This window comes from Manduca sexta, chromosome 26, assembly GCF_014839805.1.
Source record: "Manduca sexta isolate Smith_Timp_Sample1 chromosome 26, JHU_Msex_v1.0, whole genome shotgun sequence".
Classification (NCBI taxonomy): domain Eukaryota; kingdom Metazoa; phylum Arthropoda; class Insecta; order Lepidoptera; family Sphingidae; genus Manduca; species Manduca sexta.
The window spans coordinates 5,943,480-6,015,568 of record NC_051140.1 but is presented as its reverse complement, the minus strand read 5'-3'; the positions used below and the strand labels follow the sequence as shown (position 1 = coordinate 6,015,568).

General features: G+C 34.6%; 2 long non-coding RNA genes across 2 annotated transcripts; one reads left to right on the top strand and one right to left on the bottom strand.

The window, feature by feature from the left end:
• Positions 1–13,703: 13,703 nt before the first annotated feature.
• On the bottom strand, positions 13,704–14,098 carry LOC119190671. Its single transcript, XR_005113046.1, has 2 exons — positions 13,979–14,098; positions 13,704–13,832 (listed from the first exon to the last, which is right to left on the bottom strand). It is a non-coding gene; the product is annotated as an uncharacterized LOC119190671 (long non-coding RNA).
• Positions 14,099–14,619: 521 nt separating this feature from the next.
• On the top strand, positions 14,620–42,964 carry LOC115452618. Its single transcript, XR_003939497.1, has 3 exons — positions 14,620–14,689; positions 25,150–25,193; positions 42,777–42,964. It is a non-coding gene; the product is annotated as an uncharacterized LOC115452618 (long non-coding RNA).
• Positions 42,965–72,089: the final 29,125 nt, after the last annotated feature.

Below are 72,089 nucleotides of genomic sequence, written 5' to 3'. Positions count from 1 at the left end.
CTATAATATATAAAGGGGAAAGATAAAATGTTTATTTTACACCAAATTCATTTTAATTATAATTTATCACTAAATGTATTTAAACATGTATTACATTAGATTAGTATATCAATAAAGCAATTACCTACAGTAAATTTTATTGCCTATTTGTCATTTAGTATTATACGATAGATATATGTACTAATATTATAATTAATGCAAATGTCCGCTTGTCCCGGGGAAGAAATAGTTAGTTTACCAGAGTAAAAGACAAACAAAGCTATATACTTTTGCACGTAAGCGTTATAATCGTTTGAGGTAATAAACTTAAACAAAAAAAATTACACACTAGTTTCTGCGTGATTATTATTTCTTATATAAAATAACAAACCTATTATGAAGTCACAAAGAGAACGTACCCTCACCTTTCCGCAGTCACGCTAGGTTATCTTTCATCGGGATTTATTATTTTATAGTTTTATTTGACAACGATTGCTAACTGAAAAAAATACAATCCGTCAAATACAGGTCACGTAAAGTGTATTTGCGAACAAACTTTAGGAAATAATTTAATCACAAATGGTGAATGGTATTTGTACTTGTTTAAGAAATTGGAGTTATAAATTTGACGAAAAAAATGTGATTCCCAACTAAGTCTCTCACGAGATATTAAATTTATGTTTTATACTGCTATGGATAAAATAGACTAAATACGTCTCAGTAAAAAATCTAAATGTTGAACGAAAATATTACAATTAAATACTCAGAACCAGCTTGTGGTTGAAAAATATGCCCGATATGGCAAAAGGCTCGCCCCCATCACATTATGTGACGGAAGGCACATAGGGCAAAAGTGGGCGCCTTGGTTTCTCTGCTTACCACTTTGGACATAAAGGTGTGATGTAATAATAATAATAATGATATCAGCCCTGTATTATACTTGCCCACTGTTGAGCACGGGCCTCCTCTGCTACTGAGAGGGATTAGGCCTTAGTCCACCACGCTGGCCTAGTGCGGATTGGTATACTACACACACCTTCGAAATTCCTATAGAGAACTTCTCAGATGTGCAGGTTTCCTCACGATGTTTTCCTTCACCGTTAAAGTGAACGAAAAGTTCACAAGGAATACACACATGATTTTAGAAAAGTAGAGGTGTGTGCCCTTGGGATTTGAATCTGCGGACATTCGTCTTGGCAGACCGTTCCATACCCAACTAGGCTATCGTCACTTTTGGTGATGTATGTTTGCTTTTTTTCTTTTCAAATTATTTCCGGATAAATTTAGAGTCTTTTCAACCATTCCATTGATACTGCTTTATGATGTTTGTCTGAGACAAATTAAATTGATCCCTATTTTATTTATTATTAAAATCAATAGTACCCGGGCACTGCTGTTAAAATTTGTACAATTTTTCTTTTTAGCCAATCCTAATACGCAATTTTTTCCATCGCCCCAAGCGAGGGTCGCGTCAAAGGATATAATTACTGTTTCGGCATTGCAGATCTCATAACGTAATCTGCGAAGTAATCCCACGTCTCATGGTAATGAGAATTATATCTGCAAATATTTAAGTAATATTTTTATTTTCATAATTTACGACATTTATTATCGACAAGATTGGTATAAAAGCTGTTTGGATTCCGTCTTAGTGTTGTAAGCAGTGAGAAGTATATTATGAACTATAACAAAGTTTATTACAGAAGTATATTTTCTCAAATTGTTTGTAAATATGCATAACGTGTACGCTTTATATTGCAACGACATTTAACTTAGGTTACTATTAACGTTGTTATTATAATAAATTATGTGTTAATGTACGTTATGCTGGCATTACTAAATAAATATATAAATCTACTATGCAATATAATATTCATTTTAAAAAGTAAAAGCAGTTCATAAAAACATCTTGCAAATTTCTCATACAAACTCACCTAACTTATCCTTACACATCAGCACACAAAAATATAGAAACAAAATTCAACAAAATTGAACATTCTATTTTCAAGGCTCAAGTTGGCGAATCTTCTCGAAGTATCCGCGCGAGAGTTTGCCGACGGGAAATGTGCCACAAAACACCCGCGTATAACTTTCTAAACTCGATAGTGTTCCGTATCAAAGCGGGGACATTCATATTTATTTATGCAGACTGCAAACGTTCCCCTGGGATGGGGGGAATATGCAAATCTAGCTCCTAACTTCATACAATTAGAGGTGATTATGGCATAAAATCGAATTGAAAACTTGCACCCCGTTTTAAGTCTTTGAAATTAATCTGTTTTGTTTTTGGTATCGTCATGTTTGTCTCGCGGTTTATTTGGGTAAAATAAAGTTAATTATTTGATTGTTGTTTCACTTTGTAATAGGAAGACCTTTTATTGTTTTGCACGACATAACTGTAAATATTGATAATCAAAATAAGCTATTACAGTTTATGATATTATATAAACGAATATAACATAGCATTGACATGTCTTTATATAATATAATTTTCATACTTTGTTGTATAGAAAAATCATAATATTATTTTAAAGATACACAGTGCCCCTAATTCACAAATATTTTATATCTTTGCCACCCTCTTCAATTTGACTGTCCCTACATACAAACATCGTGGACGGGTATTAACGCCTATTGTGCGAGGAATTAAGAAGTATAAGTGAAAAAAATAAAAAAAGGCTGTATTGCAAATGGTGGGGCTTGAACAAAGCGCCCTCCTGTTTGCGGTGCGCGCTATCGCAGCATCGGCGAGTGCGGGCGTTCTTATTAACTTCACCGTATTTGACACAATATAAAACATCTAAAAACAGAGTTCTAAGATTATATAGAGAGGACATTGGGAAGATTCTTATACAAAATTTTTGTGCTTATGTGATGATTTCTATTTTGAAATAGCAAAACACGAATGTAAAATACTTTATATCTTTTCCATATCATGATTTGTACGTTTTTAATGCGAATATTAGCATATTTACTGTAAATATATGCAAATATTTTGTCATACGGACATTTCAAATAAGACAGAAAAAATTGGCTACAATGTCCGGTATATACGTAACTATACACATAGTTTAATGTCTTTGTCTAAAAAGTATATTAGTGTTAAAAATGTTCTATATTCAAATAAAATATTCCATATTTAAATATTAGTGGAAGCATTTTTCTGTAAGGCGTTGCGCAGATGCTGTCATCGCTGAGAAACTATGAAACTAATAATTGATAAGCAACTGTTTTTACGTGTTGGCTTTGAACTATTAGTCATCGTATTGAGTCTACGTTCCTGGAAATGTGCCCGAACCAGTAATTTAAATCGATTTAAATGTTATACAAAAAACAAGTGTTCTATATATTAATCTGAGAATTGTTCTCGTGCCAAGTTCCATTTAAGTTCATTCTCTAGTGGCTGTCTTATCGAGTAGAAAAATTTTCAAATGCACTTAACATGCAATTTTCGCATTGCGTTTTCTAATTTTCCTTTATATCCGTATAAAATCCAAGTGGCAATTATAGTAGGCAATTTGTATTGAAACGATAAAATGAACACGCAATTTTCTTTGGTTTTAAATTTACTTACATAATATTGTCAAAGTATGTCGTTTGAAATATTAATTGCTTTTTTAATTATGTCTAACTTAAAATGAATTTTAAAATAATAAGTAATCTTAAGATATATTTTATCTTCTACTCCATGTTTTTGATACGAATTCTTATTCATTTTTGGACTTGTAATAAAAATGTTAAATTATGATAGTCGTTATTGGTAACGAATGCGTTGCCCTTAACGTAAGTGTTCAGTAAATCGCCGATTGTTTGACGTCGGCATTAAAACAGCGAAATGTCAATATTTGTCGGCAGTGCTCCGAGGGTGGAGGGCTTAAATCCCTCCATGCTTAGCAAATACTAGAAGATTCTGTAGCTCCTCTCCGAACCTCCTTACAATGGCGTCTTTTGTTAATCTCATTAATAAACATGAAAATTGCGGGTTTTAGAACAATGTGTACTGGGGTAATGGACTGCGGGCCTTAAAGAAGATCTCCTAGGTGCGGTTGTTATGAATTATACAATTGCATGTTTATTTCATTGATTTAAAGCAGTAGATATAACTAGAAACAGCTTCAAATATAAACATCGTTTACATCTACAGATTGACTAGTCTGCCCAGTATCAAAAATACATTAGGTTGTAGGGGAAATATAGATATCGTCTAAAATATCCTAGTAACATGTTGGCTTTGTACCAAATGTTGTGATGCCGCCGTTTAGTCGTAGTATAATCGAATCAGGAACAAACCGTTTATCTCGAAATCCGAATGCAATTTTTTATAACCTCACTTTCTCTCTCGCATTTTCACTTTCCCATATGAAATATAAATAGAAAAACAATTCCGCCCCAACATGAAAATAGAACAATGGCATTGTCGTATAAAATATCCGGTGCCCATACCCATGCAAATTCCCTACGCTTTGCCATCAATAATCGTGTAGAGTTCCCGCCGGTCGATCCGGTGGTCCGCCAATCTACCAGCGGACGCTTCGGACTCGCCGGACGTGTTATTTATATTCCCCAAAGCGACCTATTACTCACACTTCAACACCAGTACTCCTTTGTTCGCGTGTTTGTGCTCCGTTTTGATTTATGGCAGACCTGTCGAAGGTGTGAACGCGTTAAATCATTTGTAAGTTTTTGTCCGGCCAAAACGTGCGAATCCTTTTGTTGATGCATTCGCATAAATTTTAGTTGGGAGATAATGGCTGTTTTAACTTCGATGGTTTGTTTTTAAATTGTTATGTTCTGTTTAATTTAATATTTAACATAAATTTTATAATGATTTCGATCGATCGTCTCCTCATTTTTACTGATTTATTTTGACAACTGTGCAACAAAATACTCTATAACAAAATTTTATTGTAGAGAACTAATGTGGCAATAAATTTTAGTAATGATAAGAAGATTTAGATTTGTTTTATGCCTAGAGAAAATTGGGAAACTTGTTTTTGGGGCATTTAGGGCAGAAGTTACAACTTACATCTTCTTTTCTAATGTATTGTAACCTTTTGGTCTAATAGATTGATTTTCTACATAAATTTTCACTGGCGTTCAAAATAAAAAATGTTAAGTCATATTTTTCTTAATATCCATAAACAATAAAACAAATATAATTATTTATTAAAATGAGTTGTATTAGCTAATTAAAATTATTTCACTCACATTTTCTATTATAAAACAGGATATGTGGCGAAACGGGAGTTGGCAGCTTACAATGCTTGTTCGAAATTTAAATGGTTAGACGGACGAAAACAATGCCAAGCAATTAAAAACTAAAAGTTTTAACGCAGTATGTGAATTAAGCGTACTTTAAATTTAGTATACGTAATTTAATTAAATCCTCTTCTTTACGACTGCATAATGCAGGATCAAAATTAGGCGTTATGAAATTTTTTAAAATACTTTTCATTATACGACTATATTTTATACTCAGTACCTATATTGGTCATAAAAAAGTGATTTAATTGTACTATTTACAATCCATCGGTTTATTTTAGGCTGTTTATTTGCCTTAAAGCTTAAGATAATTAAAATTTATATTGCATACCAATACATAGACTTTATAGGTAAATATTACGAATGTTTTCACTCGCATTTTATGCGGGGCTATTTTAACATTGCGTTAATAAATTAAACCACATACTCGTCTTTACCTCTGCTAACATTGTGCCAAAAATCATCAATGAATAATGAATATTTTCACCAAAAATCCCGTTTTACTTATCAGATTTTTTAATATGTAGTTTTGCAAATATGGCGAGTGCGTGAGTGTATGTAATATTTATTTTGTTTCAAACTTATATTCTTTTATTTTACATGTATGTATTACTGACTGTATTTACTTTATATGACATAAACATCTTTGAACTCTCGGACAAGAGAAACCATCCCAGTAACCTCTAGAATCAACCTTTGGACCTTTGGACATAACATCCAATTTTATTATAGATGCTGTGATACGATTATTTATGGTGGAAGATAACCCTTAGTCGCAGACAGTGAGGCGTCGTTGTCGTGTGCAGTCGAGCGGGAACTACGGGAAGGACGGTGAAATATGACTGGTACACCACATTTAACAAGATAAGCGACGCGTGAGAGAGTTTCGACTTCGGCTACAGTGGTACGGGTAATGTACTGTATGGTAATTAGAAGGTATTGATGGAAATTGGAAATAATTGAATGGACAATGTTTAAATATAAGGTAATGTGACAATTTGTGCAATAGTGGTGAAGAGTGAAATTTTCCTAAAAGGAAGACACAACTTATAGATATTAATATGTATAAATGCGGTCTTTATAAGTATCAGTGGTGAAGGGTGAAATTTTTCAAAAGGTAACCCGGTGTAAAAAAAATTGGCGTCAGTTAAGATATCGGGGCAATTTATCGGCAAACAAAAACTAAGACAACGGATTAGTCTTGATTCGAAATCAACAAACGTTGACATACATACTAAATTACCTATTATGCGTAAATAATTGAAACATTCATAAAATCGAACAATAAACGAAGATAATTCTCGATCCATTAATCAAAATATAAGTACTTACCTATTAATTAGTTATAACAGCAACAAAAGTAAGTATTAAAATTATAACCACACTACACTAAAAGTATCTGTTTATTTTCAAATTAAAACTATAAATGTAATAGAAATAGGTATCACGATCGCCAAACAGACCAACAGTTTAAGTCTACCTACATGATAAACTTATATAATTATCAATTTCAATTATAATCAAGAAAGGTTATTCGTTAACTTTTGATTGTATCGTGGTGCTATTTTTAATTCAGTATAATATCATATTTATTTTCTTCTAACAAACATTTTGTGTCTAAAATCAAAAACTTTCAGATCTTCTTCAAATATTTTACCATCTAAATACTAATATGTGAAATCACCGACTAATAATATACTTACGTAAAGGTAGACATTAAACTGATCACAGGTAGTTATTTCCATTATAATACACTTTTATTTGTAGTTTCTAAATAAACAAAGCGCTGGTAACTAAATATCACATAACTATCAAAAATAAAATGAATATGACAATTTACAAACACCGCAACTTGGTAGCATAATAAATTATGACGTTTGAAGGACGTAAAAGCGACAACTATACAAAGTCGGTTAACGTGAAGCCGAACTAGCTCGGGTTACCTTTGCCCATATCTTCCGCGCGATTTCGACAAACACTGGCATAGAAAGTCATAGAAAGTGCTGCCATCTATATTAAAAAACATACTACGGCATTAAGCCGCTTGACAGCGGGTTACCTTTGCCTGTGGCGTCACAATTTCACTTAGGTAACGGAATTTCTGGGGAACTAAATACAATGTGCGCCATCTAACGTCATTTAAAATAAGTAATTGATATCGATTAAATTAACAAACAACGGGCTAATGGCCGATAGATGTCATTATTAAGTTATCAATTATAATTATTAAGTTAAGCTATTATAATTATTGTCCATTGTCTGATATGTTGTAAATTTATATTTGCCTATTAAATATATTGTTTAGTATCACCGAAAACCTAAAAGGGAAGCCGGTGGGAATCGGCTTGTATGGACGCTTCGCCACTGATAAGTATTTAGGTTTTATATAAATTAAGAAAGGGAAGCCGGCAGTAACCGGGTTATAAGGAGCTTTCTCCACTGCTGTGCAATATTCTAATACGAAAAGTTTTCCCCATAAATAATTCTTTGTATTACTTTTTGAAACACCGTAGAATTTTTTTATAAATTATTCCATCGTAATAGGATCAAAACTTTATTGAACTATTTTTAGAAAGTGTGCAACCCAGTGGCGATCGGTCCATATAATCCGATTCCTGCCAGCTTCCCTTTGTAGAATCTAATTATCATTAGAACGATTTGCAGGCCGCGTTCATGCATATTAGTACCTATATGTCGTGTCGGGTTTCTTTTCGAAAAATGACACTTTTCGCCACTGGTACAACCTTATATAATTTGATGCTAATAATCACTACATACTATAAAACAAAGTCGCTTTCTCTGTCCCTATGTCCCTATGTGTGCTTAAATCTTTAAAACTGCGCAACGGATTTTGATTCAAGAGGAAGGTTTATATGTATAATAACATCTATTAAATAGTGGAGAAATATTGCACCCGTGCGAAGCCGGGGCGGGTCGCTAGTTACAATATAAAATATAGACGAATATTACGCAGTTCACAATGAAATCAGAAAAGCAATCGCATTACCAAGACAGTGCTACGAAGCTACGAAAGTGCTACGACAGAAACGAACGTTCACGAACGCGGCGTAGCGACACAGAATAAACTAAACCCCATAAATAATCACAAATAGAAACAAATGAAACAAATTTTCTTTTATGAATTTTCAATTTCATCATAAAACGTTTTTCAGTAATCATAACAGGTCATAATTAAGTAATTACAGGCAATTTTAATTGCATTAGACAATTAGCTTTTTGCATACATTAGCACCATCGTAGGAAGCGAAGGCAAAATGTCCACGAACCAGTTATTAACGTCAAACGGCGTACAATTTGATATCGAGTGTTTATCGACTAGTATATAGTTATTTACAGACAGAATTACGGTGTTACAAGAAGGATAAGGATGGATAAATTGACGGGTCGTTAGGGTTTAAAAGGCCCTTATTTGGAAACTTTTGATTACGTAACAGTCCAGGGATGAATTATTAAAATTATATTAGAAATTGGAATTCGTATAAATTAAAGCTTTTAAATTGACATTTATTTATAGGTCATGTTTGATATTTTAAATACTAATGAATAACATTAATAGTTCGAACAACACGATCTGCGGGTTGAAATATTTTTCTTCTTTAAACATATTTTTGTACCTATAAAGTATAACTATGCTCCTTAATGACCTTTCGCATTTTAATTACGGAAATTACACGATAATTCACTATACAAGACATTTAAAAAATCCGTAAACTGCTTCCACGAAGTGTTCTAATGTCATTTTCATTGATGACGAAATTATTTATTCGTCATATATTAAGTTAAATCAACTCCCATCTAATGTCATTCTCGTTGATGAAGAAATTTTTTATTTTTCGTATATTAAATTAAATCGACTCCCATCCCTACGAAGTCCAAGAATATTTCCTTCATGTTCACGTTTACAATTCTGTCTCACGACAGACAGTGTCTATTTCAAAATGCCAATATAATTGAGCTGTTTCACGCAACTCTAAAGCTGAACGCTGTTATTAGTCAGTTGACATACTGTGTGGCGCCGCAGGTTATCGACAGTCTAGTGTTCTAGGAAATATTTATTTATTAAAGGATCTACAATAATTACAGAAAACCACAACCACGGTGAATATCGATACTGTTGTATTAATACATGGAATGATACGACGGCACGGTACGGCAGCGCTCTGAGGTCATGTGTTCGAATCCCGGGTCGGGTAAAGTGATATTTGTGTTTTTCTGCTCAGTAACCTGGAGTCTGGAATTTGTGCACGATATGGCGATAGGCTCGGCCCCTAGCAGATCATGGGACGGAACACACTTGGCGAAAAGTGGGTGCCCTGGCTGCGCCTCTGCTGTATGATTATACTATTTATACTTATACTATTATATACTATTTATAGATCACAGTGATGTCCGAAGTGTCCGTACAACCCGATTCCTACCGACTTCCCTTTTAGGTTTATTTACGTCTGTCTTAGTGTATGTTTTCTGTTAAAATGGCAGCGATATATTAACCAAGGGGATTGCTTTTTTGCATCGGCTTACCTTTTGAAAGATTTCACCCTTCGCCACTGATAGATCGTATTGATTACTTAAGATTATGTGACTCCGTCGTCGTCATCTGCTACAAGAACTAGAAATATTAGTTCAGAGAAAACTTCACTTCTTTGTTGTAACATTCTACAAGAGACCTACATCACAATAAGAAGCAACAGTAAATTATTTTGAACGTCACTCTTCTAACCCATGCTTCTGAAGAAAATAAATATAATGATTTCTTTTGTTTACGCCAATATTAGACATTGAAATGAAACTATTTTTCGGATTTTATCGCGGTTTGTAATATATGTAAAATTTTCTCCTACAGTTTTTAAAACTCCAGCCTTCATGGTCACGCGGGAACTGAGGTGTTAGTTGTCCGAAAAGTCAGTTACAATATTTACTTACAATTTACAATTATATAACGTTTTAAACTTATTAGCTGACGGTCCGATCTACGTAGTGACACTGTGAAAACATTCTGCGTAGATATTTCAAATGGAAATATTTCATACCTCTCCCGACACGCTCGAGAAAACCCTACAAAAATGTAATATTAACGGACTATTTTCCATAAAGGAATGCAAGTAAACGCTCCATTACCCACATTTACCCACATAATAGATCTTGTCAGTGTCATGTGACATATTATCGTGAATAAAGAATGTGTGTCATGTGGTATGTAATTGAGCTATTGAAGACGCCAGTCTAAAACAAACTGGACTTATTAGGGAGTCGATGGGCCGTTATTAAAAAGTTAAAAGCGAAGTGTTCCGACGCGCCGCCGGCTGCTCGTGTTCCCTCATTATTTATTTAAAATCCAGATCCGATTGTCGTATGTACGTTCGTAGTTGGGGGCGTGTTATGAGCGATTCGTTTGAATAAGCCTTTTGAATTTGGAATGTCTTCAAAAATTTTTTAAATTAATATTGTTCTTGATTGCAAAATGATTGAACTGATGAATGTATTTGGTTCAAAATAAGACTGTTTATGTGTAAATATATCTTAAAGACATAAAACTGTTATATAATACAAAGTAATTGGATCAACTATAGTATTCTATAAATATTATATATTGCATAGTGCAATTTTCTATTGCAATAATAATAATCATGATCTAACTTAAATGCTGATTGATCGTATGCTAACACAACAATACCATCTTATGGCTGTTTTTACCTTTCTTTTTTCGATTCAACTTGATTGATCACTCTATTTAGTAAGATTAATTTTAACCTAAAATAAATTATTTGACGCATCATTTTTTATGTGATGATAAAAAATAGACCTAAAGAGTCATGATCCGCTAATCGCTACCTTTAGCAGTTCAAGCCACCATCGATTTCAGACAAAGTGCTTTTAAAACTTAACCCTTATTTTCTCACTTTTGAGCACTTTGAGGGATTACAAGCGAAGTGCCGTCCTGTGTCCTCCGACCTTCGGCAAGATCTCCAGCTAATTCCGGCAAGCTGTTAACTTCTGCATTTGAATTTTAAATAAGATTCGACTCGGATAATGTGAAATTCCAGTCGTTCGAAATTTGATTATTTATTTGGTTCGGAATATTTGTAGCCCCGTAAATTTTTTTAATTAATATTCGTTACTTTTCCAATATTTGAAGAGTTTAAATATGTTTATTTTTGTAGTAAGTTTTATTGAATTTATTATAGACACTCCTAAATATATCAAAACAATAGTAAAGAATTAAAATTAAATTTTCGTGCACTGTAAAATCAGACGTATCCACCGCTCGCTGTGGTTGCGCGCGGCGCGGTTTGAGGCGCGATGTGTGCCGCATGTTGAATATGCAAAATTAAACATTTTTGCATGTCGATAAAGTTTACTTTCCGCAAGTCCGTTATCATGGTGCGGTTTGTGGATGTTGCGGCGACGCGACGGGGAGTATAGTACGCACAAAAAATGATGGATCGTGTGATTTTCAATTTTATTCCAGTGAAAATAAAGTTTTAGTTTCTAAAGTATGATGGCAGCGTTAGTGAGACTAAATGTATAATTTCACTGCGATTTCACAATTTCTCTTTAGTTTAGTCCGTTGTGCAGGCATTTGATGGTAAAAGTAGAATTTTAAAACCAATTGATTATTTTTTTTATCCTAGACTCGGTAACATGGCTTCAGCGTATCTCATGTTAAGAGACTCCAAAATCCAAAAGAACTCCGGAATCCAAAAAATGTCGACCGACAAGAGATAGGTACATCTTCGAACAAACATTTGTAACTATTTTCACAAAAAAATCCTGGCTTAAAATATTTCATGACAATCTACAATAATGATACAGCGTTGGCATATAAAGATTTTAAGGGCTGTATAAATAGATAAGCGATGATAGCCTAGTTGGTTGCAGAACGGACTGTCGAGACGAATGTCCGCAGGTTCAAAACCCAAGGGCACACATCTCTGAGTTTTCAAAAATCATGTGTGTATTGTTTGCTTTATCGGTGAAGGAAAGCATCGTGAGGAAACTTGCAAACCTGAGAAATTCTCTATAGGAATTTCGAGGTTTTGTAAAGTCTACCAATCGGCACTAGGTCAGCGTGGTAGACTAAGGCCTAATCCCTCTCAGTAGTAGAGGAGGCACGTACCCAGCAGTGGGACAGTATATAATATAGGGCTGATATTATTATTATATATTATCTATATATATAAAAATGAATCCCTATTTCCGTTGGTCACGCCATCACGCGTGAACGGCTGGGCCGATTTTACTGTTTTTTTTGTTGTGTTTGTTATTGTCACGAGAAGGATCTTATGAAAGAAAAAATTAAGGTAGTTGAGCGGAACGTTAGAAAATTTAAGAAAAGTTAATTTCAAAGATTGACAGAATGCGCGCTGCAAATTCATAGTTAAAACGGGACAACGTCTGTCGAGTCAACTAGTTAATAGATACAAATCAGTTTCGGTCTTTATTACCATATCTACTGAGATCCTGTAAATTTAAAGTCAGCATCTTAAGATCGGCGCTATTTACTAAACAGATGTCTACATCGTATGTATATGACGGATTTTGCTAGATGAGTTTTGTTTCTTAAACAAAGCCGACTCAGCTGAGAGGAAACTTTTAAATGACAACATAAGCTTTGTTTTTTAAGCATGTCAAAAATACTTTGCTCTGATTGGTCCATTTTTGAGATAGATCGAAAAAAGCGATTGGGATCGTTTTTAAAAATGTTAATTGTTAAGTACATTTACCATCTACTTGAGATCTTACTTAATAGTGGGATTGATTTATTAATATGGGTCTTAGACTCATTTACAGGCAAAGAGTTCTAGTATTATATAGAGCGGACATTGGGAAGATTCTCATATAAACGTTTTGAGCATATATGATGGTTACTCAAATTGTCGTGAAATAGCAAAAAATCAATGTAAAATACTTCAAATTTTTTCCATATCATGATTTCCACGTATTTTCTGTAAATATATTATTATCTAAGGTCGCTGTGACATCTTTACAGATATTTCAAATAAGACATCGACTTATTACCAATTGGGAATAATTTTTGGAGCAAAACTTTGGCTCTAGGGTAAGGCTCATATTTTTAGCGCTATCGCATACAGGAGATCACAACAGAAGGTGTCACAACTGAAATAATGGGTTACAACAGAATTTGTAAACCTTTTTACACAGTAACACTGACAGAGCTTATTATGCATTTTAAATAAGTGAGTGGTATATATATTTCATTTTTTATGTATGTTTGTATTTAGTATGTATATTTAGTTTTCGAATTATTTTGTGTGTAATAAATTGATAAAATAAATAATAACATTAAATTAAAAACATGATTTTTTGTATATATTTTTTATTATATATGACGTATTATTAAGTTGTTTATTTTCAGATTCAGCTGACTTATTTTTAAATTATGTTTTATAAATGTTGTGGAAAAATAAATACAGTTTGTGTAGTGATCAAAAATTTAATTGTTCTGAAATATTACAATCTACACTTTCCTTTATAATTTCCGTTGTAATACGTCGCACAATTTGTGTCACTCTGTCGCACAACGGATGTAATTTACAACACGAACTAACCTAAAAAAAATCATAACATGTAAAGTAATAAATATAGCCTTCAAAAACTGTCATAGTTCAACAAAGAAATGATTGTTGTGTATGATTTAAAACAAAAAATCAGGACAACTATTTAATTAATGATAATTCCAAGGAATAAATCTTACCTTTTCTTAACGACAAACAGTCTGCTCCAACACGTTCTTCCAACTAACACGAAAAAAAGATGGCGGAATTGTTCAGGAATGTGTCAAGTACGATGAGCTAGTATTGACACTTTAAATAAATTAATTCTTTATGGTAGATTATAAACAAGACCAGGAAATATCGCGTTACACAACTGACGTGTTACAAGAGAATAAAATTTGGGACACCTCTTAAGTTGTTAATATAAACAATACGGGGTGATTAATTGTAGTTGTTGTCGTTTTTTTTCGTAGTTAATATCCTATAGAACAAGATATATACGAAAAATAAAAATTTATAATGATAAAAAATTATATGTGTAATGATTTGTGTGGAGTGGGCGTATGCGGACACCAACAAAATGTATGGAATGAAAAAGTCGAATATTTTTTATTTTAATGTGGAAAAATAAATACTAGAAATATGTTTATGAAAAAATTTGACATAATAAAAAATTGTACGTACTATATTTCATTTTTATAAAAAGTAGATTTATTATATTTTTTTTATTTGTTTTTTGGAGTCTAACTCTTCGGACACAAACATTTTACAAAATGCGCTAAAAATATGAGCCTTACCCTCTAATGTCCGGTCTATAATAAACTATATAATGTCTTTGTTTATAGGTATATTCGACAAATTATACATACAAGGCGAAATATGCATGAATAATTGAGAACACCTGAAGTGAGGTAAGCTTTTTAACCGCAGCTATGTACATTATCTGTAAAAGCATTCCATATAAACCACAAAGGGAAAGTTGTCCCGTGGTTGCGAGCATTGTTTACGTGGTCGTCGGGACACCGATACAATCGACTTAACAGGGTGCTGGATGTCGCTTTATTTTCAACTAATTAATGCTTGACATGTTAGCCGGCTAACATGACAGCTACATGACAGTTACATGACATTACGCATGTTACGGGAATATAACTTTATTATTTATTACACAATAAGGTTATTTTTCCGTGACACGCGTAATGTCATGTAGCTGTCATGTTAGCCGGCTAACATTCCAATCATTCCGATGGCAAATGGGTTAAGGCTACAGGCCGGCATAGTATCGAGTGGCGAGGAATAAACATTTTGTCAATACTTCTTGTCGACATCACTTATCCAAAGGTGCAGAGAGATAACTTGCCATTCCTATATAACAAAAAAAAGATGTTTAGAAATGAAATAGCAGTTTTCGTAATTTAATAATATTGTAACTTTATTTTTCTGCTCAGTATCAGCCTGGAGTCTGGAATATGTGCCCGATATGGTGATAGGCTCGCCCCCTATCATATCATGGGACGGAACACACTTGGCGAAAAGTGGGTGCCCTGGTAGCGCCTCTGCATACCCCTTCGGGGATAAATGCGTGATGGTGTGTGTATGGTGTAACTTTTTTTTTTGTAATAACCTAACGACTGTAATTGTAATAAATCTTTTTTCGCTTGCATAAAGATTACCTAAATTGAACTATTTTTTCAAGATTATTCCTACACTTCTTGATAAAATTTCACTGAATATATCATGATAAACTGCTACTATGCGGGAGAAAGTTTTTGTAGGATACCAGTCCCGCTATATATTTTCCTGGAAGAAAAAGTAGTCTGTTTTATTCTAGACTAAAATGAACCTCTGTCCCATATTTCATCCAGATCTGTTCAGCCGTCCTAGTGTGTTTGACTTAAAAATATCCAAACTTTGGCATTTATATTAATATAAATTTATAGTAAACATTTCTACCAAAACATTAAATTCGAACCACATATAATTAACACAACATTCAAGAGTATTGTTTAATATCTAATGCCGCCACATCCATTTATTAGGCACGTCTGTATATCGGTGTATGAGTGTTTTGGGCAGGGAGGTGGACGATAAATTCTACGCTTTGTGCTCTCCAGCTCTCCTGTTTTTTAGGATGCATTTTAATAAAACTCGAGGCCATACTGTTATAAACAATAGTGTAGGTTTGATATACTTTAAACTCAACGTGATTTTGACAGTTTTTTCCGATGTTCTTTTTTTAAATGTATGGTTAGTTTTAACTATCTATACGAACCCTATATTTTATTGTTAATTCTAGAGTAATTTTTAATGTTTTTAAGACATGTAGCGGTTGTTTTTAAAAGCGATTCAAGTCCTATCTACAAGTTTATTACGTTGACCCCACATTGGATTCGGATAGTGTCAGAAATGATCAACAGATGTAGCGTGAAAAAGACAATGAAAAGTCAAAAGATACCATAATTCTCCCATTCATTCATTAAAATCACTTATTGTAAGCAATAACACAACACCAGATATTAGAAATTAATGATGTAACCTTCTAGACGAAATATACAACTGTTGAATAGATAAAATAGAATTCCGACTCACAATTGCATTGTAAAATAAGACGGTGAGTTGAATGCCACCTACAAAATGCAACGTCACATTACGTTCCGTGTTGCATTACGTATTCACGCGGATCTTCTGTGACATACTCGTTCATGCCGTGGCTTTGGATGATATTTTAAAGAACGTTCTAGATTTTTCGTTATTATCATATCTTGATTAATATGTGGCTACTTCTTGGTATTGATTACTCATGATACTGGTCTTAGGTCCCTGGTTCGAATCTCGGGCCGGAAAAGTGATATAGGGCTTGCTGCTTAGTACCTGGTCTGGAATTTATGCGATGTGGTGTGTGTCGTCTTGGTATAAATTATTTGTTGCTGAAATATAAAATAATTAAATTAGCATTACCTACGTACAATATGTATATTTTCAATAAATCTGCGTTTTTAGTTGACTAAGTCTAAGCAAAGAAAGTGTATAATCATTTCTTACTAAAAAAAAACAGATATTCCATCAAACATTACATAATTATTATCAGCAAACCATCTAAAGCAAGACAATAATATAATATTCGTCTCTCCAAAACCCTAAATTGTAACACGAAAGACATCCTCAAAAATTCTTACTAGATACCAGAGCAGTCTCAACTGTAAGAGATAGGCATCAATCTTTTACATCACAAAGAGCTGGGCGCTTCGGGGATCACAATAAAAGTGCCGCGCTGCATCCGCGATGCATCTGAGCCGATGTACGGGAATTTTAATGTGAAATATAGCGGATCATCTCCGATACATAATGGGAATTATACTTTAGTAAGTATTCGTGGTATTGTCTTGGGAATACGTCGTGTTTTTATTCCGGTTGACTATAATAGATCTTATCAATGAAGTTAAGTGTATGCACCAACGACATCGGCGATCAACAGTCGCTAGAATTATGGCGGTCTATCTAATTGGATATTTACTAATTCAACACGAAGCCAGACTTGCCAGGAGATCACAATGCCAGTAAAACCAAGATACATAAGATGTAGTAACTTATCTATATGTAAAAATGAATCTCAATTTCCCTTGGTCATTGCATAATGCATGAACGGATGGAAAAAATTCGCTAATTCTTGTTTTGTTGTGTTAACTGTTAGAAAAAGGTTCGTATGAAAGAAAAAATTAAGGATGTTGAACGGAATATTAGAAAATATGAAGAAAACTTAACGACAATATTAATTTCACTTAACTGTCAGTTTGAAATAATTATCAGCGATTGACAGAATGTGCGCAGCAAATTCATAGTTAAGACAATATGACAACGTCTGTCGGGTCGGCTAGTTTTATTATAATAATAATCTTTTTTGACTCCTTTGAACTTATAAACTTAAGGCGTTGATTACCTAACAGGTCCAAAACTAACGTCTTATTGGTCGGTCGCAGTCACTGTCAACTGACCCACTTATTAGTTTGTTTGTCATCTGTTTTAAAAAGGCTTATACGTTTCAAATACTTGTGCAATACCAATAATCCATACAATCCCCAATTCTAATAGTATTTAGTCTAACTAGGATAGTGATAACAGATTCATTAACGGATTTCCCTTTCGCAGCCGGCGTATAAATAGAGCGCAATAAAGCTGGCGAGCTTTAATGAAAACAAATGGAAAAGCTCTGTTTAAAAAACACGGCTTAAAGGCGCATTCGCAATGAGGCCGCACTTTGACGTATAAAGAATACAATGCTATGACATATTATTCTTATTTTAAATGAGAATACCGTTTTGTTTGTTTAATATTAAAATAACTTAACTGGTTTTTTGTTCGCACTTCGTATTGTACCGTCACAGATTAATTTATTACTTCTAGATTCTATTGAAGTAACACCTTAATTTAATTTAAAAATTATATGGATTGGAAATTTGTTGAATGTTCACTAATCGATTTCAACAGGAGTTGGTTATTTGATTCACCGTATTTTTTATGTATTTTGTTCAGCGACAATTCTTTACTTCGTGGTCTGATTAATTAAATGACTTCATTTTGCGTTGGATGAGCTATACCAAGTATACCTTCGGAATGGTCATTTTAATATTATTTGTATTTGTATTGTATTTTCTCAGCACATTATTCTGTTGATGGTGTTGTAGTGAAAGTCGGCTGTGAGTTATGTATGAGGTTCAATTACTAGTCAGATCGTCATCTACGTAAGAATTGCAACGTTTCCGTCATCGTCAGATACGGAAACTGCAAAAGAAAAAGTAAGAATGTTGTAAACAAACCCAATATTTTATTATAAATGTAAATCCGCATAGCTAAGCTGTACTCTAAGGCGGTATAATAGCAGAAAAATAAAATTGTTACGATAGAAATTGCTCAAAATATTTTAGTAAAAAAAATAAATTTTAAAATAGAATTACAGTGTGTCTACACCTTTACCGTTCTACGTGACAGCGACACCTCACAGCGAAGTTTTGACTGTCGACAAATTAAATCAATTAAGGGCCCGCTTCCCTTTTTGTGTGGCCAAATGTTTCCCATTTGTTCGTATTAGGCAAGATTTTTTTATATGCCATTTTTGTCTGTCTGAGTATTTGAGAGAATTTTTATTGGGTTGAGTTATAATTCTGCTTTAGAGGTCATTGTTAAGATAAATATATATAAAATACAATATTATCATCTGTGTACTTTATTCACATGCTTATTTAAGTTAGTACATAAAACGTGGTACAATATTTCTAGGGAACCTTATTAGTTAAAATTTTGCGAATAAAATGTCGCTTAAGTCAAGCCTTTCACCCGTTGATATAATTATTATATTCAAAATTATTCTTTGATATAAATATTGTTCTTTAAATTAAGAACACAACAAAAGAGGCATCAGTCATGCGGAACGAGCCGTTCTCAACTAATGCATATGTATATGTGGCAACTAATTTTGATTTATATAGCTTCTTTTTATTTATATAGATTTGTTTATTTACATATTTAAAATTGTATTAGTGTGAGTAATGTGAACGTGTCAGCTTCAGTTAATCCACCTATATTTGAAATTTACTTTACTTTTAGGGTGCAAATAGTTGGTTAATATTACGATGCTATATTGTAATAAGAGGTTCATATAAAATATTAATGAAAAGAAAAAATAAAAGCCACGCGCTAACAAAACAAGTCACTAGAAAGTAAGCCGCGCTCATTTTTATTAAAGAAATACAATGCCAAAGGCCTATACGCGTAAATAAAAATATATTCTTATTTGTATTTTTAAATTATTTATCTTTTCATGTTTACCTTACGAATTTAGGAGCCATAGTACAAAGAATTTGTTGAAGGTTTTATATGTATCTATCAATTAAGCTGGCTGATATTGTATCCGTCATAATGGTATCCATAACGATGGAAAAAAAACAAGAACAAAGAAAATGGTGTTACTTTTGGTGTTACTGTTATATATTTAATGCTTTCTGTGTAGTCCCGTTTATAAATTCTAAAGGCGTCATTTACTCTCACATATGCTATTTTTATGAGTTAGGAAGATGTATTTCATTTTCTATATTATGGCCACGTTTAGTTTAGCCCAACGAAAAAAAATAAATATACGCGTGCGAGTTGACCTAAAAATACAAAGAGAAAAGTAAAACAAAAAAAAAAACAAAAGAAAGCTAAAATAAAAACATCAATTGGAACGACGTGACAGATGGCGTTTCCGTCGAGAGCAGTTTAAACAGAATCGAATAATAATCTGTATGTACCGGTGCTTATGTCGGAAGAAACAATGACTGTTTGTCGCTAAATGGAAAATAAATTGATTGTGATTTGGAACACAAGTGGTTTTAATATTGATGAACGTTCGCGGGGCGGCTTTTAAGAATTTTGTTTGAAGATTCGCTTTCTGTTGATTTTTTTCATTGTGTATACAAACTTTTGTTATTATTATGAACTGTGTTGTCCTATTTAATAAAATAAACGTACATTCACTTTCAAAAATATGTTTCATGGTTTGAAGGCAATTATCTAAGCGACACTTAGTAAACTTTTGAATAGAGCGGTTCAAAGTTTTAATTTTAATAGGAAAATTCATAACAATTATACTTTTTACTTTGTAATAATAGAGTGTTATCATATTAAAATTGTCCTAGAGCTACAAAAACTAGAACAAACGACGAAGAAAAATCTGGCGGTTACAAATATTTATACAAATCATTTTCAGTATATGTGTCGTTTAGATATATTTGCCTTCCAACCGTCGATCTACAACTGGACCAGGAAAATAAAAAACCTCGCCATGTAGTGCCAAAATATGGAATAATTTCATCTACTGACAAAGTTAACTCTAAGACGAAAAAGCATAAGTGGCACTCCCAATCGAGATTTTTATTTTTCGATACAATACACATGTGACTTAGCAGGTTAGGTTATATATTACATAGTGGAGCGAGATTATTCTAATTCACGTGGTTGATTTTGTCATATTAATAGTATCTTGGGTTTCGTTGATAAAATTATCCAAAGAGACTTAAATATTATTAAAATCAACTGGTAAGCCATGTTTAAAAGCTGTTTAATACCCTACCCCTTGTTTCTCTTACTTTGCCATCGCAATAAAAGCAAGATTAATTTTCCGACCTATAAATTATATTAACACTCGTCCAAATTCCTCTACAGGTAGCCTAAACAAAGCGGCGATAAACAATAATTCTCTTTCCCCGGTCCCATTTTTCGTTCACCTACAAGCGGTTTTTGTCACAACTTTGCATATTCAAATAGCCGAAGCACGGAGAATGGGCAACTTTAACAGTAAAACATTTTCGTAGCCGGTAAACATAATAGAGTACTTGTACAGAATGTTTACGTTCAGGCTCGCCTTAATGGATGTCTAGTTTGTGTTATAAACTGCATGTTGTCACAGTCGGATAGCGTTATTATGATCTGAAATACTAGGTGATGTAGATTTTAGTACATAAGGCTTTGGATAGGTTTAGATCTTAATAAATTTCTGAGGTAATGCATAGCGGTGGGTAGAAGCCGCTATATTATTTTATTTGTTGTGGCTGTACCATTGCAATTTGCGTGAATAGCGTGTAGTGGTCATGGGCGGTTCCATATTGGATTGGCAAGTAGAGGCGGTCTCTTAGGGGGAGGCCATCTGGGCAGCTGCCCAGGGCCTCGCGCTTGCAGGAGCCTCGCGCGGAGCCTTGGGAGAGCTTTTGTAAAATCTTACCGGCAAAACTGTTAAAAAACCAGGGAATATTTTCGCTCCGTCCAGGGCTACGCGTCGTATTTTTTTTTATTTCGCCTGAGGCCTCACGCTGTTTATGAGTACCTTGATTGATTGTCTAAATGCTGTAATGCGTACGTAGTACGAGTACGATTAACTGAGGTCCTGGATACGAAACGCGGATCGGGAGAAAAATAATTGTAATTGGGTTTTTCCATTTTGCAAATTACTTACTCGCTGCTTGGTGTCAGAAAGTTGGCAGTGTGATACTTCCGTGCTTCGGAAAGTGCGTAAAGCCGTTGTTGTCGTTGGTCCTGCGCCTGATCCCTCTCCGGTCATGGCTGATTGCCGTCCCACCGGCCTATGAGACGTAATACCTCTGTGCCTCAGAAAGCAAGTAAAGCCGTTGGTCTTGCGCATGATCTCTTTCCGGTCATGTCTGATCGCCATCTCACCGGAATATAAGAGTGAGGGAATAGAGAGTGCCCCTGTGTATTATATATATCCTAGTCCTGCGTACCTCGTTGATTTTGGTTGAAATTGCCCGCCGTGGCCGATATTCAGTCAAGATGGATTCATTCACCCACGTATAGTAAATGTAATATAGAAAGAATGTTTAGCAGTTAAAGCAACATAGCTATTCAGATGATGTCTCAATTTCTCTTTGTATTGTCGTATCTCTTTTCTCAATTCTCTATTGAAGTCTACCTTCTCTTCCCCCATATTTTATGTCAAGAGCTATGTTTGTGCAAAAAAGTGGTGGAAGCCACAGACAAAACCGCGGGCTGAAAGTTGAACTGAAACAAAGCGACGCCACGCGGTTTGTACCAACTTTCCACTACAATGCTCCATTTGATAAATACTTCAAGTATTTTCTATTACTTTGCTGCATGTTTATTGTTTCATTAAAGTTCAAGCCCTGTTGAGCGGATGCTGAAGAAGCATAAAGGAATTTATCGTGCAAACTTTGTATTTAAATTAATACTTGTTCTTATAATTTGAAATTTAAATTTAATAAAATATTGTTTTGATTTATAGAGTGAAGTAACCGTAGTGATGTCTCTGTAACCCAATTAATGGTTGGTCGTCGATTTCTATAAGATATTCTAAAGGTCTTAGTTTTTTAACACCTGGTTTAACGATACAAATGAGTGCTGATTACTCCAACTACGCCTATCCATGCAAGCTCTAAAAGTATTATTCAAAACAAACAAACACAACATTTCACTTGTTAATTTCAACTTGGATTAAATATTTAATATCGTCAATAAAAAACTTGCAATTTCAATTTTCATTAACGTAATAGAAAACGCTATAATATTAGCTGCATGATGTCCACTGCTGAACGTGGGCCTCCCCCCAACATTTCCAGATCGACTTATAGGATATTATTTATATAATAATGATATTATTTTTAATGATGGTAGGTCCCATATGTGAGAGTCCGCATGGGTAGATACCACCGTAATGTCTTTTCTGCCACCAAGCAGCAGAGTGTAGCTACGGTTGTGTTCCGGTTTGAAAGACATTGTAGCCAGTCTAACTACTGGACATAATAGGACTTAACATCTCGAGTCTCAGGATGGCGAGCATAGTGGAATACCAAACAATACTTTGTAATTCAAGGTGTTAGATGATGTTTCTACTATTTATGGGCAATCGTATCACTTACCATCAGACGAACGGCAAGCTCGTCTTGTCAAAGAAAAAAATAAAAAATCGTCCTGCCAAAAGATAGGCACCTAAAACCATTGACTTAATACCAAATAAGTTTTTCTTTGTAGATTAACCCTTCGGTCTATTCAAGCTCTAGTTACTGAAGACTCGATTAGTTGGAAAGAAGTGTTCCAAATAAAGAGAAATAGGCCCGAGAAATTTCCAATAAACTAGGTAAGTAACTGACGGCGACAGCGGCATCGTAATCTCATTAATCTTGTCGGGACAACATAATTCAATGTACCGTCTAAAGAGATAAGGTACTGCCAGCGAGAAAAACTACTAGTAACTTCTTATGAAGAAAATCTTCGAGGGAAAAATAACCTATAAATAAATAGTTTGTATTACGTCAGTTTATGACTAGAACAAATTCTCATAATAAAAAAATACATTGTGTAAAAAAAAACGTGAAATTTATATATAAGTATACCTGTTACAATTAATTTATATGAGCCATCAAGCAATATTACTGTTGTAGAAATCTAATTTAACGAACAATGATTCGTTGAAATAAACATTTTTACGTAAAGATCTAAAATAATTTTCAAAGCAAATTATTTAACTCAAAATTCCAAATACGAAATCTGACAAATCAAAGAAATTCTTTAAGTTAACGCCCTTTAGCTACAGATTCCATAAAACGTTACGTTCTACATCAAAACCTTAATCCCAATTCATCAGGCCGTCACATTTTAAGGTTGTTACACGACTAATATAAAAAGATCTTTTTCTTCATTCAAATTCATTAGGACAGCACCCTCTTCAAATTATTCGTACTAGGGTCCTTGGATGCACCTTATTGGATTATCTGAGCTTTGATGTCCGAAAGATGTTCAAGACTCGTTTACACCGTGTTAAAGGTAATAAAAAGGAAGCCATTCTCCAAAGAAACTTTTATTAGGTAACATGGAAATTGGAAAAGTTAAGAGTGTCGGATAACGAAGACGTCTCGTGTCTGATCTACTAATTTGGTACGATAGATTTGAAACACGGTTTTGTCAATATGTAAATTGTAGAGCTGGAATTCTTAACTGGTATAGTAGGAGAGCACGTTTTGAAATTAGTGAGGGTCGCCGGAGTCTGAGGGCGGCCCAGAACCAGTCCCTGTGGCACTCAATGGGGGAGGTCTATGTCCAGCAGTGGACGATTCCCCGCTGAAATGATGAGGTCGAGGTTGTCAGTCAAATTTGTTAGTGTATAACATACTTTTCTCGCTAGGAGTGGAATCTGGACACTGTACAGTATGAATTAGGCTCCCATCTATTATTATGAATCCCTCTATCTATGACTTTCGTATTTAGTTACCTTTGCATTTTGTGAATGAATTCTTAATCGAATTTCGGCCACTGCGGTCAATCTCAATGGAAATCAACCAGGTACACAGGACATATTATAGTAATATGCGCAATACACAGGTGCACTCTCTGTTCTTTTACTCTCATAGTCCTGTGAGACGGCAATCCGACGTGACCGGAGAGAGATCAGGCGTAGAACCGATGGCTTTACATGTTTTCCGAGGCACATGGGTATCACACCGCCAACTTCTTGACTCCGGGCTGCGACTGAGTAATTTTTAAGAAAAATCCGGTCACAATTATTTTTGGTTCGACTCGGGATTAGAACCCAGGACCTCAGTGCGATAGTCGTATTCGTACCGCGTACGCATTACAACTACGCCAACGAGGCAGTCAAATCTTATTAGAAGCATAAGTAGATAACAAGTTATTCAATGTTATATCGGGCATCGATAATTATACAGTTGGTACGCAAATAATTTTCTAAGCATCACAAATAATAACAAGTTTATTTATTTCTCCACAGTTTACACAATTATAAAAGGACATATAAAAATATTTGATGAAAATCTGTGGAGACTGCCTGATTTAAGATTATCTTGTGTTCCAGGTGACCACTCCGCCTTCGAAACTTGTGCTATACACAAATTAAAAGTAAGAGTATGTATTCAACTCACAATAGTATTATTAACTTAATCTAATTACCAACGAATTAGGTATCCAATTAAGTAATTCATCATTTCATATCGACTTCCGCACTGTGCGATATAATTGAAACGAAGCCTAATCCTCTCAACATGTTTGATATCCAGATATTATTGTTTGTTCGGAGCGGGAGGCCTGACAAACCATATTCACCTAACTGGGACATAACAGATTAGTTTGCCGTGATAATTGACAATACAATCCATCTGTTGGCACGCCTGCAAACGAATACAATGACAACGCGCAATGATATAATGTAGCGGTGTGGTAACTTCATGTTTTTTTTATTGCTTTCAATGATGAGACGAGCTTGCCGTCTGATGGTAAGTGATACAACCGCCCATAAACAGAAGAAACACCATCAAACACCTTGAATTGCAAGGTATTCAAGTGCGCTCGCCATCCTGGGACGTGATTTGTTAAGTCTTATTATGTCCAGTAGTTACACTGGCTACAATGCCCTTTAAACCGGAATACAACAATGACCAAACACTGCTGCTTGGTGGTAGAAATAGACATTGCGATGGTACCTACCCATACGGACTCCAACATATGAGAGGCTTCCCGCCAGTATGTAAATAGATTTAGCTTGGATATATAATATTAGCTGGTGGTAAGATATATAGGATAGCGAACACCGTACGTAAGGTGTTAAAACACGCCATAGTGGCCCACATAAGTGTGTCGCGTTCCGGGATCAGCCTGTGTATATACGGTTCCAATAGGCCGGCATAATTGTGCCCACTGCCGAGGGGTAATCATCTTTCGTCAATCGACATTCCATTACTTCAATGACTTACCATAAGGTGCAGTACGGTCACTTCCGTGCACGTATGTATAAGAAAAAAATATGTATATGAACATATTTGTAGTAAAAGTTGTGTAGTCGGTCGATGAAATAGTATTCTCGGTTGGAAGACTAGCGATATGGAATCTTAATAAATATTGGTGTCACATGTCTGTATTTTGGAATATAGATTAATAAATACATTATGTTATATACATGTTTGTACAACTTGTATGATATTTGATCGACCGATAAACGCAACCAATATTACTGAATAATATTTTAATAATCAATCATAAACATAAAAACCACTTTACATACTAACTCACGGCAACACAAAGCCCACGTCGATACAATCAGTATCGTATCAGCTAAGCCCGCATCACGTTCCCAATCCCAACAGAACATCGCTACAAACAAACAGTACACGCAACTCACAAACATTACCAGCGAACGATCGCGAACCACGCTTTTTGCTAATCAGCCATCTACGTTCGGTTGCATTACACCGACACGTTAATTTATTGCTAGTGCATGGTAATACGAGTTATCTGAATTAAAATCTTAATCTAAACGCTAATAACGGTCAAGATTTTGTCGCGTTGCACTACTGTTCCTTATGTGTATGGTGTGTCTATAATTGTAATTTTGTACATAAAATTAATTGTGCGTATGTCTCGATTGAAATGTAAACATTTGAATTTGCTGTGACATGGTTATGTGTGATCAAATATTATTCTGTTCCCAATAGGTATTACGTATTGATTTGTAGTTTAGCTTTGGATTTCTATTGAATAGAATGTTCGATGAGAAACTACCACTGGAATACGAGGGAAATAGGAATTCGTGGCATAACTTTACAGCTATACTACGGACTAAACATGTAAGCCGGATTGAATCTATGTCTAGCGGTCGAATTCTCTAGTCGTATTAAGCTTGCTAGAGCAAGTAAATCTACATGTCTTGTTGGTAGTTAGGGCTTGTAAATCGTATGTGGCATTATTGCTAGCCTAAATTATACTGTAAAACTATTACAGTTTGTAGGAATATTAATGAAATTAACCAACATACATTTTACATGTAAAATTACATGTGGGGGTACTGGGCTGTTAATATATAATATACATTTTGTTGTATAATGTTGTTAATTGTGTAGTTTATTACAACAATATAGCGTCGTACAGTAAATATGTTTTTTTTATTAACGTTAAAAAAGGAAATTACTCAATTCGTTAAAAAGTTTTTACCTACGTACATGTTAAATATTCTAAGCGAAACTCATCAAAGGAATAAATACATAGGCGACGCAAAAGTAAAATAGGGGTCGGGATTGACTGCAAGCGTATTAAAAAAAAAATGCGTGCACAACGGCACATTATTATAAATACTGGTTAAAAAGAACATTAGCAAAATGTAATACTGTACGAGATGTAAGGGTCTCGCTATATAACGAAAACTTTAGATGTCATACAATTTAATTATTTAAGACAATCATGCAGTGTTTTTTTAACAAGATGTGAGGAAAATGTAGCGTGGTACGTTTTTTGTTCTATGGAACTTAGCTTTTGAATGTCAATATAAAATCGTCAGAGATCAACTGACAAATTAAATGCTTTGCCGGCGAGATTTTAATGTAAGCACTAACGATTGACCAGTGCAATATAACTGTCATCATTAAAAATTGTAACAAAAGAGTTTGCAGAACATAAAAAAAAATCGTAAAAACTGCGCATATTTTTTATGGAGTCATTCATTACTGGATTGACGTCTCAGGATTTTTCTTTAAAGCGCAGTTTACTGCAATGTAAAGTTTTGTCATATAAAGTTCTGAGTGATGTTGTTACTGCTTATTTCCTTTACCTATCATCAGACGAACGCTTTGCTCTTTTCGTTATGGGAATGTGTAAAAGAGCCAATTGCTCGCACTGTGATCGCTTAAATATTGTTATTTACCGAGACGACCGATTTGCTTTTTCGTGTTCGGGTAGTATAAGAAAGCCAATCGCTCGCGCTGTAACCGCTGCTGTACATATCATTATACCAATCGCTCGCACTGTGACCGCAGCTGTACATATAATTATAGTTACATATTATATTAAACAAGTCTTATCGTTGATGGGGGCGCTCTGTGGCTGCAATTCGCACGTATAATTCTAGTAATTTTCGAGACCATTGACCGGGAAAATATGAATTTGCTGGCTATAGTTCAAAGAGCTTAGAGGTGGCTTCATAAAGACGCGCACTCGTTGGTTTGTTATGCTTTAATGGATGAGTTACATATAATTATAAGTATGTTGGCGTTTTTGATTAGAATAGTGACCCTAAAATTAAGTTTAATAAATTTTAGTCAAGCGTAAGTAAAACATACAAATATGCAATTATATTTTAAACTATTGTTGATATCGTAAATATTTGACAGAGCTGTTATTGATTCATCTACAAAAAACGATATTAAATTTTATGATCGATACGTTGTTCCTGTCATTCAGAGTAAAACCGTCATGTGACACCGTAAAGACGTGTGAGATTTGGCATGAATCGAGTTTATATATAGGAATGCAGACAAATAATTTATACTTATAATATAAATACACAGACAGAGGGACACACTCTCGCCTATTATCCCTAAAGAGGTAGGCAGAGGCGCAACTGGTGCACTCACTTTCCGTCATGTGAATTCCGTCCTATTGTGTGATAGGGAGCGAGCATTCGCCATATCAGGTGCAAATAGCATCCGGGCTGATACTGAGTAGAAAAACCCAATATCACTTTGCCTGACCCCGGGATCGAATTATAGACCTCAGCACTGCATTCGGACCGTCATACAACTATGCTACCGAGGCAGTCGGTTCAATGAATAATATGAGTTAAAAATATATTAAATGTAACACTCTTTCGACTTCTACACCACAACTAGTTAAAATAAAAATATGATTATCTGTACGCTATAAACTCACATCCAACACAATTCAACTCTTGATTCGCACGACCCGTTCATCTGTTCTATAATAACAGGACTCGATGTTTATTGAAAGCATTTATTTCAATGGAGCACGTTTTTAATATTCAAAAATGCATCATAATAGAACGCTTGCACAAATTGGAAGTCGTGGTGCGTCGTGACATGAATGAGTTCGGTTCACTTGACTGACTGGAGCTAGCGGGAGTCACGTGCCCGCTGCGACTGTTCATTGGACAGATTTGATTGTGCCGAAATGCACCGGGCCTTGTTGATGCGGACTTCTGTTACATAGATTGTGATTGATTTTGTTGAATGGGTCGTTTCTGGCATTTATAATTATGTCTAAAAGTTTGATATAGATGTATGGCAACGTTAATATGTCTCTTGGGTGTTTTTCGTTATAATTAATGTATAGAACTTCGAATAGTTTGACTATTCGTCACTCATGGCGAGTAATATTTCAAACACATTATTTCCTTGTTAAGTAAACAATGTTTATTATATTAAAATACATGTTTGCGTGAGTGTTGGATGCGTGTATTTGTTAAATAACAATAAACATTTCGTGTTTTGTTTAACTTTGTTTCTGGAACAAGCCGAAACAACAGTTTTGGGCATATTAATTTTGTCGTTGACCCGTTAACGCACATTTTTCTTTTCAACACGCAATTTTTATTCTATTTTTAAAATTATGTAATAAATCATTTTAAAATTATTAACTAACTAACGCCCTTAGGGTATGTTTTACAACTTCTAAGTAAATGCTACTCATATAAATATATAAGCCGGCCAAATACAAAAGTCACATTTTAATCTATGCTCCTAAATAAATTGTAATTATATAAGCGCTAATTAGCTGTTTCATATTTTTGTTTGCTTTATAAGTATTTTCAATACATTTATTTCGGAAAAAAAATACGAGTTTTTTGCCCGAAAGACTAAAGCCCCATTTGCTATTTAGTTCTAATTCTATATAATGGTCATAAATCCTCTATTATTGCAGTTGCATCATTTCCAGCCGCGTCCCATTTGACGTGTTAGCTCTTTGACACGTCGTCACGTCGCTGGATCTTGTTAGCGTGACGCGTGTATCGCACGTGCTGGCCGAGTGTTCTAATTGATAAATTCGGACACTTTTTGTAGGGAAATGCACGCTAATTGGGCGGCAATCTTGCGTTATGTGTTAATGCGTGTTGTATTTATGTCTATTAAGCTGAATAATTTGTTCTGTGAGCTATCGATTTGTAAGTCTGTTGCTATATTCCGATAGACAAGAAAAGCGGACGATTGTAAAAAAAATATACTTTTTATGATTTCTATTAAATGCCTACAAACTAAGAGATTTTGCAACCATCTTAATTGAGTTTTATTATTTTTTATTGCCGTTCTTTTAATAATAACTCTAAACAGCCAAGACTTTTAAAAAGCGATAGTCTAGTTGGGTGTGGAACGGACTGCCGAGACGAATGTCCGTAGATTCAAAACCCAAGGGCACACACCTCTGATTTTGCTTAAGCTATTTGTGTATTCTTTATTTATCGCTTGCTGTAATGGTTAAGAAAAACATTGTGAGGAAACCTGCATACCTGACAAGTTCTGTATAAGAATTTTGAGGGTGTATGAAGTCTATCAATCCGCACTAGGCCAGCGTGGTGGACTAAGGCCTAATCCCTCTCCCTAGTGGAGGAGACCCGTGCCCAGCAATGAGTTAGTATTATTAAATCTCGTCACATGAAATCTTAGAATTACATCAAAATAAGCCACAGGATCTTTCGTACATCCTAACTGCTCTGAACGGATACACAAACTCATCTACTCACTGCATAGAATTTAAGTTTGTATATCGTTTACGCTTGCTGCGAGTTTGAAACAAAACACTTTCAAACATGTAAATAAATTTAATCGTAGTTAAGTGTTTTCGACGATAAAATAAATCTTATATATACTTAAACATCAAAGAAGGCATCAAGTTAATCTTGTAGATAGGCGGAGAGCAATATAAATTATTTATTAATGTTTCCGCCACGGCTGTTTTCACATTTCGCCGACCGCAGCGGTTCTTTGCAACAAATAGGATTTCACTATGAGGCACAAATCTGGACGGCCATCTGTGCCCGAATCTTTTAGGGTGACATACGGATGCGCAGTTTGACGAACTTATAGTTACGATGAAAGTTATGTTTTTATGAGACTGTGTTTAGGATACAATTTCTTGCACATTCAGTTTGTTTTCCTGACATAATAGGAGTGACAAAGTCTAGAAGTGTTCAAAATAACATGTAAAATGGTAAAATGTCCATTTTACGATATACCTAGTGTCGAATTTGCTGCGACTGTGATTAATTGAAATAGGTAAAGTATCTTGATGAAATTGTATAAAATAATGGAATTATTACTATGTATTAAGATACTTCAAGTGTTTGTTCAAAATTGTTAAAAAAATACATAAACCATAAATTTATTACGATAGTCAAATGTTTTTTTCATTCTACAGTCCGTTGGTTGAACAAACTATTTAACATATTGGAGACTTCTTATATCCATAGTTATTAACGGAAACTATCTTACGTTGAAAACAGTTGACCGTGCTATACACCGGTGTGTATCGCATATTATAGGTCGTTAAAATTCAATTGTTGCTAGCCTCCCCGCCGGGTCCATCTCCAGAGCCCCCTCTATTGATGTAATAAGTCTATTGAGACTGCATAATTGCAAATCATTTGTGGGTTATTTGTCGTTAGTACGCCGTGCAGGGGCGACCACTCCATTATAGTAAGCGGTGAAACGCAAATTTGTTAATCGATATTCTGTTATGTGGTTGTTCATTGACAGTTTATTTTGGCCTGTCATTCATCATCGTGTTGTTTGTTATCAAAACTTACCAATGAACCAATAAATAACGTAGAATTCTATATCGGAAATGTATATCTTACCAAATGTTGTTTTGTATAGACATGATAGTAATATGATTTGTGTGAAATTTTAATGTTATTTTCTTATTTTTTTTCCAACTATAAAGAGGTCTACGTCGATACTGACGGCTTTATATCATGCGACACTTTGTGTAGTTTTGAGTTTCGGTACCTTTTATGAACAGTCGTGTCCAAATATGGTACCTATTATAGTACCTCTATTATGCGAGCGCTTAACTCCTGTCTCAAGTTTCTGTATAAAAATTACTAAATTCTTTCTCATATCTTTGTTTGTTTTCGCATGGACTTTGCCAATTTGGTTGGTCACAACGGCTTTGAAATACTTCTTGGAAAATGTGTTTGTAGTAGCTCTTTAAAAGCGTAAGAGTTCGTATGGTTTCCTTCGCTGAAAGCTTCTCATGTTACTTTGAGATGCAACCCTTCCCGCATTTACTTACGAAGCGTGTTAGCAAAATAATACTGCATTATAGATGTATTACTTCATCATTTTTAAAATTGTATTGCTTCCGTCTTGACTGTCGTGGACAAGTAATTGAATTGGGCGTCTTGTAATGGATGTCTTTATGCAGCTTTTAATTTGACATCAATATAATTTCTTATGTTTACGCAATAAAATTATTTTACGGATTTATCGCGGTTGTTATATTATATTTGAGATCATTATATATCCTTTAGTATAAATTGGAATAATGAAATCATATGAAAATCTCCGTCACTTCGTTCGCAGTTAATTAAGCTTAGGCGTATAACAACTTTCCCAGAATTCAACGTACTTGGTGATGCGTAATCTTCCCTCATTTTCCTTCAACCAATGACTCATCTGCCTCCATCTCGGGTCAATGTCATACGACACTAAATAAGGCGAGACAAATAAATATTTTATTACCTTTATTTTTCATACGTTAACTTTTAACGCCTACGTAATAGAGCTCATGTCAGTGCGTTTTCTGCGAATGAACAGTAAATATAAGTTTGTTGTAACAGTAAGAATATCTAATGGGGTGGATCGGGAACTAATAGGGCCCGGTCGGAAGTGCGTGACGGTTTCTCGTATTACTTTATTATGTTGGAATTGGTTGAATATATTGTAAAAATAATGTATGTAAAAATAAAGTATATTAAGTAGAACATTGTTTTAGCCTTGTAAAGATAAAGAACGGTTATATATTTTTATTTAATATTAGTGAGTAGATAGACAAAACCCAATGCTCTATAAGATTGTTAAGATTCTTATTTTGATATTTGAAAGAAGTAAACACAGATAACTCAATATATTATAGGAAGTCTATAAATTGACATAAAATTTAACACAGAGACCAAATTTTAGATTAACATAATATTACAGGCAACTCTCAACCTCAGAACATCTACAATGAGAATTGTATTCTGATACTTTCGATAATGCGAGCGATTCATAATAATTCTCGAATGTACAATTATTAGTTACCTTAAACAAGACAACAAGAAGGGTGATGACGTCATCACGTCGCTATACATTGAGCCTTATATCTGACACTGTATTTCGTCGATTTTTGCATTTCAGCAATAATTAATTTGTTTTTATTGAATGTACATTAATCTCTGTAGTCATTTTTGTTAGGCGCATACATATTTTAGAAACCTAAAATGCTCACGCATGGATAAATAAAAATATCAAAATACTTCGTATGCACTATAATTTACATATTTAAGTGTACGTCAAATTAGCACAGGGAGGGGTGTAAAAAGTATCGTAATTGGTGTAAAGCCAGCTAGGGGTGCCACACAGCGCAATTATCTAGGGTTGCACTAATTCCACGCTCTTAACCTCGTTTGTCTGGCTTATTTAACTACTAGCTGTGTTACGGGGGATTAAGCTCTTCTTAACTCTATGCCAATCCAACAGGGCTGGAAAAAATACAGTTTTATTTAGCATGAATTTAGTTTTGTTTTGGATACAATTTTTTTCTATTAAATTATCGTCTATATTTAATGTTAATTGAAATTGAACTTTTTTAAAACTAGCTAAAGATTATATTGCTATGTAATCTGATTAATCATTTGTAAAACGGTTTCAATTGTACAAAATGTATGCGTGTGCATTTAATCACCGTGGCGATAGTGGGCCAGACGGGCGCTATCTCGGTCACATCGCCGCCCAATTACTGCCCACCCCTTGGCAGACGGGGGATGAAGATAATATCGCAGATAAACTGGCGCCTGCGCTGTACCACTGACCATTTCATACATGTTATTGTCGATTGGTTTAGGATTTTATATCGGCCTGTAGGGAGTTGGATTCTTGTTTTATTGTTTAAGTATAATTAAAAAAGGTTGATATTGTTTTAGATTCCTGAGTAGATTAAATAAGTACTTAAAAATATATGTAAGGGAACAGTTATTTTTAACGCAATTATAATGCATTAAATTTGCACTGGCGTATAATAAGAATAGCTGTACAAATCCATTAATGGTTTACAGTATACGATGATATCTATCAACGTTATAGCTTATAAAACTTAAGTATATATACTATATAGGTATATACATTGAATCTGCACAAATGTATTTTTTTTATTTATTGGTATACAGTACATGTAATAATGTAACAAATTCTACAGTAAATGAGAATTATATAGTAAATGAGAGACACCAGACTTTTTTGTGCCACGAGTGTACGAGTTCTACCTGAAAAAAATTGCCATTTTACATCGTTCTTTAATTTGTAACTTTTATTAAAATAGTATTACTAATACTACTGAACCAAATATAATGTCAAGCCATGTATTTATTATTTATTTATTTAAATACTTTATTGTCCATCAAATCGTATAGAAAAGTAAATATACAACAGAGATAATAAACAAACAGGAAGTACAAATGGCGAACTTATCGCTATTGGCAATTTCTTCCAGACAACTTTTGGATAGATTTAAAATAACTAGGAACAAAGAGAATCTACTCCTACGTCATTTAATCAACACAAAAATATCACCCTAATTGTTTTTAATGCGCACTTCACTCTTTATCCCGTTGTAACTATGACATGGCACAGATAATGGCTAATTCAACCTAAGCAAGCAACCTTTCAATCAGCGCCCTTAGAGTACAAACAATTTTGCTTACCACTAATGACGTCACGATGACATAGTCGGGATAGGGTTGCCGTCCTGTAATTACCCAGAATAAGGGTAATTCGGGCCGCTGAGTGCGCGGACGCTTTTTGCTCGTTAGCTGTGTTTGGTGCTAGTGGCAGCGATGAGCGTAAGACATCAGCGATTTGCAATATGATCTTAAAGAAAAAAATGCTCGAGTGTATATGTCATATGTCAAGTATAATTTGACTACTAAAAATTAAAGTCAAAATATCTTATACTTACTTCTTTATATACAGTCGAATAAAGATAATTTCTAATGAAAATTGATTTGTAATCGTTTTCTTTGATATACTGAAAAAAATTGATTAATTATAGACAACAAAACAAACACATATTACACATTTATCCCCGAAGGGATATGCAGTGGCGCATTTAGGGCACCCAGGATAAATTATAGAATGGTATTTATTGTTACTTGTTATGTTATAGAACAGTACTTACTAACCAAGTGTCAGTAATTTTGTGAATAATCTAAATTATTTTTCTCAATTTCAGCTCGCAGTGAGTCCGCACGCACATGCTCCATCGAGCGTGAAAACGCTGCGTCATCGCCGCTCAGATTGCCGGTGAAACGACCGGCCCGTGTGAAAAAGATTTATACTTATCAACAAAGTCGATACACTTTACAATAACGTAGATTAAAGCCGTCAGCTTCTAAGGATTCATTCCTGCGTTGATATGATATAGTGGATTTTATTTTAATTCATGTTATATTATATTTCAAAATGGTATCGTTATTTTTAAATTTTTAAATACACTTACATTTAGTAACGACACATACTAATATAATTCTCTTTTTTTTAATAAAAGTTTTTATTGAAATAAAAACTAAAAACTATTTAAACGGATTTTATCGCGGTTTTTTTATATTATTATTTTCTCCCGACGTTTCGAAGACTTTGCAGCCTTCATGGTCACGGGGGGGACTGAGGGGACTGGGGGGTCCCCCCCGTGACCATGAAGGCTGCAAAGTCTTCGAAACGTCGGGAGAAAATAATAATATAAAAAAACCGCGATAAAATCCGTTTAAACAGTTTTTAGTTTTTATTTCAATGTCTAACATTCGCGTAAACATAAGAAATCATTATAAAAGTTTTTAATTACAATTTGTATTTGAAATACCTTAGATAAAAATACGCCAGACGTTTATATCAGATGCGGGTCGTTAACAAAGAGTTGAAAACACAAACAACGTTATTCTTTCGACTCAAAGATTTAACGACATTAACCGAGCATTTAGCCCGTTTGTGAATTGAATTAGGAGTGAAATGTCTGCGCTGGGCGGTGATAAGGACCGGCCCACCGGCTAGAGGTTTCCGAACAATAAGCCAATTACACAATAACCCCGCGACATGAATAGCTTCATCTAGGAGCAAGAGTTGTTAACGTTTTCTGTCCTTTGTTGAGGGTGTTGCAGACGGACGTGGAAAAAACGGCTGATTGGGCCTGAGTGTATGAAGTTGCAGGGATACAGGGCGTTTTTGTAGATTTCTATATTTTATATGTGCGTGTTTTGTATAACTATGTGATAAATTATATTCTCAAAGTTAATTGTTGGAGAATAAATAAATCGCAAAGTAAATAGAAGGATGTGGCTGTCTGTCTGAGCTGAGAGTTTGTATTATTTAGGTGGCAGGGAAGCTTGCTTATGCATTCAAAACTCTACTATATTAAATTATAACAACAAGATACGTCCATTAAATTTCAGAAAACAAAATCAGAAACTTATGAAATATCTAACCTTGTTATACTAATCAAATTACACGCAACAAATTATTCCGAATTTATAGAACCCGCCCGTCTGCACCGCGCCGCGCCATTGTCACCGGCGAAGCCTCCATCCGCGACCTGTTTTCTCAGAAATCTCTGTAAGCGTCATTTGCACTTTTCTTGCGGCTGAAAACATCGCAGCGAGATGAAAAATTAAATTTCACCCGCAGTCGTCGCAACAATGCTTGGTTAACCTTTTTGGATATTATTTCTGTTTTAATACCATTATATTCTTAGAAGGCAATGAATGTGAAATCAGTTGACTGGTTAAGTCCGGATTATTTAGGTCAGATTCTTTTGAGGGAAACGATTAGTATTGTTTGGGAGATTTTAAGTTTAATTTCATGACAAATTTTAGCATTGTTCATTTTGAGTTGTATCTCAATAAAACGACAGCTTTAAATCGCATTATTTATTTTTACCGTTTGGTAAGATATCCCGAGTGAAATACTAAAGAATGTAGGAAGCTTTTATTTAGGTAAAAATCTACATTCAAAAATCCTTTCTAAAAATGTTAAAGTAAGTCAGTGGACTCAGATACTTTAACATTTTCATGCAGTGGTATCTCGAAAATTCTGGTATGTCACATTTCACGAAGAATATATCAACATTCTGTAAAATATATTTTATTTACTTGTATTGTAAGTGCTTTTTGTTGTGTTTAGATGCGAAATACAAACCCATCGGTATTTTTGTATTTCGAACATTTCCGCGAAGCGACAGGCTTTTAGCGTTTAGTCAATCGTGTCGTTTATTTGAACATATTTATTCGACAGGTCATTTGCATAGATTTATTTTTGGGTAAACATTATATCCATTAGACTGTGATATGCTTTAAGTTTAGCATTGTTATAAATATTTAATAGTGTTGATGTAAACTGTATATAAATATTAAAAATAACCTTAAATAATATAGAAAAGGGTTTGAATACAGCAGTGCAATAAAATGTATATCTTTATATGTTTACCTATTTATTTTCTGGGAATAAAATATTGTGAAGGAAGTTGTTACTACCGAATTTATGGCCTTGTTTATTCGTTTCCAATAGGAAAGAACTACGAGAGACATTGGTGCCCCTACATATTACACTGAGAATTACACATACCACATTTTCACCATCAGTGCACCACAGATTGATGACGTCTTTTTTTGTGTAATGAAAACCGATACTGTAACGTTATATTTTTTTGTCGCTCTATCGCCTTTTTCTAGTAAAGCATAAACGTGATTTTAAGCAAAGAGAAGTCTGAATATAATAGACTTATATGGAGACATCACTAGACCGCACTACCGAATATTAATCGTTTTAACTGACGGTATCCAATGGTATAGGTTATAGGAGTCAATATCAGCCCTGTATTATATACTGTTCCACTGCGGGGAACGGGCTTCCTCTTCTACTGAGAGGGATTAGGCCTTAGTCCACCACGCTGGCCTAGTATTGGCGGATTGGTAGACTTTATACACCTTTAAGTTCCTATAGAAAATTTATGATGTTTCCAGAATTCCTCACGATATTTCTTTCATGATTGTTTTTCCACACCCTACTAGGCTATCGTCGCTTATAGGCGGAATATTAATCGAATAATATAAAAACACAAATATTATTTATAAGATTAAATTCTCTGAATAAAATAATACGAGTAATCACAGCATCATACGTAGATAGGTTGTCAGTAATATTAGCGACTGCCTTTATGGCGTCGTTCTATGACGTGATGTTATTATCACGCTGAGCACTTCGACGCAACATAACGATAGGCTCGCTCTTTATCACATCATGGGACGGAATACGGCTTCTCCTCGTGTGTGTGTATTTTACGTATGTTTTTAACAAAATGCCACCAACATAGTAGGTAGGTAGCTCTATATCGTCTACCAGATATCAATAGAACACTAAAATGTCATCCAAACTACCTATCTACATTTAAACAGTCAATAAACACAATGGCAAACGAAAGTGAACCATTATCAGACAGTAAGATGGGAGTGAATGGAAAAGCGGAGTCATGTCCGATGTCTAAGTTTCCCCTCCTGAATGAGCCTGGCGAAGTTTCCCCCGACTTGTGGATATTTTATCTAATGGTGCCCATCAGTCACAAACTCAATTTGTTTTTATGTACGTATTAATATTTGTGATGGTGATTTGTTAGTGTTGGATATACTGTATTCCTGAGATATAAACAAGGTATATATTAAAGTAGATTTATATTCATGAAGACCATATATAAAGTAGGTAATTTTGACTTTGGATTACTAAATGATATCACATATTTATCTTCTTGAAAATAACACTTTACAGTAAGTTACTTGAAGCTTTAGAGTTCAATAATTAATTGGCTAAGAACATAATATTCATGTTTAACTTTACGCATAATGTTAGAGCCTTTAATTTTTTTTTATTATAACTCTTAAACATACACAAAAGTCGCGAAGGGTCGATATAAACCGATTTCTAACGTCTTCCCTTTTGTAATATATGTAAGCAAACTACTAAAATAAATTATATTATTAATAAAGAATTATATATAATAATTTATAACATAGTGGTCCAAAATCGAATTATAATTAGTACTTATATTTTGTGTCGCCTTCTCTTTCAGAAAATTTTACGCTTCGCCACTGCAACGTATACTAAAGGATTTACAACTATAAGATCAATGTATATGTAAGGATACTAAACGTTAACGCGAAGTAAACTGAATATAATTTGGTACAGGCCGGCCATTTGTATCGTATGAAGAGCGTCTCGATACAAACTGCAGTACACGAACGTGCATAAATTATTGTTTCGTGCCATTGACCGTTATTTATGCGGAACAGCGCGATCCTCAGACGCATAAATACGACTCCTAGCCTTAGCGATATCTTACTATTGGTTTTAGATCGTGTTTAGTTTTACATTTTTAGTTTTTGAAGTGTTAACAGCTATATTATATTTAGTAAAGGAAAATTAACACAAAAAATTAATTCTATATATATAATACTTAATAATATTTAATTTTTATTACATATCATTACTTTTAAATTCGTAGAGCTTGGCTGTCAACCGTTGCATTCAATCTCCTCCCTCTTTTTAAGTCCCATTCCTATATATTCAAATATGTTAGTAACTCTAGTATATTAATTTTAGCTGTGTAAATATCGTTTATTTACATTTATTTATATTCTCCCGTAAACGGTATTGACATTCCAAATTTAAATTTTATCAGAATATGATCTCTTACAGTATTTTTTAATGTAATAAAATAAAAAAAGGTTAAATATGATCAACGTCCTTTCGTACTTATCGGATTAATCCGATGGGAACCGACAGTAGGAGCTCGTTCACGATCCGATGCCCGTCTGAATTATAAGATGGCACTAAATTTTCCTATTCAATTTATGAGTTGCCGTAAAATTTGACGAGTTCCGCAAATGTCTAAAATTAATTACACCGTAATTATTGTTTCATTGTTTGTATCGACTTGTTTACTTCGAAAAGCAAGGAAGGTTTACTGCTTGAGTATTACAAGCTATGTATATGTAGGCCAGATCATTATATATTTTTTAACAATTGATATTTTGATTAATCAATGAAAAATATGTATTTCTAACTTTTTGTGGTGATAGTTGACGGAATCACTGTCCTATAAAAAACGTGCATTTTCTGATATGTAGAGTAGCCTGTACAGCTTTACGGACTATAAAATCTATGTAAAAATATGTTGACAGGTTGTTTCGTTGCAGGAGAAAAAGAAGACAGACCAAAAAATAATTATGTGAATTGCATTAGTACTTTTATTTTGAACTCATACGCAGTTGATTATTCAGTACGCCCCCAACACGACGTTTCAATGAATGAAACGCCGGCGTAGTGAGCTAAAAACCGCGTAGAGGTTGTAACACGGGTTTGTATCAAGAAATCTGTGCTACTTTTGAGGTACAATACTTTTTTGAATAATAATAATAATAAAAATGTGTATAAATTTATTTAGGCTCAGTGTAGAGTCCTATTTACAAGCTAGAGCTGAATTAGCACAATATTACATAGAATCAGTGTATCTATGTTGAGCTAAAAATAACCTCCTAGCACAGGAAACGACTTGAACTACGTAGATCCAAGTATTGTTACCAATTTTCAATCTACCTAGTTACGAAATCAATCACTACAAATGGACATATAACTTTTTTGCTTAACTCAGTTCTATTCGGGATCCTTATCATTCTCATAGACAGCAGTGACACATCAAAGTGATTGAAACAAATGACCGTTTGTAGCCAGCTTTATTTTTTCCTTATAGACTAGTATAGGCCAATTATGGTGCCGTAGATTTTTATACTCAAATACAATTTAAAAGCGAAATTTGAGAGAGATATGTGTATCATAACTTCATTTAATAAGAAATATTTAAATTATAAATACCGTTTGTAGCCAGCTTTATGTTTTCTTTATATGCTATGGAGTATGAGTCAATTATGGTGCCGTAGATTTTATACTCAAATACTTATTAAAAGCGCTTGAAAGCAGTAAGAGATATGTCTATCATAATTTCATTTAACAAGAAATATTTAAATTATAAATAAACTTATAAAGCATCTTAAAAGCTCATGAATTAAATAATTATTTAAGGTACAGTAATATCCCATAAATAATTCAGTACATTTACCTTCACAGTTCCGCGAAATTTATTTGCAGTCTCAACTAGGTCGAAAATGAAAATAGTTTCAAAGTAAAGGAGCGGGATCAAAGACTCGTTTGTTAGCCGACTAAGGGAAGACTTTAAACTTGTTAAGTATTGCAACATTTTAGCACAAAGAGACGTTACTTACATTGCTAATTGGTCAACTGTTTATTTTTTAAGTATCTCAAGATGTTACTTAAGTTTTGTGCGGGATTTAGATATGTGGATCCTGAGGTTTTATACATTGGTCATACAGAAAATTGAATGTAATTTTTGGTAAGTTTTTATCGTTGTTCTGCGGCATATTATGTATGGAAGTTTGAATGAATAAAATTTAATACCGGCGCTAGATTATTTATTCCTGAATATTTTTGTTACATTGAAGAAATAATAATGTTTATATAACGTTGAATATTAAACATTTAAAAGTTTATACTGAATTAGAATTAATATAGTAAAATATATTCACGTATAATTTCTTTGTATATTGAAAGCCAAATTGCATTGAAAACATAGTTTACTATACATTACTATCTTTGAAAGACAAGAAATCAGTGGGAGCGCTCTATGTTAGCCGACGATGTACCGAAGGCGTTTCCGATACGTAAATATAAATTACACGGGCGGTCGGTACACTAAGGAAACCGTTTCACTCCAACGTTTTGGTGCTGTACAACATGGAACTTTAAATGTGCTGGATAGAGTGGCTTTATTAAAGCAATATTAAGCCATGCTATAGGCTTTATTGTCAATCGTATCCCTGGTGGAAGGTTTCTCGTTTGTAGTCTATTTCCATCACCAAGCTGGGAGCATGCTCTGGTAAATTTAAGTTTGAAGGACATATCACTAGCTCAATTGTTGGGCATTATGAGACTTTACATGCTCATTACTTAACATCTTAAATCTAACGAACGCAGTGGAGGTGACTCCAAGTACTTTGTAATTAGCTCTTAATAGTATTGATATTGAAATGAAACTATTTTACAGATATTGTCGCGGTTATTTATATTATAATTTTCCCGACGTTTCGAAGACTTTGCAGCCTTCGTGGCGACGGGGTGGACTGATTGGTATTGATATTGTTTATAGGCGTATCGCTTCAAGCGAGAGGCATGCTCGTCTCGTATTTCAATAGCAATAAAAAAGGAATACATTGTATCGTAGAAGTGTTTGTTTTATCGAGGCCACATTTAGAACATACAAATACAAGAAAGTCTCAGAGAGACAACATTTTTTTATTCATAGTTCAAACTAAAAAATGTTTTCATATTGTTCTAGGAAGGAGCAACAGTCTACGAGGAAGTATTGCCAGTTAAAAAAAATATTTCATAAGAATCTACACCAAATACCATTATTTTGAAATTATGTATTAAAAAAGCATTCGCATAAAGAATTTCACAATGAAAAGTTCCAACTCCGGCTAAATAAAATTCACAAATAAACACGAATAAAATCAGTTGAACTTGTGTAGTCAGCATTTATTTCCACCATTTTCCTTCCGTAGAAACCATAAAAGTGTACCATCTAGCATTTGCCATACCCGTGCATTTCGCAAAGACGCGGGCGACGACGCGGCGCCAGTTTCTTTGACCCTGTTCCACCTACTTCGCTGCAGCCATGTAATTTGTACTGTAAGTACCACAAATCTTGTTAAACAAAGAATTAATGGCACGATACAAAGTGGTCGCTTTATTGAAACCGCTCTTTGGGATTTCTTTTGCTTTTAATGGTGGTTGTGATGTTGTTTCATATGTAGTGTGTTATTTCTTATTAACAGATGTGGAAGGAGAACGAGGGATGGCTGATTCATTGACTGGAATTCAGGGATAAGACAGAAAAAAGTTTGTATAAGAAATTATATTTTACTGATCAAATTTATTTAAACCAGTGAACCTTGTTATTAAACATGTTTAACTGTTTTTTTATTCAAACTGTGAGGAAAGGATGCATCAGATTTTATTGGATAGATAGAACAGACGTATATCGTGAGAAAGACTTCCAATAAAATACAATATAAATCGCGAAACAACCGAGTGTTTCACGCAGATGCGAACATAACTAGTTTAGGATTGAAATTTCTTTTTGAAGTATCTGTTCAATATAAGAAGAGAATGCTCCCCTAATTGTATGGTTCGTTTTAAATTTTTAATTTATAAAGCCCCTCGAATGTATTAGAAGGGGCTGTATTACATTTAGATCATTTGTTTTTTATCTTTCCATAAAACCAGTTTTCCAACCTATCGGCAAATTTAAAGATCTGTTTACCCGCCTTTAAGAGTATAGTGTTAGGACTAATGCCTTTCCCAATTTATATGATTATGTATGTATGTTGCATTATAATTCACCATTCTGGTTTAATGTAAGTTGGTTGGTGGTACAGCAAGTTCTGGTGTAGTCATTTACTTGGGTAGTATTGGGATCGTAGGACCCATTTACAAAATTTGTATACATAATAATATCTATCGAACCATTTAATACGGTTTTATACCAAAAAGTCACTTTAACAAGGGTATAAATCACAGATCAGACATTAACGAGAAACAGCATCAGCACATGATCAGCACAAACAGATTTATTTATTCAAAATTAAAACCTCCGATAGTCAAACACTGCAGGAGCAGATAGAGGACCCATCGATTCGCGGACGGGTGTCGTTAACTTTAGTGCGAATGGACGAAAACTATAACATTATATATACAGTAATTGGGTACAAAAACAGTAGGTCCCGTGAAGGTCCCGACGGCCTACCGCAATTAGTGAGGTAACGACGCGCACCGACTAATGGCTCGGAAGTTTTGTACCAACCACTAATTACTGACCAACTATGTGGATTAAGTGACGAGAGATGGTATTTTTTGTATTTCGAACACTTTGTTGCTGGTCAGTTAAATGAATTTTGTGGGTAGTCAAACTTGAGCCAGAGTGTGGAATATACGAGTTTGAAAGTTAATTGTGTTGTTTTTTTTATCTATATTTATTTCGGGGTTTTACCTATAAGGACATATCAACCCCATCGAACCGTGTTGGTAAAAAGTTTATAAACGTCTACAATTTAAATAACATTATCATATATTTTATATTTAACATCGACTTGTGCATCTTTTATGGAAAGTTAAATCACTAAGAAATATTTTTTAAAATTTTAAGGTAAAAATAAACAAAAAGAAATAAAAATTATGATTTATAAACAATTTGCATGAAAATTCTATCTAATTTCATTGTATTGGTGACCTTTTTACTTTAAGACTGCTTTTTTATTTCAGTTACGACTTACAATTTTGTAAATAAAAAAGACTTAAATTTCCTTAGCCATTTTTGTTGTAAAATTAAAAAGACATATCGGCATAGCCATTTTTCAAATAAATGAAAACTCAGTCTTACGTATTTAGTACCACAACATAATTTCAATTGCTTTATGATCCGTTTCAAATGACACGCTTGATCGAGATTTAATGTATCGCTACACGCTAATGCCTTAACACGATATTTAATCTCAACCAATAGAACCAGATATTGGCAACTTATCAAATCTACATTAATGGAAAAAATAAAAAACCTCTTTTAACTTTTATATTTCTACAACATCTAATGATTTTCACATTAAATAAAGACATGGCATGTATCGTTTACCTTTGTAATTGTTATGAAAATCCTTTCAATTGGTTAGTAATAAGGTCCCGATTGCTCCGTAACACACGACACTACGTTTCCGTTCGAATAAAATTACTTGGACTATCATAATAATATATTAGAGAAAATTTACTTCTTGCACAATTGGTTATTCCATTTTTGGAAAAGTTTGTCGAACAATTGTTAATAAGGAATGAAAATGTTACTTGAAGTATTATAATGATAAAATAAGGATTTTTTATTCATTTCTTTTTGCACAGTTTGTTTTTCAATTTTTGAAAGGTCTTCGAAGCTTTTTTATAAGGAATGATAATGCTGCTTCCAAAATAACTATACAAGTATTTCGTATTTGATACTTACACCACTTTTCCCTAATTCAGTAAGGACCCTAAAACTGATGGTGGGCGTTTCAATTAGATTTAGCGTTATCTGTAGCATCTTGCGACCCTCGGCTTGCTGCGTCTGCGATCTCTCTGATAACATGGCTCTGTACAATGGCTTGTTTTATTGAGATAAGCACGTGGAATAGTTCTAAATGTCTTCTTAGATACCGCAATAGTTTTAGTGCCCTTTTATTAGTTTTTTTTTTGTACAAATGTTTGTAGATGTATCTATACTATTATATAAAGCTGAATAGTTTGTTTGTTTGTTTGTTTGAACGCGCTAATCTCAGGAACTACCGGTCCAAAATGAAACATTCTTTTTGCGTTGGATAGCCTTTTGTTCGTGGAGTGCTACAGGCTATATATCATCACGCTATACCCAATAGGAGCAGAGCAGTAATGGCTAATCTCAGGAACTACCGGTTCGAACTAAAAAAATCATTTTGTATTGGATAGCCCTTTGTTCGTGAAGTGCTATAGGCTATATATCATCACGCTATGCCCAATAGGAGCGGAGCAGTAATCGCTAATCTCAGGAACTACCGGTTCGAACTGAAAAAATATTTTTGTGTTGGATAGCCCTTTGTTCCTGGAGTGCTATAGGTTATATATCGTCACGCTATGACCAATAGGAGCGGAGCAGTAATGAAACATGATGCAAAAACGGGGACAATTTATTAGTTTTGAGAGCTTCTGTTGCATGCGCTGCGTAAACGGTTAAAATTATGCAACAATAATGTATGTCGGGATTGTTCCCCTTAAAAAGTTCTACAAAAATATATCATAAAACAAAGTCCCCCGCTGCATCGGTCTGCCCGAACGTGTTAAACTCAAAAACTACCCAACGTATTAGGATAAAATTTGGTACGGAGACAGTTTGAGACCCTGGGAAGAACATAGGCTCCCGGGAAAATATATAGCGTGACTTTTATAACGGAAAACTTTAGCCCGAAAAACTTTTTAACGCGGGCGGAGCCGCGGGCAAAAGCTAGTAAATTAATAAAACTAATAAAACTTCAATTCGTAAAATAATAAAACTTCAATTTGAACTCAAAAAGTCGCCATAATACGAGCAAATAACATCATTTTTGACATAACATAACTGTGTCGTGAAATCTCAATTTTCTCGTAAGTACCAATGTAATGCACAAAGTTCAGCGTAAACTCGTGAAGTCGATGTAAAGCTATTTCCACTCGCTTGGAGAGAATTCCCTCTTCGGCTGAAGGCGTTGAGTTTTATTATTTCCTTTTAAACACTATTTGCTGGTAACGTTGCATTTTTATTATAAGATGTATTGTTGAATGTATTTTTGCTTGATTTATTGGTATTGGTTATATGATAAAAAATATTTTTATATGTAAAATATATTTTAATAGATAATTTCAAAAGGTACTCTTTTTTATTTATATATACAATAATATATTATGAATTTGTTTGCTTCTAGATATTATGTTGATTTGGTTAAATGTTATTATCCACTACGATATCCACAAATTTGTGATAGTGTTTACAGTAATGACGTTATTCATTAATCTAATTAATATTTCTTTTCCGGTTACAATTTAAAAGTTTTCAACATTTTTCTTTCTCTCATCTTCTGTTGCTTATTTTATATTTCGATTCAATGTTTGTATATTTATTTTAAATAATCATCTAAATATAATAGGATTATGGTTAGGAATACTACTAAATATTATCATAATAAGTGATACGTGACTAAAAATTTATTAATGGTAACATTATAATTGCTTTTAATTTTTGACTACAATATTTGTAAGCCTATGTTGTCATAGTAATCGAGAGGGCAGTACCTAAGTCAAACGTGTCCAATTCTTTTATTACTGATTGGGAATGTACATTTAAACGCACTTTCTTCCTATCTAGGTTTCATAGATCTATCTAAATTAGAAATGCATTTTTTTGTTTGATAAACAGCGGTAAGCACGACAAGATAATCTAGCTAACCATGTTATAGAACAGAACCGCCTTTTCTGACTTATTGAAATACTGATTACCATGGCAGTATGGTAAAACATGTTTTAAAATTATTGATTATATTCATTTGCATGTTTTATGTAACATCCTTCACATGTTTCCCAAATAAATTTTTATTATTTATTCATTTTTGTTGACAATTAATTCAATTTTTCATTTTGATATTTAATTCGCCACAGCCCTTTGATGGTATATATTTTGTCGCTGTTCAAAATTGTTTTACAAAACTCTCGAAAGTTTCAAATGTTTCCTTTGACAGTGATGAATACGTGGCCCCGTTTAAAATGATGTAGTATTTTATTTTGCTTATAAAGATGTAAGTTATGTTTAATATATACTTTTAAAGGTAATTTATATTTTATGTGAGACTACAATATCATCAACTGTTTTAGAAATTATGCATGTTAACAGGTATGTTATTTATGTTCTCCATAGACATAAAAAATATTCTTGAGATCATTATTCTGGTATTTTTGTTAATATTGGCCGTTAGAAGTTAAAAAAATTACAGAAGCCCCGCTTCCTCGTATTTTGACTATGACATAAAAATCAAATATGAAATGACAGTCGATGTAAATTATAACAACACAGAATCTTCTCGTGTTAAATATTTCCACCTCTGAAATATTAGCCGATACATCATCAGCTTCCAAAGCTCGTCGCTGAGCCCACAGTTGGGCCACTTAGGCACCCGCTAACTCCTTGCAACTCGCTAATTACTTTGCCAAATATTTACTTTGTAGAGATTCCCTTGCAACGACGACGGCAGTTATCACATTGTTGGGCTGAGCGGGTTATAACACATATTTTCTATTTTTGACCACATTATCTTGGATACTGAAAATGTAATTAGGTAATAGAATGTGGTCTGAATACATTGAACTGGTTGAAATATATTACTCGAAATATTATTATATTATGCTGATGATTCCTTCCAATCTCAACGGAGGTCAACCAAAAACGCAGGGGATATTATAGTCCACAAGTGTGTGATTGTGATGTACATTTTAGATTTTTTTATTGCATTTAATGACGAGACGAGCGGGCCGTTCGCTTAATGGTAAGCGATACGACCGCCCATAAATAGTAAAAACACAGTACAAAATATTGTTTGATATTCCACTGCGCTGGCTATCCTGAGACATGAGATGTTAAGTCTCATTTTATCCAATAGTTATACTGGCTACAATGTCCTTCAAATCGGAACACAACAGTGATAACAAACTGCTGCTTGACGGCCGAAATAGACATCGCGATGGTACCTACCCAGGCGGACTATCACATACGAGAGACCTACCACCAGTACCTTTCCTATAAACATCGATATTATTACGCTGTTCAGACATTAACAAATGGGCTGCCTTGTACAGAGCGTCTTTGCTACTTAGAGTCGGGAGTTAGGACATTCTTGACAGTCCCCGAGAGATTAAAACAAGATAAGATGAATGTCGGCAGCAAATTTGACGTCACGAAATGTTAGATACTGACTCTTATTAAAACTTTTGTAAATATGTAAAATAATAATGTTTAACATTTAGAAACTTATTGTGTAGTTGACAATAAATTTGCCTAAAATCGTAACTGCCTACTGTCTACTGCTGAACGTATGTTTCCCAAGAGAACGTTAACCACTCTGGGCGAGAATATGGGCTGTTTAAGAAAGTAGCCCATGAAGTGCGAGGATCCTTGCAGCACAAAGCACTATTGGCATTCCCATAAGACCGCTACTGCATCCTTGAACGAGGAGAGCTGAATCCCTGGCAACAGCATAAAAATTAATTAAACCAATTCCCCTACAGAACTTTCGAAGACATACAAAAGCCAAATGCATTCCTTTGCCAATACGTATTCAAAATAGCCAAAGATTTGGTCCCCTCTCGCATCGATCATGCCTTCTTAATTGAGTAATGGCCGATGCGACAGCCAGCACTGATTGATCACACACCTCTAAATATGATGCATCGTCGTCTGCCTCCGCATGCTTTTGTTAGTTGTTTTTTTTTTAAGTTGGGGATTTGCTAATTGATTTGAATTTCATCTGGTCAAGAAGTCATATGAACTTAGCATCTCGTGAGGTCGATAAGTGGTTATAATTATGTAGAATATTAAATAGAAAGCTTTATTCTTTTTTATGTAAGTTTTCTATTTAAGAGAGCCTTTGACGAGTCGTTAATATATAATCCGAAACAACAATCACGATAGTTACAAAAAATCAGAGGTGATTACGGATTGGTAATGAATTCAAAAAGAAATTTATGTAACAAAATACAAACTGTATTTGAAGAGCCAGAAACGGTAATCCGATTTTAAGAGCGAGGTTGAATGTTTATTTCTCATTCAGATAAATGTATGCAGTTCCTGTGAAATTATTGCGATCTGATTATTATGGGATTTAAAGATACTTCACATGACAATGACACAAGACTTCTACTGAAATGAGTTTATTTACCTAACGTCAAGCAAAATCACATTTTATCTGATCAAATTAACACTATTTCTCGTAATAAAATTGAACCTTAAGCTGCTGTGGCGATTCGAATTTCCCATCAGCCTAAGGGCCGGCGCATATATGGCGGAGCGCAGCGCGGATAATTTTTTAATTGTCAAACTATTATCCACGTTATCTTCAAAATAATGATTCGTTATGTTTACGTGAATGTTAGACATTAAAATAAAACAATTTTTCGGATTTTATCGCGGTTTTTATATAATAACTAACTGACCCGACAGACGTTGTCCCGTCTTAACTATGAATTTGCAGCGCGCATTCTGTCAATCGCTGCCAGTTATTTCAAACAATTGACAGTTATATAAAATTAATATTCTCGTTAAGTTTTTTCAAATTTTCTAATTATCCGCGCAATTTTTTGATTTTTTTCTTTTATAAGAACCTCCTCCTGACAATAACAAATATAACAAAAAAAATGTGAAATTGGTCCAGCCTTTCACGCGAGATGGCGTGACCAAGGGAATTCATTTTTCTCCTGACGTTTCGTAGACTTTTCAGCCTTCGTGGTCACGGGGCGGACTAAGGTGTTGGTCATCAAAAAGTCAAAGTAGATATTGTAACTTTGACTTTTCGGATGAATGATGATGATCATAAAATTCGAAAAATATAATATAGTATTTTTTACTGTCAAACCATTATCAACATTGTCTGCAGACAATGTCAATACTTTGACAATAAAAAATTCTCTGTACTGCGGTCCGGCTGCGCCAGCCCTTAGTCTATGCGACTCTTCAAATAAGTTAGCTCACAGTCGTCAGCACTCCCAAGCTAGTCTACTTCCGTTACATTCGTGCCATATTTCCATTTGCTTTTGAGGAAGGTTGCAGGTCATTTTCACTGAGTGGGGATTTATGGCTATTAGACATAATAGTATGACGATATCTTACTTACATATTATAAATGTGAAAGTTTGTGAGGATGGATGTATGTATGTATGTTTGTTCCATTTTCACGAAAAAACTACTGAACGTATTTGGATGAAACTTTACAGTAATATTGGTTACACATCAGAATAACACTAAGGCTACAATTTATAATGATTTTGTGTAATTCGATCATAATATAACGATACATGTCAAGTAAGTCGAAAAAAAATGCTATATTGACGTACGTTGCCTAAACCGTTGGAGTTAGACAAAGATGATGTACCTTAGGATTGTTTTTTCTTAAATAGTTCTAAATAAAAGTCCGGGACAGCATATACCTTTTATGTAGAAGCTCCTATGACCAAAGGAGTGAGCTATAAATATAATTAAATTTGATACTTTTTTTGCGGGACTTTTATCCCGGAAAACTCCTTCACGTGGGCGAAGCCGCGAGCAAAAGCTAGTATATTATAAAACAATCATTCCGACATACACTTAATACGACTTAAATGTCCAATTCGTTGGAGTTACCTACCACATCTTAATTCTGCAAAAATCTGATATGACAGATCTCTATTAATATTAATATCAAATCAAATCAGTTTTAGGTAGTTAACAGGTGTTATCGATATACATATTATTATACACTATGCTTGGCTGTTGCGTCAGCGTACAAATATATTAGTTTTATGTTGACTATTACATCACATAAAGTTTTTTGTTTTTTATTATTTTTTACAGTATTTCTGAATTGAGGTTTTCCTCTGCTCGAGCTAAGCTCGGTATACTGAGCGCCCGCCTGAGACCCTCAGGGAAAGGGTGGCCTAGTTTCCCTTTAAGTGAAAACGGAATCCCCTAGAACTTTACTTATTATTTTTGTTGTGTGGATCGATGCCTGTTTCTGGATGATGTGTATGTTTATTCCTGAGTCCAATTTATTACAGTATTTGTGTAGGGATTTTGCAATTACCCCTGTGGCTCCTACAACTATGGAAATGATTTCTGTTGATGTGTTCCATAACCTGGCTATTTCGCGTTTCAGTGGATGGTATTTACTTAATTTTTCAATTTCTTTTGCTCCTATGTTATAATCTGATGGAACTGTGATATCTATAAGGTATGTTTTATTCTCTGTTTTGTTAATGTATATTATATCCGGCCTATTGTGTACTATGGTATTATCTGTTTGGACTGGTATCTCCCACATTAGTTTGGCGCTATCATTTTCTTTAACTTGTGGTTGCATCAAGTGTTCTTGCCACCACAGGTTTGACAACGGAAATTTATGTTTCTTAGCTAGGGTCCAGTAAATATATTGTACTATATTGTTGTGTCGTTTAGTGTAGTAAGTGCCCGCTAGTTTTTCACACCCGGAAACTATATGTTGTGTGGTCTCGTCTTTTACCGAACAAAGCCGGCATTTACCGTCGACTGCTCTTTTTAATATGTCCCGCTCGTGTTGTTTAGTCATAACTGCTTGATCCTGAATTGCGAATATGGCTGACTCTAATGATGGAGATACGGGTTGTTTTTTAAGCCACCGGAAGGATTGTGCCCTATCTATATTTTCCTTTTCCAAAACGGATTTATAAAACTGTCCATGCAAAGATTTTAACTTTATTTTTTGTACTCTTATTTTAACTATTGCGTGTTTGATTTCTTTATCTGTATATTGTTGATTTTGTCTTAAACCTAACTCCTCTAGATAAATTTGATTTTCCTTTGTTATAGAATATTTGTCTTTATTTTTATCGTGTTCTAATATTGCTCTTAGTATATAGTCCTTTTTGGTATCTAAATATGTATTGTATTTAATTATTTGTGTATGGTGTAATGTTTCTAAACTGGTTAAGCCCCTTCCTCCTTCATCTATTGGCAAGTACAATCTTTCTACGTCTGCTTTTTGTTGGTGTGCTTTATTCATTGCTAATAATTTCCTAGTTTTTACGTCTATTTTCTTAAGAGCTATTGTTTTATAGTTAATAATTCAAAAAGTATACAACAAAACCGGTATCGTATAGATGTTAATCGCTCTTAAAAGATTTCGCGCATTGAGATATGAAGCTGTTAGATGTTTTACTCTACGGAAATATTCTTTTTGTATCTGTTGCCTGATTTCTCCATGATCTATTTTTCCTGCCTCATTAATCCCTAAATATTTATATTTTTCATTTATTTGTAAATGTCTAAATTCTTCTCCATTTAACAGAATATGTCCTTCCCCATGATGCTCATTTCTCCTTCCTGCTACCAAATGTAGTACATTGCATTTATTGAGTCCGAACTCCATCCCTGTGTCTCTAGTAAATATTTCTGTGGTGCCTATCAGAACTTTTAGATTAGTTTTACTATTTGCATAAATCGTTACGTCGTCGTCCATGTATAGTAGATGATTTATTGTGGTATTATCTTTGAGTCGGTATCCTTTAAATTCATATTTGCTTAGAATTTGAGATAGAGGGTTAATGCCTAAACAGAATAAAAGAGGGGATAAAGAGTCGCCTTGGGATATTCCTCAGCGAATGTATATGGGGTCGGTGGTTACACACGCGTTACCTCCGCGGGCTGTCATGATCACGTTCCACGTGGGCATGATCATCTCTAGAAAACTTCGGATAATAGGTGGGCATTTGTAGAGATCTAGTATCCTGAGTAGCCAGTCGTGCGACATGCTATCAAAAGCTTTCCGATAGTCAATCCACGCCATGCTAAGATTTTTCTGGTATTTATGTGCGTCTTCAAGTATGGCCTTGTTGATCATGAGATGATCTTTGGAGCCCCGTACTCGTCGCCTGCAGCCTCTTTGTTCTGGTGCTAGAATGTCATTTTTGTCGCAATGTACATAGAGTTCATTAGCCATAATAGATGTTAGTAATTTATACATAGATGGCAAACATGCTATGGGACGCCAGTTCTTTGGGTCCTGAGTGTCATCGCATTTGGGTATTAATATAACGTGACCTATCGTAAACCAACTGTCAATGTGTTTATGGGCGCTCGTGAAATATTTAAGGTAGTAGTTTTAGATTTTGTCTATACCGGGTGTCTTCCAATTTTGCGTTTTCCTAACTGCGTCTCTTACTTTCCCTACATCTATATCTTCAAACTGGTGTCTTTTAATATTTACGGCAGATCGTTCTTTGTATGGCTTCTTTGGTTGGGATTTGAATGGGGTTATGTTGTGTATTATTGAGTGACCTATAAAATTTGTGTTGATTTTGTGCAAATAGTTTGTTTTGTGTTTTCCTCTCATTAATCTCTTCATACCTAACGTAGGTATGAAGAGATTAATGAGCCTGATATTGTAGCCTACCTGCCAAAGCTTTTACTTTTAGTATTTCAATAGTGTTATTTAATTCTACCTCGTTAGTGATGTTGTTTTTTTTGTATAATGTGCGTTTAACGTTTATCATTCTTCTACTATTGGCTCCTCCTTTAATCTCTACTAATCTTCCTAATTCTTTCCTAATATCTTCTATTTTTCGTTTAATTCTTTTTTTCCACGGTGGGTCTTGTTTTGGTTTTGGTACCATCGGTGGTGTGTATGGGGATTGTTGGTTTGTGATAATTAATGTTTTTGCAGCTGCATAAATAACGTCGCTAATTTCGCGCAATGATGTATGTGTTGCTAAAAGGTTTGGTAAGTATGCATTTATTGTGTTTAAGTTAAATATGAATTGTTTACTAAAATATGGTTTGGGTAAAAACTTTCTGTGCTCTATGGGTGTTTCTCTGACTTCTGATAGTACTTGCAACAGTTGATTGCGTCTTGATCCTCATTGACTGAAACTCCCTGTATCTCAGATTCACAAGTAAGCGTAGTGTTTGGGTCTTGTGTATTTAATTGGGATTGTTCAAAAGTGAGTGTGTGCGGTATAGGTGTGAGATCAGCGTGTTGCGGTGTGGGTTGATCTCGGGAGACGTTAGTAGCTTGTATTATTGTTGCTGTAAGTATGTCGTGATTAGCTGTAAATTGAGTGTTTGTTGTTTCGGTAGTCATTCGGGGTACATCGCGAGATTGTGTGTTCGGTGATGGGTGTACCTGCTCGGCTTTTCTCTTAATATGTTCCAATAGCTCTGTTGAGATAAACCTTCGTGATAATACACTGCGCACTTGATTGGATAACTTATTGCCAGCAAATTGCCTACATTTTGGGTTATTTGGGTTTCTAGTTTTGAATCTGTCTTCTAGTCTCTTTATGTAGCCAGGTCCTCCAACCTTGGCTTTGTAGTAACAGTACATGAGTTCTTCTAATTCGCTGTTTGACCACTTTTGTCTAGCATCTTTTGTTGTTACTGTGGTCGATGTGGATGTACCGGCAGAGCTTGCGGGAGACGCCTCCCTATTCCGCAAAGTATCACCCGTTGAGTCTTCGGCTGTAACATCTAGGGACCTACCCCGAACCCCCCTGTCCCCGACTCCCGACCAGCCGGTGCGTCCAGAGTCGCTGGCTAGCATTCTGCCACGTCCGACACCAGCCACGGACGTGCTCCGGCGATCGCCCCCGGACAGCGGCCCTATACGTTTACTATTTGAATCAATCTCCATATTTAATGGGTCACCTTAACCTTGTTAGCCGTGTCAGTTTTACTTATACACGCTGCCCGCCCCCCACGAGGTCTGATGGTCGACTCGGGCGTAAGGTAGGACTTCGGGGGGCACAGTATTTCTTATTATATTAATAATTATTTCCTTGTGATTATTTATAGTCAAGTTTAAAAATTTTGCTTGCATTAATAGTTTCGTATCTACAAATTGTCCTACCAAAGACCATTATCAGAAACAGCGCGAAAATGTCCACTTTTCTTATAAAAGTTACAAACAACAGTGCGAAATATTCACTTTTCTTATAAAAGTTAGAAATTAACGAAACAAACATCGAACTAGCAAAACGGTTCTTCAAACTTCCCATCTCAACTCATTGGTAGAAGTTACATCGTTACAGAAAACGTGGATAACTCGGGAGGCTGCAAATATTTGATCAAACCATAGCATCGTGTCGGGACAAAGGTGTGTAGATTGGCCCAATTTGAACGAGTCACGCGCCGCCCACGGGGATGCTCTATCCGTTTTCATTATTTTTAAAAGAAATATGTGTTAAATTTCGTTTTAGTAATTTGTTATACGTGAGTGGGATTTGTGTTACTATGTTTAATTTTATGTTTTGTAATAAATAATATCAGCCCTGTATTATATACTTGCCCACTGCTGGGCACGGGCCTCCTCTACTACTGAGATGGATTAGGCCTAAGTCCTCCCCGCTGGCCTAGTGCGGATTGGTAGACTTCACATACCTTCGATATTCCTATAGAGAACTTCTCAGATGTGCAGGTTTCCTCACGATGTTATCCTTCACCGTTAAAGCGAACGATAAATTCACAAAGAATACACACATGATTTTATAAAAGTCCGAGGTGTGTGCCTTTGGGATTTGAACCTGCGGACATTCGTCTTAGCAGTCCGTTCCACAGCCAACTAGGCTATCGCCGCTTTAATGCTTTTGAATTATTTTGTACTTAAATGGAACTAGGCTGGTCACGTATGTCGTATGCCTGATGAATTTTGGGCTAGGATTGCTTCCTTGTGGAGCCCTGACACTGCTCGTAGGCGTCGAGGCAGACCAAAAAAGAGATGGCGGGACGAACTGGATTCATTTAAAAATAACTGGTTCATTATAGCGCAGGATCGTGATTCATGGAAGGATCTTGGGCCATTATAGGCTAATACGATACGATACTATCCTTAGACCTTTACTATTGTATTTCATTATAATATTTACTTTAAACGACTTGCAGTGTGCAATGAACATATAAAAATGGCTAAAAAGAAAATAACGCTTGTATAACATCCCAAATGTGTTATTTATGGAGTATCTTGTCTCGAGGAAAATATAAAATACAGACAGAGCTCACGCAGCGATTTTTATTGAAACTTACGTAAAGCAATAAAGTCGACATTACGTGGTATTATCAAGTATAATTTAAAGTTTTATCGCTCGCCAGTCCAGAGGACTTATTGTTGTCTTTCCTTTCAATTTTATCGACACTAGAACGCTAATAAAAAATTTACGAACGTTGTTATTTCTGTGGAGTTTGACGAGATGAGTATACGATGGCGGAAATATTTTATTGATTCGATATCAACATCGGCATGAGTTTAATGTGGTTTTTACACGTTTGATTCCTTTTGTTGAACGGTATTGTTATTGGTTTATTTTTTATTTGAATGAGTAATTTACTCGTCTAAGTTAACGCAAGATAACACCACCCGGAATATTAATATAAAAGAATTTTCGGATTTTAGGGTTTGACCGACGCTCTACGTAGTCTGCATTTGCTAAACACTCTGTAAGAGGCTTCAATCATTATTTGCGACTAAACACTAACATTTTTTTTATATAAAATGCACTATTTTGCCAAGACTACCTAATTTATAATAAATAAAGTTGAAGAGTTTGTTTATTTGAACGCGCTCATCTCAAGCTTTACATATTAATACTACACAAGAGCAATGACTATTTATTTATTTATATTGTGTCCTAACTTGTAAATAATAAAGAATATGAGGCCTACTATAATTACAGCACTTTTATTAGGTTAAAACTTTTAAAACGCAATAATTGATAACTAAATTCATTGCACATTTTAGGTTTTGGGCAGAAAGACGTCAATATGCTGAGTTATATAATATCTAGAAATTAGAAAGAAAGAAAAAATATTATTGGACGCAGTCGCGATATAACTTGCATCATACAAAAACTACTGCATGGAATTAAATGCAGTTTTCATCGATGTTTTACTAGAGGTCTAACTTTAAACATAGGCTCCATTTTATTCCTGGGAAATAATTAGCGGCTTTTTATCCCGATTTTTTTTTCACGGAGTGGAGCCACGAGCATTAGCTAGTATACTATAGATAAGTACATTGAATACAAGATCAGAATAGAGTTCAATTTTTAATAATATAATAAAAAATCAGTATAGCAGGGGCCTTATTCTCTATGCCTCACGTTATTTTGTTTGTGCGTAACAAACACGTAACGCGCCGCGTTTAAGTCAAAAGAAACTGGCATATAGAATACCATTCCAAGCTAATTTCACGATGATAACATTCACGACCGCGTTAAGAGTTCACACTGTCATAGAGAATAAGGCCCCTGGATGTTACTTAAACGTCCCAGTAACTCAATAATCAGATTCCCGCGCTTTGATCTCAGGAGCCGTAGCTAATCGAGTCGACCGGGAAATAACAGTTTAGCATTTTATTTAAATTTGGAACGTCTTAAGGGATTTAATTATTTAAATCAGTGGAGAAGTTTATCTCAATATTTATTTTAAAATACTTATTACTTAATGATCAAATATAACGTTGCTAATTATTTTTAATTTCTTGAAATATTATGATTATAGTGGACTAATGAAAAGATTGGGCATTGTGTTTTTCTACTTTAATATACTAGGCTACACGCTTTGTATCATTCGTATAAAGATGTTACTTCAAAAACTTTGGCTTGGAAAACTTACGTGGGATGAACATTGTCCACTGAGACGTTTACTGTTTAGACGTTATTAATCAAAGCCTTACCAGCGCTTACTGATGTGACCAATTCTCACCGTGTTGTTATTGATGCGTTAAACACATGGAATTTCATATTTTCATTGATGTTTTAGATCGCGCTCATGGTGCTTTAATAATTTGCTTAGTATTAATAAGGAAGTTGAAAATAAAAAAACTTGGTAAGATTTTATTGAAAAGGATATAGTGGTGTAAACCAAAAGAAAATAACCTGGCGGAGATTTTGGTTGGCATACTTCTTCATTGTCTTGCCTTATTGTATTGTACACCAGCTGCCTGCGGAAACCATCTCAGCAGAACGGGTTTCTATTTCCAAGTTTTGACCGTATACACTAGAGGTTCCCAAACTTTTTTTCCGATAGACCACTTTCAAAATTTTGCTGGTTCCGATGAACCCACTGCAGCTAAATTTCTACCATATTCCCCAGAATATACAAGTTTTTATATGTAACAGTAAGCTAAGCTTCTTAAAATATCTGCTTACATTGATAAGTAAAGTCAAGCCGACATTTTAGTTCTTTACTATAATAACGAGATAAATTTTCGTTGACCCTCGCTTACTTATTGTGAAACCCCATTTTTTTATGCCAACGTAGACCCCCGTCGAGTATTCCGTGCACCTCTGAGGGTCCATCTGGTCCTTGGGAATCAATGGTATACACTATAGTCACTTACACTTAGTTTAAACTGGCATTATTTCAAAAACCGTCTAAGATTCACACTACGTAAACCATTAAAGCGATGTGTAATATACATACGATCGCTTGAGAAAACAATGGCTCATACATACCGTATGAAAGGTATGAGTATAGTGAGCTAAATTGCTTGCAAATTGATACGTCCCGGGCTTCGGTCGGAAACAATTAGAGTTTCTACAGGGGCGACGTAATGACGCTATAATCCCCAACACAATTTGTATTGTTCGGATTCTTTGATATGTTTTTTAGAAGAAAATTTGAAGCGTCATGTATTGATTGCTGAAGGAATTCAGATATTTGAATGGTTGGTTTGCGTAGTGTATTAAAAGTTTTAGCTTTGGTGCAGTCTAGATCAATTAATTAGACTTATTTCAAGCCATGATAACCTTTTTAAGACATTAATTTTCATTTGATAATAATGATTTTTTCATGAGACACAAGAAGGTGAAAGTTCTGTGCAAGCCACGTCAATAAATTCATCTAGAATACAAACATTTTTTATTATCTTTTCGCACATAGTTTTCGCCTCTGAGTCTAGAAACGCTCGAAACTTTAAACTGAACATCTAAACGCGAACTCACATCGCGTTCATAGAATCATGTAAAAATTACAACTTAAAAATACAACGAACACAATAGTCACCGCGTGCGCTTCAGTTCTATCAAAACGGTCCTTTTCACCGCATTTTTTTGTGTAAAAAAATGTGAAAAGTGAGTGAAAAATGAAAACATTGCGAACACGTCGCGCCGCCCGCGGCCCGCCGCCCCGGCCCGCGGCGCATTGTCACACTACCCTCCTGCCGAGCGGAAAAATGACAATCGACATAGAATATGCCGCAGACGCGCCGATCTACAGTAAATGAATATCTTTTGAACAGTGATTCAAGTATAATTTCTACCTAAAACTGTTTTTTTTTTTTATAATTATGACGCTTTTTATTGTTATTTTTATTGCATAAAAACGTAATAACGATAAAAATTGTTATAAAATCAGACACACATGTATTACCAAATAAAATATTTTTTATATATACGCTGTCTAGTTCGCAAGATTTGATTATGATTTACTTTTGTTTATGCTACCTAGAATATAGCCTATTTTATATCTATGGATATGGCTTACGTGTATTTCTTTTTGACAGAAATAGAGAATTACCAAGATATAAAAACATAAACAAATTAAGTTTTCATATTCCTTGAAACATTTAGGCATTAGCTAGAAATATCAAAATTGTTCAAAACTACATTTTTTTTTATAACTCTTTTGTGTAGTTTCCAATAATGCTTATATTATCAATGCTCCAGCCAATCTGGCACCCTTAAGCCACTCTTTGATATTCACAAAGGCCGGATGTGGCGGAAATTTTTCAAAAGTTCGCTGTTTCCTGCTTGTTGATTGTATGCATCCAAGTGAAAGAGCGATTTTTTGTGCCCGTATCCTGCCTTCAAAAGATATCAGTGAACGCACACTCGAAATTAGTTAGACGTCGAGCTACTTGAATTTAACTGTTGAATTTGAATAGGTCAAATATTCTGAATTTATATTCACAATCTTTTTAGAGACATAGTCATCTTCAACCCTGTATTACATACTGTCCCATTGCTGGGCATGGGCCTCCTCTACTACTGAGAGGGATTAGGCCTTAGTCCACCACGCTGGCCTAGTGCGGATTGGTAGACTTCACACACCTTCAAACATAGACTATATTATTAATAGCACTATAATTCAATGCAGCTCACGATCAGATTATCTAGGGGATCAATGATTGCATTACTGTTTCGCTATAAAGTGAATAATTAGTTTCTCGGGACCGCATATAATCTACCGCCTCTATTCCTAGCCTGTTATGGAAGATATATACAAATGTGCAGTTCATCAGTTGGTCTTACGCTTGCATCTAAATTCTATCTCAAATCATTTTCCTTTAATACTGGTTTAGTTCTGAGCTTTATTATAATAATATTAAGATACAAACAATTTGACTTGTAAATGAAGTGGCCTATGCGGCCATTCCGCTCGAATGGGCTCAGAATTTTTATGGTCGCTAACTTTGCCTTTAGACACAAAATCGCGAGTAATCTGCTCCTTGAGGAGAATATTAAAACGGTCGTTTTGGCTGAAAATATTTACTTTAATTAACAGTTAAGAAAAAGGAATAAATAAATAATTAATACACCGATGAATGAACAACTAACTGATTTTTAAAACTATGTCATAAATCCACAGTTAATGTGACAATAATACCATCCCAGTTATTTATTTTATCCCACTGCTGGGAACGGGGGTTTCATCTATCCTTGAGAGGGTTGCGTTCGACCGGGATGAAAAAGACTTCACACACATCCGAAATTCTTTATGGAAGCTTCTCACGTAAGCTTCACGATTTTTCATCACCAATAAAACGAGACGTTGTCAAACCATACACACGCAATATCCATCAATGATGCAGTTTGTAGGTGGCGTGACTTTTTATTACTGATAAAACGATAGATTGTGAAACAATACATACGCACCTTCACATTGTCCATGATATGGGGCTCTGGCTTTGAACTTGCGGACATTCGTCTCAGCAGACCGTTTCATTTCCGACTAGGCTATCGATGCTTTTTACGGAATCAACAGAAAGAAAGACCTCAACAATACTAGTGGATTTTCTGTTAAAGTAAAGAATCTTATTGGACCCTCACGTATCAGCGTGTGATCGCATCAGGAATTTCTTTTGAACAGCGATTTTCTTTTTGTCTCCATTTCAAACAGATCACAAGCGGGTCGTTAGCGATGCACCCACGTAAGTCGATCCTCATCTCATTATATCAATCTTCTTTGACATCTTAATGGATTACATAAAACGTCTTCAAGGGGAGGCATTAAGAAAAAAGTTTTTAGTCGTATCCGCCTAGTAACTTTTAAGATGTTGACAATTTATCTTAAACATGGTTTAGTGGATGGGTAGTTTTAGAATATAATGCAATATTATTTGTTAATAGCAAAATATCTTAAATATTCCTAAATAATTCTAGAGTTAAGGAATCTCATTTAAAAAGTACACATGACATTTTATGAAATCAATTGTGTAAATATTAAGGGCTTGTTTCATAATTTCTGAGTAAAATAAATGCTATTCGTCACATGAACGTATATAAATGAATATGTATAAGTCGATCAAATACAAAAGTCATACTCTAATCATTTCTCCCGAATAAATCACAATAAAATTTACATTAGCTGCTTAATCCGATAGCTGTCAAATTATATTTCCATGGAACTTGTGAGACAGGCTAAAATGTATTATTATTTTATTAATATTTGCAATACAATGGTAACTTCCTATTTTCTATACTGCAGCAGAAACCCAACATTTAACACATCTCAAAAAGGAAGTGCACCTCCATAAATATAAAACATCACAGTATGCATAAAATAGCGCAGCTTTAAATATCAAATTTGAAACTTGAAATAGAATTTTGCATACAAATCTCCATTGGCGTCGCATCTCGGTGCAATCCCGGCGTCCCGGTCACGGGAATTTATTAGCGCCGTATCCCGTGCCCGGCTAAGAGCGTGGGCGGAGATGATACGTACTGAAATGAATGTATTTCCCTTTTAATAAGGCTCGTGTTCGAATTTGAATTAATGTCGAATTTGGGGTATAATTTTAATCAAAGTATGAGAGCAAGGCTAATAGCAAAATGTTTTTGGCTGAGTATACTTAGATAATGTATATTTCTGCCGCCAAGCAATAATGTGTAGTAGTAGTAGCAGTGTAGACATTGTAGCCAGTGTAACTTCTGGACATAATAAGACTTAATATCTCATGTCTCAGGATGGCGAGCGCAGTGGAATACAAAACATACTTTGTAATTCTTTGTTTTTACTATTTATGGGCGGTCGTATCGTTTACCATCAGGCGAACGGCAAGCTCGTCTCGTCTTTCAAAGCAAAAAAAAGATAACAAAAACATATTTTATAATGTGCGTATGTATAAATTAAAATATGGAGGCCAAATTCTTTGGTGCATTCTATAACCATCGATTTAGGATAAATGCGATGTCAATAAATTAGATTACTGAAATAACGTGACCAACTAACTAATTTATCCTCTAGTGTAGTGTGTAGTGTGTAGTGTGTAGTGTGTAGTGTGTAGTGTGTAGTGTGTAGTGTGTAAAAATAATTATTAAGCAAAAAATATAAGACAAGAAATAAAAGGAATATAACATCACAGTATTTACGACACCGAACTACATCCCCGAAAACATAACTTTACCATATCAAAACAGAAGTACGAAGATAAAAAGAAAACGTTTATTATGTATGAGCCGTGTCTGTCATGTGAAATGAAATTCAAATGAGTGCAAATAAATTTTTATACGTTTGATGGTGGGCCTCTTGTGGTCTGTTTCGGGAGGACATAAACTTTATTTATGGTCAACTATTATATATTTGTGGTGACAATTCGCAAAAATAAATATGGTCTCTTGCTGAAAAATGATTTTCATAATTTCTGCAACTATTTGGAATACACCTTTGTGTTCTTATTGTACTAATCGCGTTATCTAGATTTATTTCTGCACTCGTAAATCCTAATTTTGTCACTGTTTTTGTACTTTCAAGAGGTAACTTCATTAACTTGGTGACTTAAAATACAGGCCTTGCCTACATCAGGCACCATTTCCTTTAATACACGTATGTACTTTAATAGTAGCATAATATGTGATGATGAGATAATAATAAAGAATTTTATTTATTATTTTCTATTTAATTTTTTTACCATTAAAATCGTAATACTATGTTCTCCGCGGCATGCTAATAGTAATGTTACTAAAAAAGTAAGTACTTATTAATCATGCATTTCTGATTTCGAGAATAATATAATTCTTTTAATAAAATCTAAGTCCCTAAACAATACAATCCTTACACAAGACATCGCTTACAATCTGTATCGTTTACAGTATATATAGATATAAGAAGACCTATGTTACATACAGAGGGTCCAACCCTCGACATTGCAAAAATAAGCCATAGAAATTAAACACCCTATACATTCCTATACATTTGTAGGGATGTGTTCAACACAAAGTAATTTATTTGAATTTATAGTCATGTCACTACGCTGGCTTTTCGTGGAAGTGCAAATAATTCGTCAATGATATCAAAGATCTAGCGTGATATTATTATGCTAAGTTATAACGTTACTTTAACCTCTAGTTTTGATTTTACGAATTAAACACTTTCTTAATTATAATTAACTAATCGCGTGAAGGACTCTTTCGGGATGTTTTTTTTCCAACTTACTTGATGTGTATCGTTATGTTATGACCATATTATATAAAAATATTATAAATTATACCTTATGTATTACTATGTATGTATAACCAATATTTCTATAAGGTTAAATTCAAATCCGTTCAGTAGTTTTTTTCGTGAAAGAGGAACATGCATCCATCCTCAAAAACTTTCGCATTTATATTATTAGGATATTAATAGGATTAATAGGATATTAATAGGATTAGTCATCAAAATTAAATCTGAGAATAAAAAAATGAAAAGCAATAAAAATACATCTTCAAACTGCTTCACCAAAAACCTAACCATAGTAATATTGTAAATTAATTTGACATCATTTATACGAGAAAAGTCTGTAACGATCGATTCAATGACTATTGGGCAAAGTTACCGACGGGTATTAACATAAAACATCAAAACTCGCATTAAAATGTCCAAATACCCGGCCTCCCTTTAAAATATTCCCCCACGGTACTGTCTGCGTCCGGGAAAGCCAGGACAGTCGGTTGGAGCCGTCCAAGTCATAAGTTCCGGGCTGTTGAATTTTTGAACGAATATTTTTCTCATTCATTACTCCTTTCGCCTATGTCACTGTTTCCATAGTGTATTTTTCGCTAAAAATGCAAACAAGTATGCTTTTAATAGGACCGAATATTGCAATCCGGAATATATATTTTTTTTGCATCAGTTTATTTAGTTTGTGATATGAATGTGTTAATGCCGTCATTCGTGATATGAAAGAACTGCTCGTTATGTGCCGTCACGTAGTCACGACTTTTTGATGAGTTTTATGTAATTACAGATATAAGCAGAGGTTAAGAGCTTGTTTTCCATCAATCCGCAGTGGTTTTCTTAAAATTAGACCGCATTACTGTCACTTTTGGTATTGTCATTATTATTAATATTGTTGCGATCCCTTGCTCAATACTTTTATGCCTTGTTCCTTTCGCATTAAAAAGGGCGTGTTCAGTATATCGAACACATCCTTTTTGATAAAAAATACATACTGAGAAATTGAAAATCTCAAGGCATTACCATGTGAGTTAAATAATTTTCATAGTTTATAACCCATCTCGCTAATGTCTTCTCACTCACGCCTGCGACCGTAACCGACTATATATTATTCAGCCACATCATCATACTTGAACAATATAATAATTATCATTTATCGTAACAGGTTTTATGTTGCGGAAAGGACCCTGGGCTCGGGCTCGGGACCTACGAGCTGTTTCACTGTTATCTTGTGAAAAGATTCGTATTATGGAGGATCGGCGTTGTGTCCGTGCTTTGAATCGTTTTTAATGAAACCCGCTTAAGAGCGACTGTTTTAACAATTATGATTTAGTTTTTAGATTATTTGTTTACAATGTTAATTAGGGCGGAATTGGTTTGTATGAAAGACGGTTTGATGGACATATAGAAATAGAAATCCTTTATTGCAGAATGTAGGTACTTAATATACAGGTGGCTTTTAAATATAAAAAATGTCTCAATATATTCTACCGGGATAAGTAAAAAAAATAAAATAATATCAGCCCTGTATTATATACTTGCCCACTGCTGAGCACGGGCCTCCTCTACTACTGAGAGGGATTAGGCCTTAGTCCACCACGCTGGCCTAGTGCGGATTGGTAGACTTCACACACCTTCGAAATTCCCATAGAGAACTTCTCAGATGTGCAGGTTTCCTCACGATGTTTTCCTTCACCGTTAAAGCGAACGATAAATTCACACATGTTTTTTAGAAAAGTCAGAGGTGTGTGCCCTTGGGGTTTGAACCTGCGGACATTCGTCGTCGTCCGGGATAGGTACCAGAGTGCAATAAGTACTACTGAATATTGAAACTAATACAACTACATAATGAATTTAGAACAGAATAATGCGTAGACCGTGGTTACGGTTGCTTAATTATTTATAAAAGACTAGTATGTATAAACAAACACTCATAAGAAATAAGCCTATGATGTAGAGGGTTACGTAGTGGCTCAACTAGTGCAATGTTTCAGGTGAGCTTATCGGGCGTAATCTATACAAACCTGATGATGATTTTCGAAATACCTATTTTTTTTTAGTTAATGAAGAAAGAGTTTTTCTTTATTACCTTTTAAATAATAATAATATATAAGATCAGCTCTGTATTATATATATACTGTCCCACTGCTGGGCACGGGCCTTCTTTGTTAGTGCGAGATAATGTCTTAGTCTACCACGCTAGTCTAGTGCGGATTGGTAGACTTCACACACCTTCAAAATTCTTATAGAGAACTTCTCAGTGCAGGTTTCCTCGCGATATTTCCTGTAGCGTTAAAGCACTTTTCGAACGATATACAAATCTCAAACATGCTTATATTAGAGTATCCTAACTATCCCATTATTCGAGTCCGAATGAATACTCCTATACCATTTCAAATGCCTCCTTTACCTTACTGGCTCCACGTAAGCACTTAAGGCATTATCCATGTCTGAATCAACGGTTTGATTGCCAAGTCTGCCCTGAATGGCTCATTAAACCGTATTTATATCCTTCAGTTTCACCTACGTCAAGTGTTGCCTGGTTCAATGGAGTAAATTTTACACTAGATATTAAAAAAGGAATATGCCATTCGTGGATGCGGTAAATAAGTTATTTAAATATTAGGCTAGTGTTAGTAGTATTGTTTTATTAAAAACTTTTAATTCCTTCACTTTTAAACAAATATTTTCAAACGTTTACTTCAGTTTCAGATGTCGACAAAGAACGACTGTGGACATAATTCCAATGTTAATAACTATTGTAATTTTGACTAATTAACTTAAAAGAATATAACCTAAAAAATACAGAAAATTAATTACAATTCCTAAATTAACACTAAAGTTGTTTTAAACAAATTAAAATTACAGTTACACGTCCTTATATCCATAGAATATCACATCCATATCTTAAAAGCAATCATTGATCACATTCAGACGACCGGATGACAGCTCCGGTGATAAGCATGAACTAATCCGAACAAAATGCACATATTTGTACAAAGAGACGAATGCTCGTAAAGTTTACGATCCGCCGCGCCACTGTCTCCCCTCACAAAGGACGACAGGGGAGTTGGGGAATCTTTTGCCTGCAGATTTTTGTTTCACTGTTATGTAACATACATAAGTGCAGATGCTTTGTGTTGAGTGTTTTTATCCTAGTAAAGTTAGACTGGACGCAATGATGATGCCTCCTTCTGAATTATGCCATATTTTAAACAATATAGTGATATATCAGCCCTGTACTATATACTGGACCACATGGACAGGCCCAAGCGGAACTAGAAGGGCAGGAAAACCCAAAGACCGCTGGGTTGACGAGATACTTAAAACTGCCGGCACAGATTGGACTCAGAAGGCAATAGATAGGAAAGGATGGAGACAGTTGGAGGAGGCCTATACCCGAGAAGGGACGACGTCTTCTTGAATATCATAACCATTTTATTTGATTTACTTTTATATTGTAAGGCATGGAAATAAAGGCTATATTATTATTATTATTACTATATACTGTCCCACTGCTGGGAATTGGTCTCGTCTACTACTGAGAGGGATTAGGGCTTAGTCTACCACGCAGGCCCAGTGCGGATTAGCAGACTTCACATACCTTTAAAATTAGAAACAGCTTCTCAGGTATATTGGTTTCATTAGGATGTTTTCCTTTACCGTTCACCAAGCGATAATTCATAAAGAATACACACATAACCTCAGAAAAGTTGAAAATGCGTGTCCTTGAGTTTTGAACCTGTGGACATACGTTTCGGCCGTCCATTTCATTCACAACTAAGCTTTCATCTTTTTTAAAGATTAATAAAACTTATCGTACTCTCAATTATTGAAACGAGCTACTATGCCAAGTTTTTCATCATATGTATAATTCCTCTCCATTCCGAAGAAAGGGTTACTATAAGTGTACTTAGTTTATGTCTGAGGACATGGCCAAGACGCCTTTATTGAATCGGTTGCGCTACTAGCGTATGGGATTGACATATCCTTGTGATAAGTCTGTCGCTTCCATATATCATTCCTATACATTTCTTTGTTTTCTATTAGTGTTAACGATTGCTTTTTTACGTGCACGCAAATGTAACCCTACTGTACCTGATGGCAAGTAGAGTGAGGTCCAATAGAATGTCGACTGATGAGAGATGATTACCCCTCCGCAGTCGTCACAATTATGGCGGCCTTTTGGAACCTAATAGACATAGGCTGATTCCGGAACGCAACATACGTACGTAGGCCACTATGGCGGGATTTAACACCTTGTGTACAGTCGCTATCCGGGCGGATATGAACTATATCCTACTACCAGCATTGATTGTAAAAGGCATCTTAGCTACGGCTTGTTTTGACCTAAACGTAGCGTAGTAAAAACGAATTCTTTAGAACTTAGACTAATTTATTCGATTGTAGCATTTCCACTACTACACAAGTTCAGCTAAATGGCGCTATTTAAAAAATAGCTCGAAGTTTTAGTTCTTTTCTGTGTTGTCTACTTCTTACAATTTTCCAAGACAAGCGGTTGGGATAACGCCAGAAATTTTAAAGTTACTCGTAAATATCTGACACATTTTTAAAGTTGTGTGGCTTCACTGACATGTGTGCTGTCTGAGGTTTAAGTAAGACCCGCTTCGAGATTTAAGGGTTTGTTTTTAATCAACGCACGAATAACGTTTAACCGACGTGTTTTCTTTACAAATTCTGACATAACTATTTTAAAATACACTCCTGGAATCATCCACATCTTCATCAGTCGCAGGATGTCCACTGCTGAACGGTGGCCTCCCACAAAAATTTCCAGATCGATCTATTGGAAGCGGCCCGCTTCTAGCAACCTCCTGCGATCTTTATGAGGTCATCTGGCCACCTCGTGGGTGGACGTCCGAGGCTGCGCTTCCCAGTTCGTGGTCTCCACTCCAGAACCTTCTTGTCCCTTCCACTATCAGTTCTGCGAGCTATGTGCCCTGCCAACTACCTCTACAGCTTCCTAATCCGATGGCGTAAATAAAATTAACTCATATTTAGGTTTTATGTCGAAAAGGTACAAGCCACTTTGTACCAGCATCTCCCTGTAATTATTAGACTGTAAAGAGGATAGCACACGTGTGCACTTCCGTGGAACCGGGGGCGCGTTGTGAATTTGTGACGTTCGCGGTACGCAATTTTTGACGAAACATTTCTGCGACACGGCCCGCTGAGCGTGTTATTTGTTAATAGGGATTGTTGCTAGATTAAAGAGGTCGATTTCGTATGCTAATGTCGCATGATTGTAGACATGCCGTTTATATAATAGTAGTTTAAATAAATATATCGTACTCATATTTTTTTTAATTATGTATTTATTTAAACATATATTATAACACCATAACAGTTAATACTAATGCGATGTTATACAGATTTAATCTTAACACTTGATTTCAATACATCCATGAGCTATTTCTGTGAATTCTAACAGGTTACATATAAATATATCCAAGATAAACAATTGACTGCATCAATGGAAATGCAGAGTTTGTTGTATTGCGTACGCGTAACGACTACGCGTCCAGGTCTCGGCTTTGATTCCTAGATCGGGCAAAGTAATATTAGGTTTATCTGCTCAGTATACGCCGGAATCCGGAAAATGTCAATGGACTCGTTTTTTAATATATAAAACTTAAAAAAAATAGAAATGGGTTTTATACTTCTACCTACCTTTGAAACGGGAAAAGACAAAACTTGTTCAACTGAAATCTTTGAAAGGGGAAAAGTTAAAATATGTTCCACAGAAATCATAATAATCGATTTGTACATGAATACAACAAATAATTAAATTAATGTGGATTAATTTGAATAATAGGAAGTGACCACAATAATTATCAATTAGAATAATTATTATTATTCAAATTGATTTATTTACCGCTAAACAGAAATAAATTGGGTATTTTCTCTAATAAAATAACAAAGCAATAATGAGTTAAATTATTTTTTAATATAATTAAAAAATAGAACATTATTAATGATTTAATAACATCAATAGCAGAATAATTTCGCTTAAAAATTGTCGTCAAAATAGTAAAAATAAAGTTCATATAAATACGGTTATTACGTTCTCGTTGTCATTGCTTCAGAAAATATACTCAAATTGTTTTCGCTGATAGCTAGAACTGTCGTGGAACTAATGAAATATATCACTAAGATGCGTAACATTAAAACTTTCAATACTAAATTCTAGTGAACATCACTTTAAAATAATTAGAAATACTTTGTAGCCATGAATATTTTTAGTAACTTTATTTGGCGTTACAGCAATAGTATACTTTTGTTTTTATTATCTAAAAATACGTAGACCCAGCTCTGGTTTTGTTTATTCTACTGTTTAGTCTATCTGTGTGTCTGTCTTTCACAATGTTAAAGAAAACGTTATCTGCTATTTAGCATATAAGACAGGTAATGATGAATGTTCTATTTTGTTCACACGTTCATATTTAGGAGCTAGCTTTTGTATTTGGTCGCCTTATATTATATTCGATGGTTAGCTTTTAGATTGTGAAACAGATCCTTAATGCTAGATTAAACCGCAAATGACAATCCCTTTCTTAAAAGGGCTAACTAAGCATATATATTAAACACATTGACCTGCTTAAAACATTTATTCCATGCAACATCGATAAAGGAGGTCGGCATCATAAAATCAGTAAAGTAGAGGCTTCATAAGCCCCGATAAACCAATCCTCAAGCAATCTTACTAAACATAAATAATAAAATACGACTTAACCCGTAGATGGAGTTTGCAAAGTTAATAGCGAAAATATCGTCAAATATCAAGCACTCACATAGATTGGAGGAAAAAAACCAGTTCCGAAGTAAACAAACTTTCACCCACTACGCATTAAGAGGTTTTTAAATTTATTCACCCTTCCATTCTGCAAGTTTCTTGAGGAAACTTTGAGGAAATTCGAGCGATTAATCCGAACGGAGTGCACAAAGTTAAGGGTTAGATTTGCATAACGATCCACCTAAGGTACAGCGTGGACATGGGAGTGTGTTCGTACGTTACATACAAAATCTGTTATAGGATTGTGTGTTTTATACATTTTAATATTAAAGATAAAGTTTATTCGTCCATAAATTAATGATTGAACAATACAATAAACGTGCAGCATAATGACTTTCGTTAGTAATTTCAACACTATGATAAGTACTGAGTTACTTTTTTAATCAAATCAACCAACACTAAAATCCAAAAAAAGTTTAACATGACATGTATATACTGCATCATCGGTTAATAAATGACTGGCTTCTGATAACAAATAAAAAAAAATATGAGCAACCTATCCTTTTTTTATGTCGGTTAAAAATAGAAATTACCATAGTAGTTCAGACCTTTCTCAAAATGTTTCTTAACCAACATTAAATCCAAATCATTTAAAAACAAACATTCCATAAAATCTGCAAAAATATATCTTATTTCCAAGAAACACAAACTAAAACAATCCCTTTTTTTGCATCCAGCCATCATTATCCACGTCAACGCATTGATGAGCTTGTAAATCAATTCCTCATAATTTATTATAAGTCTACGAAAGTAGTGCTAAAAGCGCCATTCGTTATCCCATTGTTACCCGCTTCGAGTGAGTGAATGGAAGTTATGAACGTGCT